Source organism: Octopus bimaculoides, chromosome 7, assembly GCF_046866305.1.
Source record: "Octopus bimaculoides isolate indiv1 chromosome 7, ASM4686630v1, whole genome shotgun sequence".
Classification (NCBI taxonomy): domain Eukaryota; kingdom Metazoa; phylum Mollusca; class Cephalopoda; order Octopoda; family Octopodidae; genus Octopus; species Octopus bimaculoides.
The window spans coordinates 105,906,562-105,966,561 of NC_142934.1; the positions used below are offsets into that span (position 1 = coordinate 105,906,562).

The following is a 60,000-nucleotide window of genomic DNA, read 5'->3' on the forward strand; positions in this document are numbered from 1 at the left end:
GTCATAAATTCGGGTTCAGTGGATATACATTGATCTTTTGTTTTTTGTTTTTTTTTACGGAATCCCACGTTTTTGGTTATGTGAAAAATTTTTTTTCAAAATTTCATTATTTTATCGCAGTTTTGTGAGATTTGGCTGTTATTTCTAGCATGTAGAGAGCCTGCTTGAAGGCGTGAGGGAATTTTTGTTTTTTTACTTGTTGAAAAATTGAAATTTTACAAGAAGTTTTTTCAGAATCGTAATCTTCGTATTTTTCTACGTATTTCGCAAAAAAAAAAAAAAAAAAATCCGGAAAAAGTGAAAAGTGAAGGGAGTGGAGAATTGAAATTTTGAAAATGCGATTTTTGAAAATTTCTTTTTCCAGAATTGGATCCTCCACAACCCAAAACGTGGGATTCCGTAAAAGAAAAATCAATATATCCATTTTACCCGAAGTTATGACGGAAAAATCAGATCTCGCGAATTTTCCGAAAGTCCCCTCCCACCCCAGAGTCGTCAGCGCGCATTTTTTTTCCTATTCGTTTTCCATACAGTTGTTAACACCCCACTAGGCTGGTCAATTTTTTTTTATGGTTCCCGGCTGAAGGTCTTTATATTGACCCTTATTTGGGGCCATTTGAAAAACTTCATAGGAAAGATCAAGTTGTACCTCAGGCTTCCATATATCTATACTACTGTTATTTAGTACTCCTTTTATCTATGCTTTCATTTACATATGTGGAGGCGCAATAGCCCAGTGGTTAGGGCAGCGGACTCATGGTCATAGGACGTCGAGGGTTCCAGTTGATCCGATCAAAGGAACAGCCTGCTAGTGAAATTAACGTGCAAGCGGCTGAGCACTCCACAGACATGTGTACCCTTAACGTAGTTCTTGAGGATATTCAGCGTGACACAGTGTGACAAGGCTGACCCTTTGAATTACAGGCACAACAGAAACAGGAAGTAAGAGTGAGAGAAAGTTGTGGTGAAAGAGTACAGCAGGGTTTGCCACCATCCCCTGCCGGAGCCTCGTGGAGCTTTTAGGTGTTTTCGCTCAATAAACACTAACAATGCCCGGTCTGGGAATCGAAACTGCGATCCTATGACCGCGAGTCCATTGTCCTAACCACTGGGCCATTGCGCCTCCACATTTATTTACTAATATAATGGGATAGTGATATTTGCGTTTGTTTATATTCAGAAGTGATATAGCACTGTCAGATACCTTAATGTGTCAAGCTGCTCTGTTAGCTGACTTTCTTCCATATTCTTTAAACAATAACATTTATAAATGACCAGTTAATTTATTGATGCAGGTCGCTCTATAAAAGAAACATATACAGTAATTAATTAGAAAGCTTAATGCAACTATGGAAGATGTTGAAGGTTATAGATTATCCAGATATTGATTTGACATATTTGGAACACACATGTAGTAACAAAGGTGATAGTGTTATCACAGATATTGAGGGATAAATAGCCAAACTACACTGTGGTCAAAAACCTGGAGATCTTTCATTTCAAAAGACACCTTTTAAGAAAAATTGGGTTCAGCAGATTCAGGGTCCTTATCTTGCTGATATTAGCAACAACCAAAGCAACAAACCATTTCAACTACTTTTGTTTTCTCCTTTTTTACTTCTTTCAGTCATTAGACTGCAGCCATGCTGGAGCACTGCTTTAAAGAATTTTTTCTTTAGTTGAATGGATTGACCCCGGTTCTTATTATTTTTTTTCTTCTTTTAAACCTGGTACTTATTCTGTTAGTCTCTTTTTGCTGAACCACCAAATTATGGGGATGTCACCAAGCAGTAATGATGGACAAACACAGACACAAAAACACACTCACACATACACACACACATATATATATATATACAACAAGCTTCTTTCAGTTTCTGTCTACCAAATCCACTCACAAGGCTTTGGTCAGCACAAGATTATAGTAGAAAATATTTGCCCAAGGCACCACGCAGTGGGACTGAACCTGGAACCATGCGGTTGGGAAGCAAACTTCTTAGCACACAGCCACACCTGGTCAGAAAATTTTCTCAAACATACTTTTACCTCTCGACACCTGGCACAAAGCCCCTTCCCTCAGTTAAGAGAGGTCTAATCATGCAAGTTACTTGGTGACATCATTAACACCAAATGTAACAATAAAATTACTGAGTACACTTTGTAAAGTAGTTGATCTTAGAAAAGGCATCAAGCCACAGAAACCATGTCAAAGCAGACCTTGGAGATCAACACAGCCTTCTTGCTTGTCAGATCCTATCAAACTGTGGTGTATGTGTGTGTGTGGTGTATGCGTGCAAGTAGAAGTAATCGGCTTACCTTGTTTGCCTTCCTTTGCATGAGTCTGTCCTGCGGTATCTGATCCTTGCGGCTGGCCCGACCCGAAGAATGCTAGAAATAGCAGCTGCTTCTCCCAACACCTAGACGATCGCTTGGCACGTCCTCTCGTCACGACAACCCCGTTCGAAAAGGGCACGAAATCCCGATTGAGGCTCCCTCATCCCTTCTTGCTCTTCCGGTCAGTTCACGGTTCCGGTCAGCAGTCAGCTCCCCAGTTGCTGATGTCATACCACACAAACCATCCAAGCCATGCCAGTGTAAAAGACAAATGTTAAATGATGGTTATGATGATTGCTTGGCTCAAATTATCAGAGATTCAATCCAGAATTTTATGAATCATGTCTATAATATCCAACCATTGTTGTCAATGATGATCAAGGACATCGCATAGGAGAAGAAGATGGGTCACGGTGCATCTGGTTGTGGCCAATCAGACTGATGCAAACTTGGAAGGTTCTGCTGCAAGTTGGGCACTCCTGGACTTGCACAGCTTATGTTTTATTTGTGCTACTGTGGTCTTGTTCTATTCTTTGGAGGTGGCACCTCTGTTGATGCAGTTGTGTTAGGCACGGCGGTCCTGTGCTTGCATTTCCCAGATGTTGGAAATGCAGACACAAATTCATCAGCATAGTGTGTCAGTTTCATGACGTTATGCTCACTCAGGTGCTGGACAGTGGAAATTTTTCCATTACACTTCCAATCACTAACAGAGTCAAGCAGGGCTGTGTTCTCAAATCATATCTATAGGGAGAGCATATTACATATATGCATTTTTTTGTTTTTTACTGTCAAAGCAAAGACCTGTTGGGGCAAGCGAAAGCGAAATCGTGATGGCACCTGTACCAGTGGAGCACTAAGAGCACCGTCCGAGCGTGATCATTGCCAGAGCAACTGTCTGGCTTCCGTGCCGGTGGCACATAAATAGCACCAGCGTGATCATTACCAACATTGCCTTCCTGTCACTTGTGCCAGTGGAACATGAAAAGACATTCGAGCGAGATCGTTGCCAGTGCCGATGGACTGGCTCCTGTGCAGGTGGCACGTAAAATACACCATTTCAAGCATGGCCGTTGCCAGTACTGCCTGGCTGGCCTTCGTGCAGGTGCCATGTAAAAGCACCCACTACACTCTTGGAGTGGTTGGCGTTAGGAAGGGCATCCAGCTGTAGAAACTCTGCCAAATCAGATTGGAGCCTGGTGTAGCCATCTGGTTTCACCAGTCCTCAGTCAAATCGTCCAACCCATGCTAGCATGGAAAGCGGACGTCAAACGATGATGATGATGATGATGATGATGATGAGCAGACATTCACCATGACTGGTTTCCTTGATTAGAAGCATGTTGTTATTGCAGAAGATGCTTTTGCTGTCTACCAAAGGTCTTAATTCCATATCACAGCAGCTTCTGTAGGGAGTAACTACAAAAAGTTTTGCATAAGGCGCAGGCACAATTTCAGGTTCAGTCCCACTGCATGGTACCTTGGGCAAGTGTTTTCTACTATAGCCTCAGGTCAATCAAAGCCTTGTGAGTGGATTTGGTAGACGGAAACTGAAAGAAGTCCATCATGTGTGTGTGTATGTTTGTCTTTGTGTCTGTGTTAGTCCCCCACCACCACTTGACAACTGGTGTTGGTTTGTTCACATCCAGTAACTTCACAGTTCAGCAAAAAGAGACTGATGTAATAAGTACAGGGTTTAAAGAACAAAAAATAAGTACTGGGGTCGATTCATTCAACTAAAAAAATTCAAGGTGGTACCCCAGCATGGCTACAACCCAATGACTGGAACAGATAAAAGATAAGGAATACATTTTATAACATTCATGATTAACAAAGTTCATGCAAAGCAAATTTGTGAAAAAAGGCATTATTGTTTGTTTTAGCATCTGTTTTGTGATGATCAATACGACAATAGATTCTTCTGCCCTCACCCAAAAATGAACATAATGGACAAGGGCATGGCAATGTAAAAGAAATATGTATGTATAGAACTAAATGTATGTGTGCCATTTAGTTTGTGTTTGTCTCCCACATTCAATATTTGCAGGTGTAGAGTGGGAACATGGATAGAGGAAATAGTTCTAGAAGGATGACATTTTGGTTGGAAGTGTTGTTTATCAGTGGATAGTACAGAGCCTGCAAGATGGAGAATAACAATATGGTTTGATGAGCCTGGGTGGAATGTATTATATACAACTAATTTGTTCAGAGTGGTAGAGGCCATTATAGTAGCAACTGAATAGGAAGAGTGAGGAGGCTTCATGTGTGTGTCATCTAAGATGTGGGAACAATACTCCATAGTGAGTTCTTTTTGAGCTAAATGATGGCTATCAGAAACTTTGTCTTCATCATGGGAATTTGTGAGGCAGGACCAGGAAGGCTCGGGATGAGGTGGAGAAGCACAACCTCCGAACATTAGGCCTCACCGAGGCAATGACTTCTGACCAAGACCTTTGGAAATACGCTGTGCGTGAGAAGACCCGGCAAGCCATGTGAGACCAAAATCCAAGGCCTCTGCCTGGGATGTGGCCATCCCACTTTCGCATAACATTCCTTCCTTGGACACTAAACTCCGCTTGTGAAGACCTGTTGAGGCAAGTGAAATCGAAATCGAACTAAATCTGTAGACTGGCACCCATGCCAACGTCTCTTCATTCAATACTAAACTCGGCTTGCGAAGACCTGTTGGGGCAAGCGAAAACGAAATCGTGATGGAACCTGTACCAGTAGATCACTAAGAGCACCGTCCGAGCGTGATCATTGCCAGAGCACCAGCTGTCTGGCTTCCATGCTGGGGGCACGTAAATAACACCATTTGAGCGTGATCGTTACCAACGTCGCTCTCCTGACATTTGTGCCAGTGGCACGTGAAAAGACATTTGAGCAAGTTCGTTGCCAGTACCGCTGGACTGGCTCCTGTGCAGGTGGCACGTAAAATACACCATTTCGAGCATGGCCATTGCCAGTACCTCCTGACTGGCCTTCGTGCTGGTGGCACATAAAAGCCCCCACTACACTCTTGGAGTAGTTGGTGTTAGGAAGGGCATCCAGCTGTAGAAACTCTGCCAAATCAGATTGGAACCTGGTGTAGCCATCTGGGTCACCAGTCCTCAGTCAAATCGTCCAACCCATGCTAGCATGGAAAGCAGACGTTAAACGATGATGATGATGATGGTAGTCAAACTCCTCTTTCCAAGTGAAACATAAACGAAGACATCCATTCAGACATCCACTATATATGTATTTTCCTTTTGAATACTTGCAAACAGAAGAAAGTTAAGGAATAATTAAATTTATTTTTAAACTGTTAACAGCAATTACTCTTCATAATTTCTTGGAAACAAATTTCTCCAAAACTTCAGAGCCACATATTCTGAACCTAGAAAATTATTTACCAACATGCTAATCTGGTACGCAATGTTTCTTTTTACCATATTGTATTTACTATATATATATATACTCTTTTACTTGTTTCAGTCATTTGACTGTGGCCATGCTGAAGCACCGCCTTTAGTTGAGCAGATCGACCCCAGGACTTATTCTTTGTAAGCCTAGTACTTATTCTATCGGTCTCTTTTGTCGAACCGCTAAGTTACAGGGATGTAAACACACCAGCATCGGTTGTCAAGCGATATTGAGGGAACAAACACAGACACACAAACATATACACACACACATACATACATATATATATATATATACATATATACGATGGGCTTCTTTCAGTTTCCGTCTACCAAATCCACTCACAAGGCTATGGTCGGCCCAAGGCTATGGTCGGCCCAAGGCTATAGTAGAAGACACTTGCCCAAAGTGCCACGCAGTTGGATTGAACCCGGAACCATGTGCTTTGTAAGCAAGCTACTTACCACACAGCCACTCCTATATATATATATATATATATATATATATATATACTTTATTTAAAAGCAGCAGAAATATAACAAAAGACTGTTACTCTGAGTTTCACGTTCCCGTTCATCGGACAGTTTTGTCCACTCTGGTATATATATATGTATATATTTATATAGTAAATATAATATTTCAGCTTTCATAATCATTTTATGAATATCTGAATGAGCTATGTAACACAGACTCCATATAGTCTCCTATAAACAACATAATATTCTCCTGATACTACCTTTCTGATGTATTCTTCTTTTTTGCACTGAGGAGAATGGTGATATGTAATTAATTTAGTTTAATTATAATTATAATTGATTTAATTTTTTCCGTGTTTTCTTATGTATTTGGCGTTACCATTTTAAACGATCATATGTATGGATTAAAATCTTATAAAACTTTTAACGTCATCTCTTCTTCATCTTTAATTGTTTGTTGAGTTTATATAGGATACGTGTTCTATAAATGCTCATAACACACCATATACTTATAAAATTTTCATATTTAAAAAAAATACTTGGAATAGTAAGCTACAAATTTAATATGAAGAATTTTTATTAGAAATCTAACTTTGGGACCCCCACAAAGTAAAAAGGATGAAACTGAACTCAATCTTTCTCATATGTATATAAATATAAATATATATGTCAATATATATATATATATATATATATATATATATATATATATATATATATATATATATATATATATATATATATATACATACATATATATATATCTTCTAGCACATTAGCAGTCCACCTAGTATATAGGTCAATATATATATATTAAATATATACTTTTATAAAACAAAATTTTACAAAATATATAGTATCTGTTAACAGTCCTAGCAAAAAGCTCACAGGTGAGTTTTTGTATATATATATATATATATATATATATATATATATGTCTCTTAAAAGACATATATATATGCAATAAAGTATCTTCAATGCATCGATTTTGAGCTCTATCTTTTAAGAGACATATATATATGTATATATATATATATATATATATATATATATATATATATATATATATATATATATATATATCTTCTTCTAGCACATTAGCAGTCCACCTAGTGGCCTCCTTTATATATATTTTTATATATACATATACAATAATCCTTTGAGATCTCAGATATTTTTTCTGAATCTCCCTGATTCTTTTAATGTGCTTGTTCCCTGGTATTAAATTGATATTAATTCATATCCAATTTTTTACCCTATTGTTTAATTTAATTATATATATATATATATATATATATATATATTGTACACTTGATGTTATTAGGAATATCGCTCTAAAAGTCAGCTACACTATTATTTTACAGTTAAAACGTGTAATGTTTTTACAACAGGAGTTACCTCCAGTCGTAGCAGTAACTGTTACATTAGTTACCTCCCTTCCTATTAATTTTGATTTAAGTAAATGTATGGTGTGAGTGTTATTTCAGAACATTGAGTTATCTGTATATTACTCTCTCCGTCTTAATTAGAAGGTTCTTGGTGGGTTTTTTTCCAGATACCTACCGCAGATAAAATGCTAACACAAGAAATGAACTTTCATGTTGTCACTGTTGTGCGTAACAATTCAGAAATTGCCACCTTTTTTAAATGTTGCGATATTTTCTATACACAATTTTCAAATGAAATTGGAAACCTCTGACAGGGATGTTTCAATTGTATCAAAGAGAAAAAAAGAAAAAGAAAAACCTTCTAAATATTTGGACACCACAAAGACACTACTGCAATTCATCTAATCGGTTTGAAATACTATCGATGATTATCCCGGAAAATCAATGTGAGCCATCACTGAAAAACTTTATGTATCGGAATGGAGTATTAGAACTGTGGTACACAAGTGATTCAATACAAGTTGTATATATTAAAGAAGAGACCAATTCTTACCTGCGAAAGTACGAGTAAACCGTTTGATTCGTACCAAAGCGTTACTAAACAAGGTTAAAAAGAAACTTTCACAAACAACACATGCTTCGGTTCTTCTGACGAGAAAGAATTTGACCAAAAGCCAAAAGTCTAACAGGGGAAATGGTATAGGGTTATTTGCAGAGCCTTAAGGAGGAGGAGGAGGAGGATTCTTTATATTGCCTGCAATTTTGGAGGAGAGGATAACTGATTATCGACCCCAGTGTTCTACTGATACTTAATTTAACGACCTCGAAAGGATGAAAAGCAAAGTCGACCTCGGCGTAATTTGAACTCGGAACGTAGCGACGGGCGAAATATCGCTAAGTATTTCGTATAGCACACCAACGATCCTGCCAGTTCGCCGCCTTAAATAAATGGTGATGATGATGATGATGATAATAATGATAATGATGATGATAATAATAATAATAATAATAATAATAATAATAATAATAATATAGAAAGGATTGAGGTAACTCCTCCTGAAGATATAGAGTCAAAATTAAAAGAAGAGTGCCATTTGCTATCTTGTGAACAATATTTCGACATCTTGCGCGTCTTCCACTGGTTCAAAAAATAAATTTGTGCATTGTATCTCTTGCGGTATGAGCAGTTGCTCCATCTTGCTGGAACCATGTGTGAGGTCTACTTTCAATGGAGACGATGTTGTTGATTAGCTCTGACAGCAACGATAAAATACAAATAAGGTGGAAAATCTGTTAAGGTTGAAGATAATGATACTAGAGAGAGAGAGGGGGTAGATGGGAAGGAAGGGAGAGAGGGGAGGAGAGAGGGGGGAGAGAGGGGAGGAGAGAGGGGAGGAGAGAGGGGGGAGAGTATTATAGCTAACTAGTTTATCTGCTAGATAAGATAATGTTGTATTTAACGTAACGAGCATTTAACTCATTGAATGTCCAAAACATTTTCATAAGTTTATTCTAAACGTCTATGTTTAGCTTCAGACTTTTAGTTAACTCTTGTTTCATACATTCTGAGAAATATAGTTTTCCTTATCCGGAAACAAAATCGAAAAATAGATTTATAAATATGACCATCACCATTCAGCAAATATATTTCAAATCAATGTTGAAAAACTTTCCAATGAGTTAGAAACCAAGCTGGGCATTTTGCAGTAATTATATTACATATTTATACAGGGTATCCCAAAAATCACTGATGGGTTTCAATTTTTAGTAACTTCCTTAACATTAAAAATAAATGCATGAAATTTTGATACAATATAAAGGACATAAAGGAAATTAATATGCACAAGTTAAATTTTGCAACACCACTACATCACATATGAAAAATGATATCGCTTAAATGATAGCCATTTTTGGCTTTGCATGCCTGTGCTCTTTCCAAAAATTGCACCAAAACACCCTCAAGAGTTTTGGACTTTACTTCTCTGATTTCTCTAATGATGTTCTCCTTCAGTTGCACCTGGGTCTCCGGTTTGTTGATGTAAACCCTCCTTTTCAGCTATATCCATAAGAAAAAGTCCAGGCTTGTCAAGTCAGGGGAACGTGAAGGCCATTCAAAGTAGAACTCACACATAGTTCCAGCAAGATGGGGCAACTGCTTATACCGCAAGAGAAACAATGCAGTTGCTATGGCAGTGCTTTGGAGAGAGAATAACCTCCTGCTTTGGCAATGTCAACTGGGTTCAATAAATAAGCATTTCTTGCCTTAATTCTTGTAGGTACCCTGTAAGTAGATAAGTATCCTCACCAACAGCCTTAAACAAAAGGGATACATTAGATCATGGTAGTACACTGTACTGAAAAGGAAAGAAAGAATACAAAGGGACAATGACTGAACCAATTCGATCAAAGGTATTCAGTGGTTAAACCACAATTTACTAGCAAGCAATGAGAGAGAACTGGATAGTTTCATGACCTATTTGATAAAATAATTAATATCCAGGTATCCAATTCTCTCATAAAAAGGAATTAGACTAATACAGTCCGAGATAGTCTACATCTGGGGATGGAGCGGTGAAAGTCATACGGTACATTCTCTTTTTCAATTAAAACCATTATATATATATATATATATATATATGGTGGTTGTCTACTCCTTACAGAGTTTGACCACCTCCTGTACCTACACCTTGGCCCCTTCATGGCGTCTGATGTGGCTTTTTAAACCAGACAATGTTTTGAAAAAACACCCACACAGATTGCACCTCTGATTTGAACTACCAATACCTGCAGATAAGTTCTGCTCAATATATATATATATATATATATATATATATATAAGAACTCACCAATTCCAGTTTATATATTCTTCAACACTGGTTGGTATTTCATCTTCTGCCAGAAAATACACGTACTCATGTCTTTGGTTCTATTTTCCTATTTGCACCACCAAATCATTACTTCGTAAATTTAGGTGCAAGACCACAAGGTTTTTCTTTCTTTTTTTGCGAGTGCATGCACATTTGACTAAATCACCCCTAATATATCATGATACATATTTTATTAATATTTGTAAGTTAACTACAAGGTATATGTTTATATTAGTGCTTCACAAATTCCTTTTGACCAATGTCCCGTTTCAATTAAAAAAAAAAAAAAAAATTGCATCCCACATGAACGATATATAAATATTCTATCTTTTGCTTGTCTCAGTTATTGGACTGCGGATATGCTGAGGCACCACCTTAAAGGGTTTAGTAAAATAAATCGACCCCAGTACTTACTTATTTTAAACTCTAGAACTTCTTCTATCGAACTTTTGCCGAACCATTAAGTTACCAACACCAGTTGTCAACTTGTGGTGGTGGATAAATACAACACACGCGCGCACACACACACACTATGAGCTTTCAATTGCCTTCTACGAAATCCACTCACAAGGCTCTAGTCAGCCCGGGCTATAGTAGAACACACTTGCCTAAGGTATCATTCATGTGACTGGCTGGGAAACTTTTCACCACACTTCCACCCCTGCACCTATTCAAAGATTCATTATGCTTTGCGATTGTCTTTCACAAGTCAGGAAAACCATTCCTTCCATTCAATTTAAAGATTTTTCAAAAACATCAGAGTTATCTCCCTATGTTTACTAAAAATCTTCACTCCCGTCATTTCCAACGATACCTGTCAAACCAAGAAAGGAGCTTTTATATGGTCATCCGACCTGCTAGAAATAGCACCTAAATATGTATCTAGTGACATGAACTATATATGGCACGAACATAGAGGGAGCCTCTATGTAGTCGCTCACCTAGCTAAAAATAACAGTCAGATTTCCTTCATTTCCCCACTATCTTCAATGAGGCAAAAACACATGTAGAGATACATGCTTCTGAAAAAATGGGATGGCCTCAGCTGGAATGCCCTTGATCGTCATCTTTTCAATCAAGATTGACCTACCTCAACCTAAAACAGTAGCGATCACATCTATCAATGAAGCAGACTCATTACCCAACCTGCTAGAAATAACAGCCAAGTCTCCCTCAAGTCATCTAAAAAAAAAAAAAAAAGATGATACATTTGATAATGTCCAAAATAAACTGCAAATTTACAAAAGATAAGATGACCTCAACTGGAACGCTATTTATCATAGGTCTGCTAAGCGATACCAACAATTATATATGTCTAGAAATACACCTCGTTGTGTTCTCATGTAAAGTACTTCGTTTCCACGTTGCTCTGTGATCATTTTGTCATCTGACATGTGGCACACGGTGCACCTGTTAGGTAATATCGATTTGATGGAGAGAGTGAGCTTACATGAACACAAACAGTTCATCACTATAAAGAAATCATCTGTGTGGTTGTTCGGCAATTTCTTGCCGAACCCACATATATTGTCTAACGACGAGTCAATGAATAAATGATTGATTGATTGATACACACACACACACACACATACATACATGTAAAAGTGTCAAAGGATATTTTTTTTTAATTCTAGGAATTCATTTTATTGATCAAAGATTTTTGTCTAAATGTCAACAGATACTCTGAAAAATAGAGGCAGCATATAAAATATAAGGAACAAATTTATTTGTCAAGAACAAACTTATTTGAGAGAATGACAATGGGATGTGAAAGCTTACCATAACAAGCTTGGTTGTGCTTGCAACCCAACTAAAGTGGAGAGAAGTATCTCAATACGGTCATTTGACTTATAGTGGCCAAATCTCCCTTAAGTTACAATCTGCTGTCTTGAAAGAAAGAAGACAGACTGGATAATGTAGTCTGGGAAATACAAAACCCGAGAGAAGGAGATGGTGGTCACGCACGCATACACACACACACGTATTTTTTAAGCCTGTTATTAGTGTTGATGTTGTCATTGCTATTGTTGCATGATCATGAATAAGAAGCAGTTATGCATAATTTTGAATTGAATATTTTTTTGAAAGTTAATATTTAAATAGAAGTGGAAGATTAAATAAATTGCATAGATGCATCTATCACCCCTTTGCTCCCAACACCCATATAAATTTTCCACTGCAGTGTTGGGGCTGGTATCACTCTTTTTAAGAAGCACTAGATGGTCCGGTAATTTTTCAGATTAACACCCGCACGATCTTCATTCACTAGGGTGTTAGAGTTAGGGTTACGATTACGGTTAGGGACGGAATTCCCTAACCCAAACACTAAAACCCTAACCATAACCCTAACCCTAAAACCCTAATCCCGAACCTAAAACCGTAACCCTAATACCCTAGTGAAGATCGTGCGGATGTTAATCTGAAAAATTACCGATGGTCCTACCACTAACAAAACCAACAAGGTGGCTTGTTGGTTTTGCTAGTGGTAGGAAATGTTTGTGCTAGGAAACAAAATAGTGATGTGTATTTCTGGACATATATAATTGTTGGTATTGTTTAGCAGACCTATGATAAATAGCATTCCAGTTGTGGTCATCTTATCTTTTGTAAATTTACAGTTTGTTTATGACATTATCAAATGTATCATATTTTTTTTTATATATGACCTGAGGAAAACTTGGCTGTTATTTCTAACAGGTTGAGTGATGAGAGTCTGCTTTGTTGGTAGATGTGATTGCTACTGTTTTAGGTTGAGATAGATCAATCTTGATTGAAAAGACGACGATCAAGGGCATTCCAGCTGAGACCATCCCCTACTTAATTATTTTGTTTAACTACTTGCTGAGGATTTGCTATGGTTTTATCTTCAAGTACCTCTGCTATATTCCTGAAATGTTCTCTGCAATTTACCCCTTTCTGCTCTGTTATCTTTCTTAAGATCAATACCATCCAGGTATGACATTGCAAATTTATCTGGAAACACACCTCCAGAGGAAGCACTGTATGGATACTGCCAATCTTTGTTTCACATGACTCCATGAAACCATCATATTTCAAGTACTTCATTTACCCATTCCATATTTGTTTTCTCAAACACCAACTAACTTTTAGAATGTTTTTCATTAAGTCAGATCATGCTATAAAGTCAAGGCATCACTTCCTATTGCTACTTAATAGCAGGTCTTGTACCATTCCACCAGCTCTACAGAGTTTGTATTCTAGGATTAAAGAGTTCACTCTATACTGTATCAATTTACATTCAGAGTTAATCCTCTTGCAGCTGATAAAATCCATATATCTGTGAAATTACAGTAGAAAACATTTTGTATGCATGCCTAATTTCCTTGACAAGTTACTTTGGTTATAGCTGAGGGGCCATATCTCACTATAATTTGGGGAAAAGGTATTTAGCTACTAAGGGGAGATCAGAGTGAAAGTCTAATATTATTAAGGATAAAGTTTGTGCTTGTGATATAGAGTGGAGAGACAATTAAAAAGAGATTGCCTACATACACTCTTATAAACATATATATAGATGTTTTTTCATGCATAAATTAAATAAAATTAACATATCTGAACCATGTTTTTGTTCTATCACATCTTGGTACACTTCAATGGGTTTAGAACAACTGTTTAATGGTGTAAATTCTATTCATTATGTTTTGAGTGGTCACAATACTGGCTGATGACACCATTGATCATTTATTAAACATCAAGGTCAGATTTTTAAGTTTAAAATTGCCAAGAAGGCTGAGGGTGTCTTGGCATCACTTACCAAGTCCTTTGTGAGCCGCTCTCCGGCTATCTATCTGAGGCTTTATATAGCTATGGTGCGGCCTCACCTGGAATTTGTGTCTCCGGTCTGGAACCCCTATCTTGCCCAGGATATTGTCTGGAAACCGTTCAGCGACGTGCAACCAAGAGAATACCCTCCATCAGGCATTTGCCATATTCTGAACGCCTTACTTCCCTGGGTATGGATACATTGAAACTCCAACGTCTGGCAGCTGACTTGGCAGACGCCTATAAAATTATCAACCATCTTACTAACAACAACTCTGAGCACCTTTTCAAATTCCACCTGTCTAACACCTGTGGACATGTTTACAAAGTCAGAAAACAGCACAGCTCCCATGACTTTCGGAAACACTTTTTTATGCTAAGAGTTGCTGAAGTATGGAACAAACTACCAGCATCAGTTGTTAGTTGTCGGAGGACTGCATCCTTCAAAACTTCCATGCTTCCTGAGATTCGCCAACACTACACCTGATTTTCTTCCCTCCATACACACGTAGGCATGTATCTGACTCATACACTGTTCACCTTCCAGACATTCGTACAATACTGCATATGCTTTATATGTACTTTTGACAAGTTGTAGTGCACCTGAGCACTGTATACAATAATTTCATTATTATTATTATTATTTTTTAAGAATTTCAGCATGTGCCCACAGGTTGAAATTAGCCTATTTTCTTTAGGATTGGAGTAAAATGGCAAATAATAAAACCATTTATATAACAGTGACATGTGTTTATTATTAATATGCTAAGTCTAACTCACACACACAGGGGCTTCTCAGTTTCTGTCAACCAAATAATTTTCATTGAAGGTCACAGAATTTTGATCCAGTTTTAAATGATGGTGCCCTATTTAATACTGCCCATGTAATGTTGCTGGTTTCTCTGTCTTGATTTCAAAATGTACTTTGAAAGTGCTGGTCATGTCTTTCAGAAATAGATGATGAAATGAAATAAGCTGTTGAATGTGTGTGGTGTGAATGCTATGTAGCTATATGCTTATATAGTTACTGGTGACATCAGCATGGTATTATACTTTGGTCGTTATCTCTTTACAATAATTTTCCTTGAAGGTCTTTTATTTCAAGCAGCTGTAGTGCAATTTTGTTTTTCTTGTTAACAATTGGTGGAATCTGCTGTTGATGAGATTGATGAAATGCTTTGCAATATTGATTTTTACAATAGTATAGTGGAATCATCATTGTTGTCATTTTAATGTCTACTTTTCCATACATGGGTCAGACAAAACTTGTTTAAACAAATTTTCTATGGCCTGATGCTCTTCTTATCATCAACTGTCATATATCTGAACAAGGTAATATTTTTTACCCTAGTTCAGACATTTTTTTTCATGGATGTTTGCAAACAAATAACACCATTTATATAACAGTGACATGTTCATTATTAATATGCTAAGTCAAGCTCACACACACACAGGGGTTTCTCAGTTTCTGTCAGCCAAATTCACTCATTGCTTGTGTTTATACCAAATATTATACAATATTATATTTCTCATTTTTGTTGGTCAGCCTATTTTTAACAATATTCAACCTTTCATTACATTATCTCTTTATCTTATCCACTCTAAATAGGCCATGCTAGAGAATTGGGTAACATTGTTGTTCAAAACAGTTTCATGGATCAAGGCATGTCTTAAATTATTCAATATAGTTATTCTTTAGTTTGACAGGAGATATTTCTGGTGAAATGCCATCTAGAAAAAAACGATTTGTGTTACCTACAATACATAAATTACTACTTCATTCAGGGTCAAACTGAAGAAAATCCAGCTGGTTATATCATTCAGATAGTTAAAAATTTGAACAAATGAAAGTCATGGTTTACAAAATGAAACAAACATTGATATATATTCATTGTATTTTCAAATAATTTCATACATTTTATTTATTCTTTACACTTTATATTTTTAATTTATTCTTATTCTTTGGCACTTCAGATTTTTAAAGATAATAAATTTCATGAGACAAGATTTAGAATGACAATACACGACAAAAAAAAAATCATTTGTTTCCTAATACACATACTTTTGATGGCAATTAAATAATGAAAAAATTGTGACAGCTCTATATCTATAAGCAGACTAATTAGCAAAATTAATTCAAAATAAATTAAACTGAAAATGCAACAACACATTTTCAATTAATAATTTGATAGACAGGTTTACACACTTATATAAAATATAATAATAATTTACACCACAATAGCACAAGAGTTTACAATCAGAAAGTGGAAAAGTTACATTTATGAAATTTTGAATATTTTTCTGAAGAGTTTCTCAACGAGTGTAGAATATCAAATGATATAAGTCTACTCTAAAAAGTCATGATTGGGGAAATAATTTTCTCTGAAATAATTCTACTAAAATGTCACAATAACATTATAACAATTACTTTCACAGAATTTCTAAGAATTACTATACATTCTAATATAGCATAGTTTCTACAGGTTTCATGTGATAACTTCTTTCATTGCAAAAAAAAAAAAAAAAAAAAACCTTTTCCAAGGTTATAACAGTGATAGAATTTCACAACTGCACCAATATATATAGCTGGAACTAGCTAAAACACAAAGAGAATATTTTAATCATAAATATCACCCGTATAAATATTTTAATAAGTCCATGTGAGAATGTTATACTGTATACATCACAGTGGAGCTTACCAAATGTTTACAACAGACAATATGGTATGAGAAAAGTTAAATACACCAGAATATATTCAGTTTTCCATTAAAATGATTTGGCTAAAGATTTCTCAAGTTCATGTCTGTCTGAAAACATTGGGCAAATGTGTTCAGTCAAGCTGAGTCTCAGTTTTGGTCTTTACATACAAACATGCTATCTAGTTTTATACTTGTCAAAGCTACAGCATTTGATGACTAATTCTGAAAACCTATAGTGATTACTCTGTTTGACTACAAGGAGACTGTGTAGTACTGTACTTTTGTTAGTTTGTCATGCCCTTCCAGATAGGTGAGGCTGTTGATGTTCATTCATCTGCAGACTGATGTTATATGGGCCTCCAATGGGTTGTAGTTCTGAGGCTGAGTGAAATGTTTAGAAAAAGGAGGTCGCTGAGAGATCATCAAAAATTGCGAGTCTAGCATTTGTATCAACTTTGATAGGTTTGTGTTAGAGGGCTTGTTTCTTTGACTTGTGCCTTTGTGCTGTCATATAAACACATTGAAAGTTGCTTTCAAGAGGCTTGTTCATGGAGGTAGTATATGATCGAGATGTGGTTTTTAGCATGTACATCTATGTTGCTGAACAGAGGAGTGAAGAGTGGAACTGTCTGCAGAAGACATTGTGTGTTTATTTGTAAGTGACAGTAAATTTGTAAGTAATGTACCGGAAGAGAGGTTTGATTGACATAACCACACCTTGAATACACCAGAGTTTATGGAGTGTGAATCTGCACATGTTGCAACTGTCCACAGGAATCCAAAAATGAAAGACAGATGGAGACCATACTTGGGCAACGTAACTTGGTTCTCATACTAAACATGGGCAAAAGATTTGCTGATTTCAAATGCCACAATTTTGCTTGCACTAGAGTTATGTGAGAGCAAGACTCCAGTTTATTTGCATCCACAGAAATTATATTGTATTTAATCATCATCTTTGAAAAGCTGGAAGGAGTGATATATTGGCAGTCAGGGAAATTACCCATTTCGAAGAATATGAGACACTTTATTAAATCGGAATAGATTCTAGATTCTAGTAGGTACAGACTGACTGGTTATAACTCAGGAGTACACAGATTAAGTGTGATTAAAAGAAAGTTAAAAGTTGTCTTGTTCGGCTGAAGTGATTCAGGAGATTTTCGCACGTGATGATTGAATTCATGTGGTTTGGATGAAATTGGTGACATTGGGAAGGAGAGATTGAGAGAGTTTAGTAGAGCATGTGCAGTGTGGAATTGAAGCAAAGAACAAATGACAAAGTGGATGAACTGCTAACATAAGCTGTCTTGTTTGTGGAATGGTTAGGGTTAGGGTTAGGGTTAGGGTTAGTAGAGAACATTTTGGCAAGGGATCATAAAAGTCAGGAAGTGAGAGAGCTTGCAGGCTGTGTGATGCACAAAGACACTTTGCTTTTCTGCATTTCAGAGGTGTTGCTGCAGTGGATACAAATTTTTATGTTCATGTTGATTACAGGCATTAGTTGCATGAAGGATGTGTTGGCCAGCATTCAAAATAACTACTTGTTGAAGGTGGTGTTGTTAAGGCAGACAGCATATTAGGTGGATAATGCCCAACTCAGTTAAAACTATGAACATTTAAAAATTAGACCTGTATGTTCGCTTTAAAGCAAGATTAAAATACTTTTGCATGCAATTAACTAATCTGGTCTATAAGCATGCTACATAATGTCACAATTGGTTAACAATATTTTTAGTTTAGGCGATGTTTTTCAGAAGAGATAAAAGTTACTTCCTTAATATACTGCAAAAAGGACAGCTAACATGTTGCAACAGATGTTAATGATCAAATTCCAGTACTTAACATAGAATGATTATTCTACTGCATGAACATGCTGGTGAATATTCAAAGTTGTTTTATGTGAAAATGTTTTACCACAGACTTCGCAATGGTATGGTTTTTCCCCTGTGTGAATGCGTTTATGAATGGTTAAAATGATATTTGCAGAGAATGCTTTATTGCAGATGTCACACTGATAGGATTTTTCTCTTGTGTGAATACGTTTGTGAAGAGTCAAATACTCATTGCGAGAAAATGCTTTACCACATGTGTCACAGTGGTATGGTTTCTCACCTGAATGAATATGTTTGTGTCTGATTAAATATCTCTTCTGTGCAAATATTTTCCCACAGACATCACATTGGTGTAGTTTTTCCCCAGCATAAAAATGATCATCAGTTGAATTTTCACCTCCTGCAAAGTCTTTACCAGAGGTATCACAATGATAAGAATTTGCAGTGTGGATATGTTTGTGCTTAATTAAATATCTCCCCCGTGCAAACTTTTTACCACATACATCACACTGGTATGGTTTTTCACCTGAGTGAATATGTTTGTGACGAGTTAAATCTCCACTTTGAGAGAATGCTTTACCACAAACATCACACTCATAAGGTTTTTCCCCTGTATGAATACGTTTGTGACATCTCAAATAATCATTGCGAGAGAATGTTTTGCTACAGATCTCACACTGATATGGTTTCTCTCCTGAATGAATAAGTTTGTGAGAAGTTAAATACCCATTTCGAGTAAATGCTTTACCACATATATCACAGCGGTATGGTTTTTCCCCTGAGTGAATATGTTTATGCCTAATTAAATATCTCTTCCGCGAAAATATTTTACCACAGATATCACACGGGTGTGGTTTATCTGAGTGAATATTTTTATGAGAGGTTAAATTTTCAATTACAGTGAACTTTTTACCACAGACATCACACTGGAAAGGTTTCTCAATAGTGTGAATACGTTTGTGACGAGATAAATCTCCACTTATAGAGAATGCTTTGCCACAGACATCACAGTGATATGGTTTCTCACCTGTGTGAATATTTCGATGATTACTTAAATGTCCACTTTGAGAAAATGATTTGTGACAGACTTCACACTGGTATGGTTTCTCATCTGAATGAATACGTTTATGAGAAGTTAAATTTCCACTTGTTGAGAATGATTTACCACAGACATCACATTGGTATGGTTTCTTACCTGTGTGTATTCGCTTATGACATGTCAGATGTCCACTTCCAGAGAATCTTTTACCACAGACATCACATTCATATGGTTTTACCCCAGTATGAATACGTAGATGACGTTTCAAATAATCATTCCGAGAGAATGTTTTAGTACAGATATCACACTGGTATGGTTTCTCCCCAGTGTGAATAAGTTTATGATAAGTTAAATATCCATTTTGAGAGAATGATTTGCCACACACATCACACTGGTATGGCTTCTCATTGACATGAACACGTTTATGAACAGATAATGCTTTAGTTTCAGAAAATAACTCACCACAGATATTACAACGGTAAGGTTTCTCTTCTGTATGAATACGTTTATGGGATGCAAAACTTTCACTTGAGTAGAATGTCTTACCACAAACGTCACAGCGGCTTGGTTTTATTCCTGAGTGTATTCGTTTGTGACGTTTCAAATTGTCATTGCGAGAATATCTTTTACTACAGACATCACAATGGAATGGTTTCTCTATTGAATATGTACATTTATGGCGAGTTAATTTGGAATTGTCTGAGAAGGTTTTACCACAGATGTCACAGTGATATGGTTTTTTCTCATTGTGGATATTCTTGTGATTAGTCAAGCTGTCAGCATCAGAGAATATGAGTAAACATATACTACACGTATAGAATTTCTTTGTTAAACGTAATCGTGTCTCTTTATGTTCAGATTTTGTTTCATTATCATCTTGACGTTTACTTACTGTCTCCGCCATAATGTCTGTTGGTTTATCAAATACCAATGTAATTCCTTTTTTAAAATTTTACAAATTACTTCATGGTTAATAAACAAAAGTCACATGTCTTCTTGAAAATGTCATTCTTCTGTTTTTCATACCCTTCTTTATGAATTCTTTTATGAATCTTTGGTGAGAAATTTCCTGAAATAATATAGCAACATAACATAAGAACCATGAACATTCTTAGTATATCTGTCATGCAGTCAAGTCAATTTTAAGAGACAAAATGTATTATTCTTGTTAGCAGTGTGCTCAAAAATGTCACCAAATTGTTTTCTAATTTTTCTTTTAACTTTGTTTCATTCACTGGACTGCAGCCATGCTAGGGCACTGCCTTGAAGGGTTTAGTTGAACAAACTGACTCCAATATCTTTGGCTGAACTGTTAAATTATGGAGTTATAAAGAAACCATCACTGGTTGGTGAGGGACAGACAAAAACGCACACATAATAATATGCATCCATATATATATATGGCAAATGAAAATGGAAGATGGAATATACAAGAATTTATTAATCACGACTCTCTGAGTGGTTGGTGTTAGGAAGGGCATCCAGCTGTAGAAACTCTGCCAAATTAGATTGAAGCCTGGTGTTGCCATCCGGTTTCACCAGTCCTCAGTCAAATCATCCAACCCATGCTAGCATGGAAAGCAGACGTTAAACGATGATGATGATGATGAACTATTTTGATACATCTAGCAGCGATCTCTCAAGGGTGGGACACTCAACAACTGGTTCAGGAGCATCCAACAGTGCAGGTGTATCTCATCAGGTGATAAATAGACACAACTTGTTAAAATAACTTTATTGCGTGCTCGTTTCTCTTTTTTCCATCTGTGATCTTCTATGAAGATATTTCCTCTGTCTAGCTGCCTTTCTTTCTACAAAACAGGAAGTTACATTGTGGAACTGTTATTTTAATGAGTTGTGTCTATTTATCACCTGATGAGATACATCTGCACTGTTGCCGAATGCTCCTGAACTAGCTGTTGAGTGTCTCACCTGTGAGGGATCGATGCTAGATGTGTCGAAACAATTGTCATGATCAATAAATTCTCGTATATTCCATCTTCCATCTTGTATTTGCCATATACAAAACGATCCCCGTGAAAGTGACCATGCTTTACCAGTAAGCTACCAGGTATAAATCATTCATTTTATTATCCTATATATATATATATATATGTATACAGTGGGCTTCTTTCAGTTTTTGTCTACTATATACACTGATAAAGTTTTGATTCATCCCAGGGTTAAAGTGGGACTGAACCTGAAACAAGAAGCAAACTTCTTACCACACAGCCATGCCTACACTTAAGAAAATCTCTGTTCAACTTTCAAGATAGTGAGATGAAACAGTTACTAAACTATCAGTGATCTTGCCATGAGGAATTCTATGAATAGCTTTATCTCCACTCATGCCACTGAGTGTAGTATTCTCAATGTCTACAGTATGACCAATGTTTAGTGTTGACTGACTGCATTACGTTCACCATCTAGTGCAGTGGTTCCCAACCTGTAGTCTGCAAAGGTAATACTGGGGTCTGTGAACAAAATTCAAAACTTCATACATACATACATACATATATATATATATATATATATATATATATATATATATATATATATAGGGATAAGAATTCAAAATTACATGTAAAAACTCAATTAAAATCAATTTATTAAGTGGATTTTCATCGATGAGTTCATGAACCTTGGTTCTTTTCGCTAAAACTATATATTTTTATATATATACAATGCAAAATACCGAAAGGAACTTCACCTCTTATATCGCACCTTTCTTCCTCCTTTAACGCCGATGTGATATAATTTCTTGGGAGAGAAATACTTTTGCGGCTGAAGATAGCTTTGTATTGTCGATTATACACTGATATAAAGCTTGAAACACGTGTACCGCAGAATCCTTTGTGTTTTTGTTGTTATTTTTTGGATTTACAATTTATATATATATATATATAGACACATAAGGATAAGCATATAAAAAGAGGTCCATGGGAAAACTCATTGAAATAAAAAGGGTCCTCGGTAGTGAAAAGGTTGGGAGCCAGTGGTATTCAGTGCCCACAATATGTTCACTGTTTGCAGTACGTTCAATGACCACAAGGTATTCAGAGTATTGTTCAATGTTCGAAGTATTCAAATAAGGAGGTTATTGTTCCTGCTGAGTAATCAGGTACACTGTACAGGTAGGTTGAACTCTACTTCACTGAAAGCCTAGTTCAGTCTGCAGGACTTTCTGAATGGCATGTTTAATGAAAAATCACCTTGAATTCTATTAGTTGAGTGGCTCACCTGATGGTGAGCCCACTTCTTGAAGAAAGTTTGTTCATGCCTGGTTGAGTTACTCAGAAAGCTGTTCCTCACACAGACACTGATTGCAAAGAGTTGATTGAGTGGTCAGGAAATATGTGGGTTATAGATATAAAAACCTGCTGTAATGGTGACTGTGTCTCGTTTTGAAGGTCAGAATATTAACCCCTTGCAGATGGGTAGTGGTATTGACCACATCGAAACATTGTGTGTGAGCAGTGAGATGTCTTGTTCTGTATGGAACTGTGTTTTCAAATATACCACACTGCAAAGAATCTGTAAACACACTGTAAAATGCCTTGTATAAAAAATATGTAGTTACTGAATGGTCTAATACCAGTGCACAGCACAGACTGTCAGTACTACATCTGTCTGCAAAGGGATAATTCTACATTCCCCCAATCTCCTCCATATAGCGATTATTGCAAGATAATCACAACCCAATGAAGATAGTAAATTCAAAGACAGAGTAGTCTAGTCCCTTAAAGCCAAAAATATTACCAAATACCAAGTTCTTTACATCAAACACTACCAAATAATTGAACAGACTTTCTACTGGCATACTAACAACAACCTTTTTATATGTAAATTACATGTGACAATATTCTAGTGTTCCAGGTATACCATGCACACATATAGCTAAAAGCCTCAATGCACATTCTAGGATACTGAGGATAATTATATGAGATACAATACTGCCGCCTGGAATACTAGCTTCACTGCTCCGACTATTTCTAAATGCCTATACATTCTAGAAGTGACCATGGCAGAGACAGGCAAGGTTAACAGTCAGAACATGAGAGGTGCTGCTGACAATTTTCTTTTATGTTAGTCGAAATTGAATAGGAAAGAGATACAGTGTTTTGGGGAGTACATAGTAGTGTTGTAAATACGGTCTCGGTTTTTTGTACTCTTCACATGTCGAGGTGATCTGGAAACAGCAGCCAACATCACCAGCAGATTAATTGAAAAGTTAAGATGGTAACTTGGTTTTAGATGAGAATAACACAACCTAAATATCCAACACATCCATCAAACGCTTCAAGTTACAAGTATTTTTCTTTTGACTGTTGATGGTCTATGCGCATCGCATGTGTACACAACCTGCGATGTTGCAAAATGCTTTATTTTGTGATCTTCGTGGTTTAAGGGGAAATTGGGAGCCCAAATAGAGCTAGGGTAATCCACGATGAACCAAATGCATAGTCTGTAGACTTGTTTCTGTTTCTTTACGGAAATAATTATACCAAATGATAAACAAAATAAGGAGGGGGAGGTTCTACATGGTCGTTCAGGTTGACAGATATAGCAGTCAAATCTCGCTCAGATCACAAATTACTATCTTAAGAAATAAAAGGACATGCTGAAAATAATGTGATCGTTGACTAAACTTTTTTTTTTATATATTTAGAAATAGGATGGGGAAGTTACGGCTGGGAAGCTTCCAACCATTCTGTTAACTAGGAGCTCAACAACAACTACAAAATAATTTCTGAAAATACCATTGTACTGCCAGGTCAACTAAGAAGCTGCAAGGTGGGTTGCTTGAACTGAAAATAATAGCAGTCAAATCTCTCTCAAATAATACCTTACCGCCTTAAAAACGGCAGTACTTTGGATAATACTGCAAAAAATAAAATAAAATATATATATATAATAGCTGGAAAGCCTTTATTTTACGTCTGCTCAGTCGGGGCTGACATGGGGCTAATAAACAATAGCAAAAGTGTCCCTCAAATAACACTCTATTATCTTGAAGAAATTACATAACATAACGTAATGACAGATCTACAGAAAGATGGGATGGTCACAGTTGTAATGCATTCGAGCATAAATTTACGTATACAGAGTTAAACAATAACAAATGAAGACCGGAAGCAGCACCATTATCTCCTTCTTCAATGTCACAGTCCTGCACATAATTTAACCAAGCGTTTGAGCCAATGAGGGAGTCCCTCTGTGGTTGCAGACTACTAAAAATAGCAGCGAAACTCACCCCTCCCACTGTCTGAAATATACAATGATACATAGGTTAATGTAGTCCTACATATACTATGACTGAATTAAAACTGCGATGATCATGACTGGAATATCTCCTATCATAAATCTCCTAGATTAGCATTTACCTAGGGTTAAACAAACCAATAATGTTTGCACAATTAACAATGAGGTTAACTAGCAATTAGGAAAATGACATTTCAGTCGCATAAAGTCACTGATATTGTAAAACTACAACAAGACAACGAAAGATCGCCTGAAATTATAAAATTAACGAGCAATAAGGAAATTATATTTTCAACTAAATTGAAATTTTCATAATTATAATTTTGTGTCAGAACAGACGAAATGTTGAGATAAAATATAATTTTTTTTTTCTTCTGAAGACAAGCAACTTATGAAGGAATCACAGACACAATAACCTTAAAGATCGTAGAGATATATTTGTACAACAACTTACTGTTTTGTAATATCTTTCTCGTTCATTGTTGGTGTAGATGTGACTGTTGTAGGAAAATGAAGACATTGGACAGAAACAGAATAAACGTTGATGGGAAGAACAAACTAAGTGATATACATAACTAATTTACTAACACCACCAGCCTTACTTTCGTAGCTGACTATTCACTAAAAATATGTAAAATATGTTAAACAAAGGAATTCTTATATGTACAGTTAAAGAAGGCGATAATGGTAAAATCCGTGCTTCATCGCAAAATTACTATAAATGGAAGTTGTTTTGATAAAATGGCTTAAATGAGCACAGGTTGACTCCTAGCAGTGGCAATGGGATACATGAACCCAGGAAAAAAGTCAAAGAAAAACTTTGATAAATGATCAAGTTAATGATTTTTGGCAAACTTTCGGTAAAAATCTATGACGTCATGAGTGGATGTATGACATTGTCTTTCATCTGCTTGATAGAGCTGAACAGTCAAATACACGCATTTCTGGCTGACGTCATGTACTTATACCGAAATACTGCCTAAAGTTTTGCAATTTTGGTTTATTTTATTTTTTCCGTTGTCTTAAGATCTGCAATAAAACTCTCTTTACTCTTTTACTTGTTTCAGTCATTTGACTGCGGCCATGCTGGAGCACCGCCTTTAGTCGAGCAAATTGACCCCGGGACTTATTCTTTCTAAGCCTAGTACTTATTCTATCGGTCTCTTGTGCCAAACCGCTAGGTGACGGGGACATAAACACACCAGCATCGGCTGTCAAGCAATGCTAGGGGGATAAACACAGACACACCCACACACATATATACGACGGGCTTCTTTCAGTTTCCGCCTACCAAATCCACTCACAAGGCTTTGGTTGGCTTAAGACTATAGTAGAAGACACTTACCCAAGATGCCACGTAGTGGGACTGAACCCGGAACCATGTGGTTGGTAAGCAAGCTACTTATCACACAGCCACTCCGTTTATTTTTCACATACAGTAATGTAAACTGTGAGTTTCACTGGAGGAGGGAGAAACCTTGTATTTGCATATATAGGCTTCTCGTGTTACATACACACGTATATACAGTTATATACATATATGCTACTGAATGACAAGGGAACAGGAATTACATAATCAATTTCATTTGCGTACAGTTGTAGGAAGCAGTGCACTAAGAGTCCAGTGCTTGTACATCTTATAGTTTCCTTAGAGCTATTAAAACGAGGTGTATGTTTATTTCAGAAAACAATTGAATACACATGCACACACACACACACATATATGTAACTGAATAAATGATAAAAGAACAATAATTATGGAATCAACTTCATTAGCTTACAGCTGTTTCTGCTATAGGATGCAGTGCACTCAGAGGTGAGTGTTTATACATTACCTTATGGCTTCCTCAGAGATTCTAAAATGAAATTAATGTTTGATACTGAAGCAAATGTATATTGAGTTCTAACATGAGGTTATTTGTATTGCTATGTCAAATATTTGAGTAAAAAAAATACACAACAGACTGCAGAAAGCAGTAACCCTGAGACATCTAATGACAAATGCTGTAGTTCTCAAACTGACTGATACTCTCACCCAAATAGTGAAATCTCTCCTCCCTACTCTTTATTAAGAAGACAAAACAGAGTTTGCACCCATCTGGTACGCTCATTCAGCGAAAATGGATGAAGATAGCTGTGTGAAAAAGTGCCACAGCCTAGCGGTTGAGGGTACCTGTGGAAGAGGTAGACCCAGGAAAACCTGGGATGAGGTGGTGAAGCACAACCTTTGAACATTAGGCCTCACCGAGGCAATGACTAGTGACCAAGACCTGTGGAAATATGCTGTGCGTGAGAAGACCCGGCAAGACAAGTGAGACCATAACCTGTGGCCTTTACAAGGGGTGTAGCCAGCCCATTTATGTGTACCTTTCCTTCTTTGGACACAAAACCCTGCTTGCGAAGACCTGTTAAGGCAAGTGAAATTGAAACAAATTCGACGACTGGCACCCATGCCAACCTTCCTTCATTCGACACTACACTCTGCTTGCGAAGACCTGTTGGGGCAAGAGAAATCGAAACTGAACCAAATTCGATGACTGGCACTCGTGCCAATGGAATGCTAACAGCATCCAAGTGCCGGTGGCATGTAAAAAGCATCATTTGAGTGTGATTGTTACCAGCGTCACCTTACTGGCACTTGTGCCAGTGGCATGCGAACAAAACATGCGAGCGAAGTCGTTGCCAGTGCCGCTGGACTGACTCCTGTGTAGGTGGCACGTAAAAAACATCATTTTCCATGCTAGCATGGGTTGGACAATTTAATTGAGGACTGGCGAACCAGATGGCTGCACTAGGCTCCAATCTGATCTGGCAGAGTTTCTACAGCTGGATGCCCTTCCTAACACCAACCACTCCTAGAGTGTAGTGGGTGCTTTTACGTGCCACTGGCATGAGGGCCAGTCAAGCAGTACTGATAACGGCCACGCTCAAATGGTGTTTTTTACGTGCCACCTACACAGGAGTCAGTCCAGATTATGGTGCCCTTCTCCACACAGACAGCTCTGCAATGCATCACCCCTTGCTTTGCAGAAGCTGTCTGGGACTTAGGCCTAGAAGCCAGTTTAAACAAAACAGAAGTCCTCCATCAACCTATACCACCCCTTCACGTCACCATTGGGGAGAATGAAATAAAAGACAGTCAACTAGTTCATCTACTTTGGGCACTCCATCTCGTGATGCCAAAAATCAACATGGAAGCTGACAACAGACTGGCCAAAGCAAACAGTGCATCCAATGGACTGAACAATAGCCACAAGGAAAGGGACCAATATTAGTGAGTACAGAACCGTTGTTCCAATCATATTCTTGTATGACTTGTGAGTCATCTATTGGCACCACCTACAACTTCTTGAGCAATTCAATCAGTGCTGCTTTTGCATCATCCTTAACATCTAGTGGCATGACTGTCTAACATTGAGATCCAAGAGCATGTGGAGGTCACCAGTAGCAAAGCAACACTGTTGAAGACAGCTAATTCTGGGTGGGTCACATCACCAGGATGGAGTGTCACGGACTTCCTAATATCATGCCATATGGTGAACTCTTCTCTGGTTACTGATAGAGGAGCACCAAAGAAGAGGTACAAAGACTCCATCGAAAAAAATCTCTGGGTACCTGCCACATTGATCATCACCATTAGTCTGGTCTTGCTGTTGATTGTGAAGCCTGATATCTCACTGTCCTCTGGGCAATACCTTCATTTGAAGGCACCTACAGGACCAGCCTTGCTGACAAGAAAAAAAAAGAGAGGGAAAATAAGGACACAACCAGCTCTGGTCAGCCTACCTTCCAGTGCAACCTCTGCAGTCAGGCCTGTTTATCCTGAATTAGACTTAGTGCCTGCAGCAGACAAACATACACACCCCACTCTGTAAACCTTCAGAGATTGCATTGCACTAGTGTAAATATATGTAACATTGGATTATTTGTTTAACATAAATTTTCTTCTCAGGCATGTTTTACATTCTTATAGAACATATGGAGTAATTTGTTAGATAACATATGGTCTAATAAGCACTTTGATGACATATTTATACACATTAGTGGAACATTCCCATCAAAACTTCTAGGTGCAAACATAACAGAATGACTACCATTGTTTGAGATGTGCAAGAAAAGTATTTACTGTCACAGAAGCCAGCTGCGTTACTGATGTGAATCTCTTCAAAAATCAAAAAAGATAAAGAATAACCACAGACAACTATTCCACTACATTTAATATATTATGTGTAAATATTTTTGAAGGTCTTTGTTTGCAGTATCCAGTTCATTACTTCGTTAAATTTAGTAGCTGTTTCTAAACTGTACTTCATTATTACTAAGACTATCACAAGTATAGTGAAATTCACAAAAGATCCTGTCCTGTATTTGTTTTTCTGCATCTGATGAACACAAGCTGGCAAAGACAGAGCCCTTACAACTTCAACAGTCTGACACACATGACTAATTGTAACACCTCATAGCTTTAACTGCCTTCTGGATCTTACATTTACATCTAACTTACTTAACATCCACTATATGGTCCCATCAAAAAGCACTGGTTAAGAACTGCTCCTGCAATTGCTGTTCCAAAAAAACAAGTTCTTTTGTTAAAGCTTCTAATACAGAGTGAAATGGTATTTTATCCAAGCTATTACTTTTGCAGTGATACTTTCATGATATGGTATATCAGCTTGAGTCGCATTTTTCCAGTTGTGGCAGTTGATTACAAGGCTAATCGATATTCAATGAGCTTCGTTATTCTCAACCTTTAGCATTCTATACTCACTGATAAACTTAAGAAATAATTAGCATTATATGTGCTGTTTGCATTCGGCATCTCAGTGACAATTCTTGAAGAATCAGTACCATTCTTTGCATTTCCTTGTAAATGCTTTACTCACCCCCAGCTTGGGCTATGTCTGAGATTATACAATATAGTTATTCTTCAATTTAATAACAGATAATACATTCATGGTAAAATTCTTAATTCAAACATCTGAACAACAGAAAAGCTTGGTATCTCTTGTGAAGTCAAAATTAAACGAAAATCACTCCACTACCCACAGAATAAAGCAAACATTGATAGTCATTTTATTTTCAAATAATTTCATACATTTTATTTATTCTTCAGTCTTTGCATTCTATTTGTTATATATATATATATATTCTTTTTCTTTGGCATTATATAATTTTGAAGATATTTTCATGAGAAACAAGCTTTCAAAGGATAAACCTTATATCAATTAATTTTCAAAATACACATTTATTGTTAGCAATTAATGGCAATGAAATTATGATAAATGTATGTATATAATCAAACTAATTATTACAGTTAATCCAAAGTAAACTAATTGGAAATGCAACAACACATTTTCGAACATTAATAATTGGACACATGGCTTCATATATTTATATAAAATATAATCAGAAGTTACACTACATTCATAAAAATTGATCAAGTAAATGGCTACAGAAACACATACAAGCTTAAGTATCACTGATACTATATTGGAGGGTTCAGGATCAAAGTTTACAAAAATAACCGCTAACTTCTGTCAGCCGAAGAGGGAAAAGTGAAATGGCTGGAATAATGTAACATGAAAATATTTCAAAGGGGTAAAAGACACATTCACGGAATTTATAATGGATAATTCTTTTAAAACCTCAAGTATTTGTGATGTCAAATGATGAAACTTTGAATTTATTCTATTTAAATTTCATAAAACACTCAATTTTCCCACTTTTACCATAGATACCACCTATATGAATGTTCATGAACAGTTAATATACTGCTCAGTGAAAATGTTATACTGTGTATATTGCTGTATAGTTATCAATTCCACGAATAAGTTTGTGGTCAAATCAAGTGTATTCCAAGTAAATTTTTACCACAAATACTACAATGATATGAGAACAATTATAAACACCATACAGCAAATGAGTTCATTCTTGTTACAAGATTACATTTAGTCATCCTTTGAAATTGGGGTAAAAATTTCTATAAGTTCACACAGGTCTGACATTTTTAGGAACACATTTTCAATCTAAATCAGATTCAGCCCAGCACACTGTCTAGTTTTAATGCGTTATCGTCAAATCTAGACTACTTGATGGATTCATTTTGTTCACAATATTTATTCCATCTGATATATGCGATCATAACTTTTTTAAGTTAGTAAAACCTTTCCAGATTTAGGCTGTTGCAGACATCAAGCTATGTTCACAGGAAAAATGTAGGCCAAACAAGAATTCCAGTAAGTTGCAGCTCAGGGTAGGATTGGGTGTAGTGTTTAGAACAAGGAGATCACCATAGGAAATCATTTTAGGGACTTTGATGGATTTTACTTATGTGTTGTCCATAACTAGATGAGGTGAAGTACAAGACTGTTACTTTGATTTGTGTTTATATGCTGTTGAAACAGACTAGAGTGTTATATTCTAATTGATGGACATTTTCAAGAGCCCTGTGCAAAATGGTAAAGCAGGTTTGGCGTAAAATATTTAGGTTGTGCACCAATGTTAATGTATATAGAAGTTTCAAGGGTTAGTGTAGAATCATAAGTATAGAGATGACATGGAGACAATCACAATTATAACAGACCAAAAGTATAAGCTCAGGATTGAAGAGAACATTATCAGCAAAGGTCTGACAAGAAGTCAATGATAGAGACATAAACTATAGTTGGGGTAATTTAGCTAAAATGTTTTCATGGCAAACATGTTTGAGGAATTTGCTGATTTCAAGTACCACAACACTGCTTTCACCAGAGTTCCAAAGAACGAGAACTGGTGAATAATGGAGGAAAGCAAGTGTCTCTAGTTGATCTAGATCAAAACAATGAGTTGTCAGAGAAAGTGGTTTACAACTGTTTCCATCCATCAGTTCTCGAGATAGCGGAGAGAGCATTATAAATATAGGTCTGTAGTCAATGGGTCCTGAAGTTACCCATTTTCAGCAATGCACACAGCCACATGCTTTCATGGACTGGGAGCTCATGTGTGTGTGTGTGTGTGTGAGAGTGAGAGAGAGAGAGATAGAGAGAGAGAGAGAGAGAGAGAGAGAGAGATAGAGAGAGAGAGAGAGTGAATGGCTTAACAAGGACAGAATAGGTGCTTTGCTTGAGAGTGATAGAAAGAATAAAGTCAGGACTTGATACTTCAATTGAATCATCAGATATTTGAATGTGAATATTGTGTGAATATGGAAACTGGAAGGAAAATTGCAGGGAGTTTTGTTTGGCATTATGTGGAGTTATATAAGTGATGCACTCTCTGAGTGGTTGGCGTTAGGAAGGGCATCCAGCTGTAGAAACTCTGCCAAATCAGATTGGAGCCTGGTGTTGTCATCCGGTTTCACCAGTCCTCAGTCAAATCGTCCAACCCATGGTAGCATGGAAAGCGGACGTTAAACGATGATGATGATGATGATGATGATGATGCAAGGAGAAAATATAAAGTTTTTACAACTGATGTGCTGCTTATATAGTTATTTTCCTGAGGATTCTACGAAGTAAGAAGAGAGTCTCTTGGTAAGAGACCAGAACACTCTGCTGCAGTCTGGGAAGGAAGAGAACGTCCAGGCTATGTTGTGCACAAAGACAACTTTCTGCTTTACTTAGAGCAATTCCCAAAATGGAGTTGTTGCTGTTGTTGATGGTTTATTCTATGTTTTACAGGCAGTGTTCTTTGTGCAACAAAGCTTTGAGTAAACAATGTGGAGATTTTGAACTTCAAGGGAACTGGTTGTATGAAAGATCTGAAGGAATATACCAAAGAGGTCAGTTTCAATCACTCAGAGTTGGGATAGAGGCGGAAAAGAGGAAGACATGGACTGAAACAGATTTTTTTTATTCAATAATAAAGTTAATACTGGCAAATATTGGCCACATCAAAATTTTTGGTTAACAACATGATTAGTTTAGCAATGTGCTTCAGCAGAGGTAGTAGTTACAGCTTTAATGTATTGCAAAAAATGGATAGCTATCATGTGTTAACATATATTAATGAGCCAGCTCCAATACTGTACAGAGTATAATTACTCTATTGCATGAACATGCTGGTGAATACATAAAGTAGATTTGTGTGTGAATTCTTTACCACATTTATCACATTTAAATAATGGCTCATCTTGTGTGTGAATATATTTATGTTCAGTCAAAGTTATATTATCATAAAATGTCTTACTGCAGATATCACACGTATATAATTTTTCTTTGGTGTGAACACGTTTGTGAAGTGTCAAATATTCACTTCGAGAGAAAGCTTTACCACATGTATCACAGTGGTATGGTTTCTCACCTGTGTGAATACGTTTGTGCTTAATTATATATCTTTTCTGGGCAAATATTTTACCACAGACATCACATTGGTATGGTTTTATACCAGTGTGAATGTGCTTGTGGATAGTTAAATCTTCACGTGTAGAGAAATCTTTATCACAGATATCACAGTGATATGAGTTCGACCCTGAGTGAATGTGTTTGTGCCTCACTAAATATCTCTTTTTCAAAAATATTTTACCACAGACATCACACTGGTGTACAGTTTCTGTGTGACTAACTTTATGAGTTGCTAAAATCTCCATTGTAGAGAACATTTTACCACAGGTATCACACTGGTAAGGTTTCTGAATGGTGTGAATACGTTTGTGACGAGTTAAATCTCCGTTTATAGAGAATGCTTTGCCACAGACATCACAGTGATATGGTTTCTCACGTGTGTGAACAGTTCGATGATTACTTAAATGTGCATTTTGAGAGAATGCTTTATGACAGATTTCACACTGGTATGGTTTCTCGTTTGAATGAATACGTTTATGAGATGATAAATTTCCAGTTGTCGAGAAAGTCTTACCACAGATATTACACTCGTATGGCCTCTCACCTGTATGTTTACGCTTATGACACGTTAGATTTGCACTTCCAGAGAATGCCTTACCACAAACATCACATTCATATGGTTTTTCCCCAGTATGAATACGTGTATGACGCTTCAAGTAATCTTTTCGAGAGAATGTTTTATCACAAATATCACAGTGGAAGGGTTTCTCTCCTGTGTGAATAAGTTTATGAGAAGTTAAATACCCACTCTGAGAGAATGTTTTGCCACACACATCACATTCATATGGTCTTTCTTTGGTGTGAACACGTTTATGGATAACTAATGGTTTATTTTTGGAAAATGCTTTTCCACAGACATCACATTCAAATGGTTTCTCATTGAGGTGAGTGCGTTTATGGTTAATTAATGTTTTACTTTTAGCAAATGCTTTACCACAGGTATGGCAACGGTAAGGTTTCTTCTCTGTATGAGTGCGTTTATGAGACGCCAATTTCCCAAGGGCCTTGAATGTTTTGCCACAGATATCACAGTGGAATGCATTTTCTGCTGTGTGAATACGATTGTGGCGGGTTAAATTGTTTTTCTGTGAGAATGTTTTCCTACAGATATCACACTGATATGGTTTCTCACCTGTGTGAGTAGACTTATGACGAGTTAATTTTGAACGGACATTGAATATTTTACCACAGATATCACAGTGATATGGCTTTTTGTCTGTGTGGATATGTTTGTGATTATTCAAACTTTCAATATCAGAGAATATTAGTAAACAGACATCACAAGTGTATAATTTCTTTGCGACACCTAACTGTGTCTCATCAGCATCTTTTTTCTCAGATTTTATTTCAGTAAGAATCTGATTCTCAGATGTGTCCTCCATGGTGTTTCTCAAATACGAATGTGATTCCTTTCTTTACATAACATATAAATTACTTGAAGGTTATATAAGTGATGTCATAATACACGATAATGTCATTCTTCATTTATGTGGGTGAGAAGTTTCCTGAAATGAAACAAAACAGCATAAGAAAAGAGAAAGAGTAAAACAAACAATGGTTACTAGAGACAAATAGATTGGAAAAAAGATAATGTTAAAACAGCAAAATTAAATAATAAAAATTACAGAGATACAATAATACAAACATAAAACTTAATTATAGAAGTGTTTGTAATAATGGTAAAGCAGGAATTGACAGATTCTAATTTTAGGAAGCCAAAGATGTCGGGTTGTCAGTCTGTACTTGAAGAAGGTTGATTGTGAATAATATGATCTAGGATGATAATGGACAACAGACAAGAGATAAAATGTTCAATTATCTTCAAAGAGAAAATACAGGAACACCCTCCAAAATATAGATAACAAATGTAAAGAAGATTCAGAAACCGAATACCTCTGAACACATCATGAGGCTGGTGTATGTCAATCACAGATAATTCTCATAGAGACATATTCGCATCATCATCATCATCGTTTAACGTCCGCTTTCCATGCTAGCATGGGTTGGACGATTTGACTGAGGACTGGTGAAACCGGATGGCAACACCAGGCTCCAATCTAATTTGGCAGAGTTTCTACAGCTGGATGCCCTTCCTAACGCCAACCACTCTGAGAGTGTAGTGGGTGCTTTTATGTGCCACCCGCACGAAGGCCAGTCAGGTGGTACTGGCAACGGCCACGCTCGAAATGGTGTCTTTTATGTGCCACCCGCACAGTTCAGGGGCACTGGCAACGATCTCGCTCGAAAATCCTACGAAGGCCAGTCAGGCGGTACTGGCAACGGTCACGCTCAAAATGGTGCATCTTATGTGCCAGTCAAATAAATATCACTATTGTAAGATACCTTGTCTAGCCATGAACATTTTGTTACAAAATCTTTATGACAAGTGCATCATAACTTGCATGCATTGGTCTTAGCTCAAAGATTTGTGTTATACAGAAATATCATGGAGATATGGTTTAAACAGAATGGTCACAGGAAATAATGTTAGGATAGTTATTTTCTTTAATGATCCATATTGGGTTCTTCTGGTGTTAAAATAGTTAACCACCATTTGATGAACCTATGAATATGAGGATTATGAACAAGATATTAAATGTCTTGTATATACTTTACCAAATGTACACACTTTTAAGAGACAAAGTAAACTTTCCTTAACAAGAGGAAGGAACGAATGGAGGATTTGGACTCTGTAAGCTGCATCATAGGCAACGCGTCTAATGGAGCAGTAACTGAATAAGAAATGACAAAGAGTAACGGAATACTTTACTCTTGCCACTGACCCGTCTAGTGCTGGTGGCTCATTAAAATGCACCCAGCCAAACAATGTAAAATGGCAAGTGATTTAGCTGTGCAAACTAGAACACAAAGTTAGCTTTCATCTCTGTTACTGAGTGTAAGGAATGACCAATGGCCATAACGAGGGATGAAATATTGCGAGACTCATTCAAGTCAGCAAGAAAAAATGAATTTAGAATTATGGCAATGATGATGTTGTGTAGTTAGAAATGACACTAATGTGTCTTCTGAGAAAAAGCTTTGTTCAACATTTAGGATAGACAGATGTGAAAAATTATAAAACAACCAGTATTCCTCTCTCATGCACTTGACCAGTGCTCTTAATGCTCAGTGTTGAATGACTCCAGTATAACCAACATTCGTGGAGGCGCAATGGCCCAGTGGTTAGGGCACCGGACTCGCGGTCATAGGATCGCGGTTTCGATTCCCAGACTGGGCGTTGTGAGTGTTTATTGAACGAAAACACCTAAAGCTCCACGAGGCTCCGGCAGGGGATGGTGGCGAACCCTGCTGTACTCTTTCACCACAACTTTCTCTCACTCTTTACTTCCTGTTTCTGTTGTGCCTGTAATTCAAAGGGTCAGCCTTGTCACACTGTGTCACGTTGAATATCCCCGAGAACTATGTTAAGGGTACACGTGTCTGTGGAGTGCTCAGCCACTTGCACGTTAATTTCACGAGCAGGCTGTTCCATTGATCGGATCAACTGGAACCCTCGACGTCGTAAGCGACGGAGTGCCAACAACAAGCCAACATTCATAGTGCCTACCCTATACACACACACACACACATACAAAGCAGCCAATTACATCTCAATGACAGACTTGCATAGAACTGGAAAGTTCTGTTCCCTACATAGCTGCTGGTTGCAAAGACATAACTTGATGGTCCAGATATATGCCAGTAAAAAAGCATGAAAGTTTGCAGTAATTGAGACAGTGCAAAACCAAAGTAAAACCAAAAGCATAAAGTGCATTAATTCTTTAGCATTCAGATTACTTTGTTAAATGTAATGCTTGTTTATTCAGTGTTTTGAATTAATCATGCATTATCTCATAGCTCTGAAATTTCAATAATCTGTTTACTCTGTAAGTAACATTATATGGTAGGTCTGAGAAGCTGCAAACAACTGATTTGAACATAAAACAGGTAGAATGCTTGGGTAGGACATGGTTGGTTTAAATCCAAAAGAGTTAATGTAATAATCATATATATATATATATATATATATATATATATACTAGCACTAATCTCACCAATAGGTTACACCTCTTTCTCTGCAAAACCTACTTGAGCTCAATTTTCTTCACAAATAGCACCACAAGAAGATTTTAATACAGGCAAAATGTCCTGGTACAGAAACGATAACACCAAGAAGGAAGCCATTATTAGGTCTTACAACCTGCCAGAATCAGCAGCCAAATATTCCTCAAATCACACACTGCCTTCTTAAAAAAACATAGACATATCTATTACACTGTATACAAGGTTGCATGGTTCACAGCTTGAATACTTTTGGACTTAGGTCTTCTCAATCAGAGAATTTAGGGCTAAACAACAATAACATCACTACTAAACTACTTTTCCATCACCACCTTAACTGCACTGATTCCTGCTGACACCATCTTTTGCTCCACACATCCAGCTATCACAACTACATGCTAAACAGTCCCTCAACTCTCCTCCAACAACTTAGCTTCTCATCATCAGAGCACAATCAAGTATTAATGAACAGAATTATAACAACCGCTTTCAGACAGCTAAAAGCCCAGGGAAACCACTTCATAAACACAAAAACTGATTTAACCCTCAAATGTTCAAATTATTTTGTCAAATCTATTGCTCTGAATTGATCATACATTATTGCATAGCTTCAAGATTTCAACGGTGTGTTTCTATATATTGAGAATGACATTGTAGGGTAGGTGTGAGAGGTTGGATCTGGTCAGTTTTAACATAAAACAGGTAGAATATTTGGGCCGGATATGGGTGGATTAAATACTAAAGGGTTAAGTTTCACAGAACTCAATGGCAGCTTAATCCTCAACAAAGACACAGCACATCCATTCAACAAAATAACCACAGACACCAACCCCATAAACACAGACGTTGAAAGCATGTTCTAATCTTCTAAAGGGGATAGGACAGTCTTTGTTCTACCAATACAAAGAAAACACAAACACTGCTCATAAAGAAAATATCACCACACCACAACTCCTTTAATCATGAATTGCAATCACAATAGCTCTTGAAGTCATCCCAAATGTTGAGTCACACCATCATTGAGGATCTCACCTAGTATATCTTTAACATAGCTAGGACCATATCTCAATACAAATCCTTCTCATCAGGAACATAAAATACTTTAGCTCTCAACAATTATTGATACCCTACAAAGCTTAAGTGAGGCCCACAATGGAGTGGGATCCAGAAAAAGGCCATCAGACTGATTTGTATCAAGTTATAGACACACCCCAGCGTCTAACCCACAGATCAGAACTTAAGAGTCATGGATTCCTGCACTTGACTATAACAACATTCCATGTTGTTTGTGAATGAAACTACAAATGCCTACACAAATCATGCGGACTCATGCCAAATGCAGATAATGTTATATTTATGATACTTTCTCAGACTTGTTCCCGAAATGCTTGATTGCATCCACATGGCAGAAGAGATACCCACAATGGACAGTTGGGACATTCACAAGCTCAAAAAGCTGAGCAGTATACATTTTGAAATATATGAGGTCTGATCAATAAGTGTCCAGACTGTTGCCATAGTAACAAAGCTAAAGCAAGCAGAGCGAAGCTGCTTGGCAAAGATTGACCTTGAACTCTGCTGTGCAGGCGCATTAAGTTATAACGTTCTAGTTCACTTCTGTTGTTTATAGCAATGCTTGAACGGAAGATGTGTAGTGTGTAATCGTTGCATTGACCATGACAAAGCAAGTTGTCAGGGTGGTACCTGCTCAGAGGCCTACGCAAAGTTGCAGAAAGTGTATGAAGAGGGGTGTATGAGCTGCACACAAGTGTATAAGTGTTTCAGGTGCTTCCAAGATGGTTGAAAAATGTTGATATTGGCGAATGTTCTGAGAGACTCGCAACCAGCATAACTGAGTAAAACATCGCAGATGTGCAGATCAGTTCAGTTTATTATGACTGGAGGTTTGGGTATGAGATACAAGTCTGCCGAGTTTGTGCCAAAACTGCTTTCAGCTGACCAAAATGACACTCGGGTTTCAAGTTGCACAAGATCTCCTTAATTGTATCAAGAAGGATGAAAACTTTGCATAGGTCTCTGAGCAGTTATCGCCAAGCTTTTAGCAAAATTTAAAGCAAATTCTCTGCTCAACTTCCTGTCACGGTCACTGTGATGATCACATGCTACACACTTTTCTTCCAAGCATTGCTGTAAACAGCGGAAGTGAGCTAGAATGTTAAAACTTAGTGCGCATGCACAGCAGAGTTCAAGGTCAATTCGTGCAAAGTGGCTTTACTCAGTGTGCTTTAGCTTTGTTACTATAGCAACAGTCTGGATACTTATTGATCAAACCACATGCATATGCACACAGACAAACATCACAATTTTCCCAAAATTTCAATTTTCATTTTGTAGCAAAACATTTTCAATTATTATAAAATGATGTTTTACTTTCAACTTATATCACTTTCTAACTCATTTTCTTCAGGAAAATTCGCTGAAAGAAATCTTTGTAGAAAGATGACCATAACGGGTATAATGTCAACTATTTTTGAATACATATTTCTTTATTGTAATTTTTATCACTCTTTTCAGCTCAAAAGTAGAGTATCCTAATAGGTGGTCATTTGGTATTCTAGAAATAGCAGCCAGATCGCTCTAGTTTTAGATATGAATGAAAAGCATTTTTAATCAGACATGATGGACAGAGGTTTGAATGGAAATGGGGGTCGCAATGATATTTTAAGACCTAAAATATGAGAAGAAAAAAAGATGGGGTGTTCACATTCCATTAGGTATAACACGGAAGATCACTACAATTGTTTCATTTCTTTGAAATAAGGGACCATACAGTATATTTTAAGGCCTGTAGCATACCAAGCAGCCATGCTAATAAATTCACCTCAGCTTGCAATAGATCTCCTTTGTTATTGTTTGGTTTGGGTTTAAAAGTTCAAAGTGGACTAAACTTTTCATATCCCACCAAACAGATAACAATGCCTTACGTGGGTGAAAACCTTCTCTAGCCTGGGGTGCTGGTGTTTCTCCTTTCCCTACCCAATGTCTTCAGCACTTGACATTTTTATAGAGAACCCATTTCTCGCCGCCAGTCACTATTCGGTCCAAACAAGGTTCATTCGTGAGACATGGCAGCAAAGAAGGGCACACATTCACTCTCTGTGCACGATTAGACTCGGAAAGTTTGTGAGGAACCCAATTTGCTGACGTTACCGATGACACACAAGTGTCAATGAATGGTTGAATGACTAAATCCAAGCTTCTCTGCCAGTTACGATGGGATTTTGTTCCACCAGGGTTTGCAGAACGTCCTGGTTGGGCGATCTTTCGATTTAACTGGCAAAAATGCCAAACTAAACAGCTGTTAAGGTACAGCGTTCGGTAAAATCGGTAAACAATTTATATTTACTTTCGTGGGTGGAAACGTTCATTTTGTTTGAAGTCAGCATAAAGTGAAAGAGAGACGAAATGGACAGAGACGTGTGTATGTGCTGATGAAGGGTGCGAGCGTGAATTTATTTACTTTTTTTTGTGCATCTTTTTTTAGTGAGTGTGTGATTAACTGAGAGAGAGAGAGAGAGAGAGAGAGAGAAGGAGAAGCGTGTTGTCAGAGGTGTCTTGCTCTGTGTCACTCACTAAAAAAAAATAATGCGAGAAAAACTAAATGAAAAATTTACGTTATCACTCTCTCCCTGTCTTTCACACACAGAACAAGATACACGTCTCTCTCTCAGTCAATCGCACACTGAAAAAAGATGCGAGAAAAAGTAAATAAATAAGTAAAAATTTAGGCTATCTCTCTCTCTGTCACACACACACACACGTCTCTCTCAGTCAATCACTCATACATTCATTGAAAAAAATAAAAAATGTACGCTGTCACTCTATCTCTCACACAAACACACTTTGTCTCGCACCCTCCACCTATTAACACATACACAACTCCATGTCATTTCGTTTCTTTTTCACTTTATGCTGACTTCAAACGAAATGTACATTTCAACCCACAAAAATAAATAAATAATTTTTTACGGAATTTACCGAAAGCCGTAAGGTAACAGCTGAGCTGCGCGCGCACGCCTTCGAGTTAAAAATGAAAGATCGCCCCACCGTTGACACTGGCTTACGCTTATTGTCCGATGTCCATATACTGCATTAATATTCCTCGCACTTTCCGTTGCGTTGTTGCCTTTATTGGACTCATAAAGCAAAATATGCTCCTTTCTCGCTGCCATTATAGCTTTGAAAGAACTATTAAAATCGAACTGCATTCTTCAAAAGTTGCTCTAAGGACAAGGTAAAGAATATGCACACCCGGTGTTTGGGGTTAGGGTTACGCCGAAAACGGGTGGTGTGCGTATTCTTTACCTCCACCAAAATTACTACCTGCTTTTAAAGCAAGGTGAGGCAGGTAGTTTATCCTGTCCTCCCTCCGACTTTTAGTTCATGCAATTGAAAAAACCGCATTATTTACGGGATGACCAAATATTTACAAGATAAATCAGATTTTTAAATCTGAAAAAAAAAAAAGTAAAAAAAAAAACCACTGTTTTATTTTAAAAATTATTATTATTTTTTATTTGCAGAATTAAGATTTTGCAAAACATACTCATCCGAAAAAATTACGATTTTTGTTGCACTAGATAACTTCCGACTCTATTCTATAGGAATGCCGTATTGTCCAGATTTCTTGTTCGTTCCCCAAACACAAGAACATTGTGGAAGAATCCCTATTTGGATCAAGCAACACGATCCTTAAATATCTGATACAATTACATATTATACTTAAAGATCACATTTTAAATCCTATTAATTGTTTAATAATGTTTATATATGTATTTCATATTGTGGTTTTCGTTTATCTACTTTTGAATATACGGTGATATAAAATCACCCTTCTATTTGATTGTGGGATATTACAAGAACATAGAAATAGTTTTAAATTTCATATTCTGTCGATTCACAAAAAAATAATTTTAAAAAACGCATAAAAACCTGAACATTTATTTTAATAATTTATCTCATTTCTGTTTAAATAAATTGAATATTATCTTCGTTTCTCCTTCATGTTTTCTTTTTACCTCAAAAACATTCTCTTAAATAATCAGACCGTTAAAAAATAAATAAAAATTTCCCGTCCGACCGTTATGTTTCATTACAAAGGAAGAATAATTCAGCTTGACTTAAAAAGCAACAAAATAAATTAAACAAATTACACATGCTATATTAGTAATTTTATACTACAGATTACCAAAAAAAAGTTGTTCCCTGTTCCTTCTTTCAATTAAAAAAAACCGAAACCGTTTTTTTTTACCTTCAGGTGAACTTAAATATCGCCGGAAGCCATGTTCCATATTTTTTTTTTGTTGCCAATTTGAAACCCTAACAATTACCATTTTATTTCAGAACTGAAATTTTAAATAAAAATGTAATTCAGAAAGAAACTTATAAAAGAAGGGCGATATCTATAAGTTTGAAAAAAAAAAATTGAAAATATTTAAAACGAATCTGGGAATAACACGAACAGTTATTTGGTAGACTAAGTTTTCTCACTATACGTATAACAATGTAAAGTTGATAAAGAGTAAATATATATTATATATGTGCAACTTACTGTTTTCCGATATCTTTCTTCTTCACTACTTGATATAAATAGATATAATTAAATTATAGGAATATGATGCCATTAACAGAAGCAAGAAATTAATAAAGTCTTCTATAAGACATTACCGACAGTAAGGACAAACTAAGCGATATATATAAATAGAATTCATAACTAATCGATCAACTCAATAGCATTACTTTCGTAGCTGATTCTGGAATAAATGTATATAAAATGTATGAAACAAAATTTTAGTCGTGTTAAATTGACGATAAAATTTGTGTAGCATCGTAAAGTAAATATAGTCGGTAATTTTTTAAAAGTAAAATGGCAGCGGTAGAACGGGATAAAATGTTATAGACTTAGTTTTAACTAATTTGGAGCGTATCGCTTTAAAATATTTTTTTGGTTGCATTTTTTTTCATTATTTTCTTTACCATTAACACACCCATCACTATCATCATCACCACAATGGGCATCACGACAAAATAAATAGAAAAAAAAACTGTGCAGCAGGCTAAATACATGTATATTTACGGCAAATAGAAATGAAGTCACTTTCCATTGAAATAACACTAAATAATCAAATAAACAGGGGATATCCGGACAGAAATAAATGTAGCGACGAAAGATGCGGGCTCTACTTCTTAGCTGTGCCAAAGAATTACTCTGGCAGTCGGTCATAGGCAAGTGCTTTGTATTAATACACAAATGAAGAGAGCTGATGCATTAAAAAGTATATATATATATATGTATATATATAAATTAAATTTAAATAATTAGGGTGAAAAATTGATTATTAATTTGATTAATATCAATTTAAAACAAGTGGCCAAGCATACTGAAAAAAATCTGAAGATTCAGAAAAATTATATTACATACATATAAGAGGGATGGCCACTAAGTGGACATCCATTATGCTAGATGTAGACCCCATATGATCTGACCACCAAGAAAAAATTGTTCTCAAGAAAATTCAGCAAACGCCAGAATGTAAGCTAGCAAGACAAATGAAAAAATACAAAATATAAAGATTAGTCACAAACTAGATTTCATTGTTACCACTTACGTAATACTTACATATATATGTATGTATGCATGTATGTATGCATGTATGTATGTATGTATGTGTATATATATATATATATATATATATATATATATATATATATATATATATATATATATATATATATATATATATATATATAATATAATATAATATAATAGTCGATTATAAACTGACAACACATTTATATAGCAGCAGTTGCCCGGGAACAAAATTCGCTTAGTGGGTGCAGACCTAGGTCCAAAATTTTTTATGGAAAATGTAGACTTTTTTCAATGTTAATATTAATACAAAAGCAGATACAATAATAACTTTTGGTGCTACTTTGGCGTGTGATCTACAAGGGGGATTACTTTAGGTTACTTTTTAGTTGACTTATCAATTTCTAAAAACCCGTAAGATGTTGGTTAAAGGTTTTACAATGTGATCAGCGACGAGACGAAGGCAGTTGCGTTTTTACAAGAAACCAGCCCTAAATTCACATCATTTCTTAAGAAAAAAAGAAAGGCGCCACTTTGGCGTGTGATCTATAATTTAAAGGGAGATTACTTTAAGTTACTTTTTAGCTTACTTTGTGTTAGTACTACTTTCCGTGTGATCTACGTGAGCAAATTTAGTTTGGTGGGTGATATACGTGCTTATTTTAATTATTATATAGTTTTCTTATTATTAAGATAGTAAGAATTTTGAAAAAATTCATCTACAAGTAACCTCCCTTGTAGATTACACGCCAAAGTAGCACCTAATTTTTATTATTATGAGGGTAGGCTGAACTGTTCATAGGCTGAGCAAGACACTCTCATGAAATGTGACCAAATGAAGTTCATTTTTTTAACATAGTTCCTCTTACTGTCCAAAAACATTTCCATCAGTGTTGCAGTGCTTGGATCGCATTGGTGAACAGCTATCTCATTGGTAAAAAAAGTCATCAACTGCAGATAAGACATCATCATCACAGCGATACTAGTACCCAGCCAAGAGTTTTTTCCTGTTAGGAAACAGAGGAAACAAATCACTAAAATAGGGGTGGGGTGATCAACCAGTTCAAAGCCACTCACGTTCAGCTGCCATTGAAACCAAGAACTTGTGTGCTGAAGCATTATCCCACTGAAACAAGATCCCCTTCTTCAGTTTTTTTTCAGGGTATTTGGCCTTGATAGCCTTTCGTAACAGCCTTAACAAGTGGGCTTGGGGCTCTCTATTGATGGTGTGATCATTTTGAAGATAGTCAATAAGCACAATGCTTTTTGCATTCCAAAAGACTGAGGCCATCACCTTCCCTGCAGACGAAACGACCTTGCTTTCTTTGGTGAAGAGAAGTGTTTCCACTGCATGGATTGCCTCTTCGCTTCTGGTTCAAAGCGATGAAACCAACACATCCTAGGTTAGGTAACGTTCAAAGAAACAAGCCGGATCTGCCTCAAACAATATCAGATATTTCCATAATGTGATCAGCCTGGTGCACTTTTGATTAAGTGTCAGAAGACGTGGCGCTTATCACGCAGAAACCTTTGTCGTGCTAAGTTCATTGTGCAGAATATTCTCCACTGTCTCTCGGGATATATTAATATCATTGATTATTTGCTTTATAATCAATCGGCTGTATCCATCACCATGTGGTGAATTCGATCAATATTTTTCTCGGTGGCGGCAGCTGCAGGGCGTCCAGACCATGGATCTTCTCAAGACTCTCTCGTCCCCTGCTAAATTCAGCTGCCACTTTTGCACTGTTGATAAAGCTGGAGTGTCATCCCCTAATGTATCAATCATGTCAGCATGAACGTTCTTGAAAGCTAAAACATTTTTCTACAGGTATTTGATTCCAACACGATGCCAAATTTTGTCGCTTTTCATGAGAAGTTGCTGACAGTTACATTTGAAATTTCTCTGAATAATCAGATGTCAGTTTACCCGGAAAGAAATAATGTAATTATTAATTAATAAGTTTTGAAATTACGGCAAGCAAGATTTCACAGTCCTCGCATCTCACCTTCAACTCAGGTTGCTCAAATCTTTTTTATTGCTCCCGCAAAATTATATGGGGTGTACTTGCACACCCTGTTCCCGAGTCTATGGATTAAGCTTTACGGAAGCACTCTGTATTTTAAGCAACAAAAAATTACTTAACCTAAAACAAGAATGCTTTTTCTCTTGCAAGCACAAAATCTAAAAGTCGTTTGAATTCTACAGATACAGTTCTACATAGGTGAAACAGTATAAGAGTTGATTGTATTCTTTTAGTTGAGTTTAAGTAACTGTTACGGGAACATAGAAACTTTTCAAATAACGGTGGTATAAAATTATTTTATCTTCACTGTATAAAAAACAACAAATCAATGTAAATACATGTAAAATTCTTTATTACTATTTATTACTGTGTGTGTGTGTGTGTGTTTCATCTACACAAACACACATATAGGCGAAATGAATTGCCGGAGCTAATCAGAGGTTTTGCAAGCTCTTCTAAATCCATCGCAATGCCGACCCCCCCCCCCCCCCCCCCCCCCTGCGTGGTCAGCAGGTATCAGGGTCACAAACGTTTCGCTCCTTACTCTGAACGCTTCGCTTGAGTGGAGCAGTGAGGACTGAACAATTCTTCGTCTTCGGAAGGGTGCCACCTGCGCTCTCTTATCAACCATAACCAGCTTGAGCTGGTTTCAGCTGCCGTGCCTATCTACTTGATGGTGTAAAAGGTTGATAGTTGCAATAGAGACATTAGTCTCTCTCTATCACCTTTCAACATAATTATATATGAAGATACATTAGAACAATTTAACAACATAATAAAAATAAGGTTTATTTATGATGATTCTCGGTTTTTATAAGTCCTGTGTCATTCAGCTTAGCAGCCGCTGATTAATTTGTAATAGGTATTCGAAGATTAAGAGCTTCCTTAATGCATACCAAAGGAGCAAATAGCCATCATATCGATAGCATCGTGGTGAAGAGTGTTTCGTTGAGGAGCGAAGTGTTGTCACGTCGAAGGTCTCTCGCTCAACTGACTTACAAAGTGAAACAAACTCTTTAAGTACTAGTTTTACTACGCATGCGCACTCAAGGGGCTTCCGGAAAGGCAAGTCCCTTGCGCATGTGCAGATAGTACTTCCTCAATGGCGGCTATAATTTCGCACCACTACAATGGCTTTCCTCAATTGTTTGGGCTCCAGGCCTTTCTTCTGTAAGGAAAGCGTACTGAGTTTTATTTCTTTTGGTGGTGGTGGTGGTGGTGGTGGTGGTGGTGGTGGGGAAATGACTCTCAGCAAGTGTCCAAAGCTAGGGTTCCTGCCTCTTCCGGTTCAAACGTAAAAGTCTTGCAAACCTCCTCAACAGTAGTAGGCAGGTTTTGTAAATTCTATAGGTGATGCCAGATGGCCCTGGAGCTGAATCTGCGAGAGTTTTCCATCACAACCCTCACTTCGTCGAAAGTGAAATTTGCCATGTTGTAGGGGATGAAGAGTTGGAGCGTTGGCAGTGGAAAAGGACAATCTCCTAACGAAATTTCTCTTCTGGGTCTGCCATGTACTGCTGTTACTCTGCTCTCCACACCTTGCTTAGCCTTCCACTTTTGGCTTTCCGCTGCCAACTGAAAAGGGTTGTTAAAAAAGATCTTCCTTTGCCTCCACCCCACCTCTCTCTCCTTTTTCCGAAGTGACTCTGCCCTACAAAGCTGGTGCAGGTTTCATTTCAACTCCACGCTAAGTTGGTTTAAAGTCACTTTTCTTTCATCGTCTGGTTGCTTCCACCTTTACTTTAGTTGCTTTAGCTCTGTCCTCAATCCTGGCATCTGACGCTACTTCATATTAGAACCGTTCTGCTTGTTGCTTTTGCTTTCTTTCATATTAAAGGTATCTTGACATGTCTGGTATACCACTTGCATCATGGTTCTTATTTTCCTGGTAGCGTCGCTCTTCACAATGTTGTCCAGGATGATGTTCAAGTCCTTGACAAACTGGCCTATCAGAGGTCTGTCGCTGGTGACAAATTTAGCCTCGTTCTTTTCTCAAAGCCTTCGGGGCATTCAAGTTCATCTACTCTTCTTGTGTGTTGAGCAAGCTGAGAAGAGAGGCCCTGGGCACTGTAGTTTGCCTCCTGAACCTGGTCTTCCTCCGAGTGACAAGCAGTGCTGATACTCCCCAAACTAGGCCTGTGAGTAATGTCAGATGCCTTGCGTTTCTTTAGCTACTCTTTGCATTTCGATTTTCTTTGATAAATTTTCATGCCACATTCGCTTCTAAATTTGGTTAGCCTGCGTATCATTTCCATATAAAACCGAGTAACCATATTAACTCTACAATGAATCTGTTGCTGGGATGAGGTGACGGTTAGTTTGCCAAAGCCGTGTATAAGTAGAGTATATCAAGAAACGTTTGAACATTGTCTATTATGCCACACTGGTCATAAAGAGATGTTCATGCATTCAATATACATGTAGAATCATCAAGATGAAAATAGTGTAATATGACATGCAAAAAACTGGTTATCCAAAGCAGGATACATCATATTTCTTTCTTGCAAATCCGATATGTTTAACATTAATATCATAATAGGTGCTATAGAAGGCCATTCAAAAACATGTCAATGAAAACAAAAGGCTACCAGTTTAAGAAAGTTCAGCTGTGCCATGTTGTTATTTAGATTCTGAAGCATGCAAAGTAAACAACGACAGTAAATGCTTGATGCAACAAAGAATTTCATCTAAATGTTTACGATTGGTGTTTCAACTACACAATTTGGAGAAAATCTGATGTTGTAGCAGATTTTCTTGTGACTAAAGATGGAAGCAGAGAATAAATTATTGGAACCAATCCCCGACGGATCGAGGCTTGTCTTGTCAACACATATTTCAAATAAGGCCAGGAACTTCACGCAGCATCTGAAACAATAATATCAATAAATAATTAATAATTAATAATAAATAATAATAATAATAATAATAATAATAATAATAATAATAATAATAATAATAATAATAATAATAATAATAATAATAATAATCCTTTCTAATAAAGGCACAAGGCCTGAAATTTGTGAGGAGGGGATAGTCGATTACATCGACCCAGTGTTTCACCGGTACTTAATTTGTCGACCCCGAAAGGATGAAAGGCAAAGTTGACCTTGGCGGAATTTGATCCCAGAACGTAGCGACAGACGAAATCCCTCTAAACATTTTGTCCAGCGTGCTAACGATTCTGCCAGCTTGCTGCCTTGATGATGATGATGATGATAACAACAACAACAACAACAACAACAACAACAACAATAATAATAATAATAATAATGATGCATGCCTGGGGATGCACTCGTAGACAACAAAGAGCTGGAAAAGATGGACAAAAATACAAGCTACAAAATGACGAAATTGCAGGAATGTTGGCAATGAGTAGAGTAACTATTATTCCATTAGTTGTAGGGGCACTCGGAGTGCTAACGGCCAGGTTCGAGAAATGTGTCAGGGAAAGTGAAATTGGCATGAGGGTAGAGCAGGCCCCTAAAACCTGTTCTATTGGGGGCAGCTAGGATTTTTGTGATTGGTACTTGAGTGTTGAGTGTCTTCCACAATAAGTTAACATCCAAGAACCAAAGCTTATAGTTTGCAGAAAAAGACACCGTGAGACCTCTGGTAACAGGTTGCTGCCCGCTCTTCCAGAATCAATTCGAGCAAGTAAGATCGAGAGCTCTGAGAAATTAAATAATAATAATAATAATGATTTCAAATTTTGGTACAATGTCAACAATTTTTAGAGGAGTGGGTAAGTCAGTTACATCGACCCCAGTGTTCAACTGATACTTATTTTATCAACTCCGAAAGGAAGAAAGGCGAAGTCGAGCTCGGCAGAATTTGAACTCAGAACTTAGCGACGGACGACTTGCCGCTAAGTATTTCACTCGGCAAACGATTCTGCCTTAGTAATAGTAATAGTAATCCTTTCTACTAAAGGCACAAGGCCTGAAATGATAATAATAAATGCCCTGATGCAGTACCAGGCAGTGACTTTCATGGCTTCTGATCTTAACTGATTGGAAGTGTTATCAAGTACACTGCTTTGTCTTGATATAAAAGATGGGCTACAGCAAATATTCTCTCAATACCACAGATTTGCATGTCACTTGTTTGACCTTAACCAGTTGAGCATGTCTCTTAGTGGCCGACGATAAGTACATCTCTGATCACGAGCAGAAGTAGTTGGGGAGCCTCATAGCCATGTGTTGAGAGGAGTTCTTTGAGGTTGGAATAAATCACTTCTGGAGGCGTGGGTGTTTTGATCATCATCCTTAAACAAACTTTATTCAGGGACCTTTTGAGCGCGATGGGCTACTCGACCTGAACAAAATTCTAATTGCGCTCCACCTGCAAGGTCACGCGCTACTTATCTTGGTATGAGATCACCATGTCACGCCATTTAAATATATATGGACTTGTCTAGACATGCAAATATATGCATGGGAATGCATACATAAAACAAAATCTGCAAATCTGCACATGCACTGACTCCAAATACTGCATATGTACACATATACATGCAAAAAATACTCTGTTAATGTTGAAATTCCAATGAAGGAGCTTTGGGTCTAAGTTAGAAACCAGCTCTTTCTCCATTAGCAAGAAATCTTGAAATAAAACTGAATAATGGCATACACAGATGCATATATATATAAATATATATATATATATATATATATATATATATATATATATATATATATATATATATATATACACCTTAAATCCTCGAGTATAGTCCGCCCTTGAGTATAATACGCAGGGGATTTTTAGGGAGCTGTACCTCTGAAAAACCTAAACCTTGTGTATAATACGCACCCCTTCTCTAACTTGAGTCAAGGTGGTCTATATAACGTCCTTGGTTTGTAAACATATATACGGTAACGTCCTTTATTATTATTGTATATACAACATAATGCAAACGTGTAGCCTTTTTTGTGCACTTTGCTTGCAGAAAATAAAGAAATAACAGTAATAACGTCAGTGAAAAATAAATATAACTTATGGTATTAGCTTAAGGTATTTTCACGCCCGACATCACAAAATGCGTCTGAATAAACATTGCCGGACAGCAAATAGATACTCGGACATTACTTAGAAAATATTTTTCATTTTTAACCTCGTATATAGTACGCACTAGGGATTTTGACCTTTAAATTTTAGGAAAAAGAAATGCGGATTATACTCGAGGATTTACTGTATATATTTTTTTCTGTAGTTCCAGCTCATAGCTGCGGCCATGCTTATGCATCGCCGTTTATATATATATATATATGTATAGTACACACTACAGGCAATTTTTGTTTGGTTTATATATAATTCTGAAATTACATTTGATGATTCTTACGTATAATGCACTCATAATTCTAAGTTTAAAAATCTGGGAAAAAGTGTTTAATATCCACGGATAAATATAATATATTTATAAACTTACTAAAAATAGCTAGAAACTATAGAACACTTGTAATTTCTATTTTTTATTTTTCCACATTTTTTTTAACATATGTGTGTTTAAATACTGACATCTGTCAATATTTAAGAGGTTTCAACAATGTATAGAGTGATGTCCCTTGTATATGAATAGTTTATACAGAGTGACCTCTCTTGGGTGCGAATCTGAATCGACACCAATATTCTATTCGGAAAAATATGAATAGTGGTTCTTTTTCGCACCACAGTTTCAACTTTTGGACTGAAAATTTTTATAAGTGATTTCAGCGTGTTGAGCTATTGAAATGTAATGCCGAAATGAAATAAGAAACGTAAAAGTTCTCGTAGAGTCAGAAATATATTGGAAAAGATAAAAATGATGACGAAGGTTAGTGGATATTTAAATTTTATTTGCCTACAAAAGATTTCATTACGTAGCGCTTTCTAACTTTTTTATTATTAATTTCTTCAAGCAAGCACGAAATAGAGAGAGAGGCTTGAAAAATACATGTGGAAACTTAGGCACAAAGCCAACAATTTTGGTGGATGGAGGTTAGTACTTACTGGTACTTTATTTTATCGACACTGGAGAGGTGAAAGACAAAATTGACCACGGCAGGATTTGAACTCAGAATGTAAAGAGCCGTTACAAATATCACAAGGCGGTTTTTGTTTTGACGCTCTAACGATTCTGCCAGGTTTCTGATAATAATGAGCTGCAATTTAAATATAAATTTGGTAAAATCCACAGCATGATTTCAATACTTAATTGAAAGCGAAACAGTGCTGATTGACTAAAACTGAAACTGAAAATAAAAGCACAGTCCCATATGTAAAGGATCCTTACCTTTTTTATTATTAATTTCTCATTAAAAAAAAGATGGTTGTGATTTTCGTAAGTGAATGTGAATGAACGGAAAAAAAACAAAAAAAAAAACTGCAGAAATTTTTTGCACAGATCTGTGTGGAAATTTTTCACCAAAGGGAGCCGAGTACGTTATCTCTGAAGAGCACCGATAAACCGTAAAACTGCCTGTCAGGAGACTCCCCAATTCTCTTTAGGAGCAGGCATGGCAGTGTGGTTAAGAAGTTCACCTCACAACAACCTATTTGCGGGTTCCTTCTCTTGCGTGACATCTTAGATAAATGGTTTCTACTATAACTCCAGATCGACCAATGCTTTGTGAGTGAATTTGGTTCACAGAAAGTGTATTGAAATCCCGTAATATGTGCGCGCGCGCGCGTTTATGTGCGTGCGTTTATGTGTGTTTGTGTGTGCGGTTGCAATAGAATACGTACCAAGCTTTTTGAAAAAGATAATGTGTACTGGGTTTGATTTGATTGACTAAATCTCTTGATGTTGGTACCCGGTCATGACTGAAGAACAACGACTAAAAGAAGTTGAAGAATAAAATCAAAAGAGGTTGTTTAAATCGAAAAGATCCCCTCACGTTATATACTTTCAGGCGTTTTTGAGCAACATGTGATATAAGATGCAGTTCATATATCAATTTTGTGATATTATTCACGGCATGGTTACAACACTTGGTTGAAGACCAAATATCTCTCCCTTCAAAACATCTAGAAATAGGTGCTTAGAGTAAGGCAGCGAGCTGGCAGAATCGTCAGCAGGACGAATCAAATGCTTTGCAGCGTTTCGTCTCTCTCTACGTCCTGAGCTCAAATTCCGCCGGAGTCGACTTTACCCCACCTCATCCATTTGGCGGGGGTGATCGATAAAATAAGTGCTAGTAGAGTATTGGGGTCGATGTAATCGACTTTCCTCTTCCCTGAAATTTCTGGCCTCGTTCCAAAATTTTAAACCAATATTTGTAGAGTAGATGACAAAAGCAAATTAATAACAACTTTCATTGTGCTGAACGTTGGCTGTTTTCACTTTCACGTTTTCAGATGAGAGTAATCGCCCTTTAACAGTGGAGATTTGTATGGACATTAAAATCCAGAAAAACATTTTTCCGGTTTCCAGATACCCGGAAATACTGTGCAATAGACTGTACCCAGTATTGAGAAAACAGACCCTGTTTTTGAAGTCGGCATACGGTGTGTTAAAAGTAGTTTTGTTCTTTCCTTTTTTTGAAGTAGAGTGATGAAAATTAAACCTACTCTGCTTTAGAATTGTATTAATTACTCTTAAATAAGTACCAGTTACGCACTGTGGTCGATGTAATCGACTTAATCCCTTCCCCCAAATTTGAGACTTTGTGCTTTCAATAGAAAGGATTAATTACTATCGGTATCTGTAAAATAACATCGTGTTTGCTTTTCATTTAATTTTTATCCTACAAACATTATAGTGCATACAGGGTGCGATGGGTAGACTGTCGCCCTTCTATATTTTTAATTACGCGCATGCATAGTTTTATTTGATTTCGTCGACTACACAGTGTGGTAGGGTTTTAGTTGGGCACCGTCTGTGAGAAAAACAACACTATGGCGCAATTCACTCTGCCAGAAATTTGGAAACGACATGCTGTACTGCTTGGCATTCGCGCCGGAAGTTCCAATATGAATATTTTAGAGTGTTTGGGCATCAATCTGAGAACAGTGCAATCTGAGGACATGTACCGAGAATGATAAAAATCAAACATCCAGTCAACATGAAGGTGTTTGGAGTGATCACTAGTGATGGCAAAGTTATACCTCCATTCATCTTCCCACACGACATCACAACACTAAGGCCTTCATCAAGTGCCTGGGGAAGGTAGTGCTGCCCTGGGTCAAGAGGGTGGCTGCTGGAAGACCCTATGTCTGGCAACAGGGCTCTGCACCATGCCACACGAGCAAGAGAACCCAGTCATGGCTGTCAAATAATTTCTGCGACCACATCAATCCTAACATCTGGCCACCTAACTCCCCAGACTGCAACCCCTTTGATTATTATGCGTAGGGCGCAGTTGAGCGAAAAAAGACAAAAAAAAAAAAAACTTCTTGTAACACCAAAGATGAACTGGAGACAAGGATTATGGCAGCATCCACCAACTTAAACAGAAGAATTGCAGGAGATTCCGAAGTCGTCTGGAGGCCGTGGTTGAAGCCAATGGCCATTTTATTGAATAAATTTACTCTTTAGTATTTCAAGATATTTTTATGTAATTTTGGTAAATATGTAGTGGTTAAATGTGTATCATGGTAAACAGATGCAAAAGGAATGTGTATGCCTTTGAAGTAAACAAATGAGGGAATCGATTCATAGTTAAAATAATGTATGTATGTGTGAAGGCGCAAGGCTCAGTGGTTAGAGCGTCGGGCTCACAATCATGAGATAGTGAGTTCTATTCCTGGACCGGGATGTGTTTTCCGTTCTTGAGGAATACACTTTATTTCACGTTGCTCCAGTTCACTAAGTTGTAGAAATGAGTTGCGACGTCACTGGGGCCAAACTGTATCGGCCCCTTTGCCTTTCCCTTGGATAACATCAGTGGCGTGGAGAGGGGAGGCTGGCATGCATGGGCGACTGATGGTCTTCCATTAACAACTTTTCCCGGACTTGTGCTTCGATGGGAAACTTTCTAGGTGTAACCCTATGGTCATTCATGACCGAAGGGGGGGGGGGCTTTACCTATGTATGTATGTATGTATGTATGTATGTATGTATGTATGTATGTCAGGTCGCTCTTCAGTGCTACTGGTAACATGTAATCCAGTACAACCTGTTGCATGGTCGGGTCGTCGGCGACTAAACTGGCAACCCCACCAGGCTTGCTTGGTGAGGAGGGTGTTGTTGGACACCCTGCAGGACGAAAAATAAGACCTGTCAAAGGGCGGATGAACTCCTGAACAGTCAACGACCATCCAACAAAATGTCTGTAAATATGTATATATATATATATGTATGGGTGTGTATATGTGTGTGAATGTCTGTAAATATGTATATATGAATAATTTTAATTTTATATATATATACTATTTTTTATCTTTTATATTTTATTTATATATATATATTTTTTTATTATTTATTTATTTATTTTATTTATTTATTTATTTATTTTTTTAATTTATTTATTTATTTATTATTATTTTTTTGATGAGCTGCTCCACATCGGTCACCGGAGTGATATTTGATCACTTTACAGAGTGTCTGAGTGTCGGTTAGGTGTCTGGCTTACCTCATGGGCAGGTAGAAGCTCTTTAACCTTGGTTGGTAATCTACCTAGGAGAAGGAAATCTCCGAAATAAAACCTGAGGCCTTGGAAATTCCTGGTTTTGTCAATTCTCTTGTCACACCGGTGAAAGTCTTCTTGGGCTAATAAGTGGGGGTAGTGCAGTGCAAGCTACACCCACTAAAAATTATTCATCTGCACAGGTACTTCCTGTACTCCAAATCTTAGTAAAATCATTCAATTGGTTGGTTGGCAGAAACCTAAAAATGCACCTGTAACTTATTTTAAAATGTCTGAAACAAATTCAGTAAATGGCAAAAAAGGCTTGGGAACATGTCTGGCCCAGCAGGTGTCCCAGTGTATCACAGGCTGGACCCGGTCGTCATCCTGCCACTGTGGTCAAACAGTCCTCAAGAAAAAGTAAAAATAAACATCGTTTGAATTTCGGCTGTTGGAATGTGCGCACACTTCTTGATGATAATTTCACGAAGAGGCCAGAAAGGCGTACTGCACTTATTGCATGTGAGCTAAAGAAATATTCCCTTGATATAGTTGCTCTCTCTGAAACTCGTCTCTCTGGTGAGGGTCAAGTAATGGAATCTGCTTATGGATATACTATCTTCTGGAAAGGCTTACCTAAGGGTCAGCGTAGAGAATCTGGTGTTGGGTTTGCTCTCAAGAATACATTAGTGTCCTCCATTGCAGAGCTTCCAAGTGGTATATCTGACCGGATCATGTCATGCCGTATCAAACTGACAAAAGGTAGGTTTCTTACCGTTGTCAGTATTTATGCACCAACAATGTCCCATTCTGAGGAAACTGTGGGACAGTTTTATGACAATCTAGCAAGATTATTGAGGAAAGTACCAATTTCTGACAAGCTGGTCATTCTGGGAGATTTCAATGCAAGAGTTGGAAGGGACTATGTTTCATGGCCTGTTTTAGGTCGACATGGGATTGGAAAATGCAATAGAAATGGAGTAGCTCTTTTGACATTTTGTACTGAGAATGATCTGGTTGTCACCAACACTCTGTTTAAGCAGAAAAATAAATATAAAGCCACCTGGATGCACCCAAGATCTAAGCACTGGCATCTCATAGATTATATTTTGATTAGGAAATGTGATATGAAAGACGTTTCTAGCGTTCGGGTCATGAGAGGGGCAGAGAGCTGGACTGACCATCATCTACTGCATGGCAAAATAGATTTTTCGATAAAACCTAACAACCGACAGTCTGGTCCTAAGATACCCAAAAAGTTAAACGTTGCAAACTTTAAATTATCAAGCAACTTGCAAAGATTCCACGACGCTATAGAAAGTATTAATCTTGACCCAAACAATTTATGGGAAGATTTCAAAACAAAAGTATTTCAGGCTGCAAGTTCGTCAGTGGGATTTAAATCTCATAAATCCAGAGATTGGTTCTCAGATAGATCAGCAGAAATTCATGATCTACTTTTAGAAAAACAAAACTTAGGCAATACACTGCTCTCTCAGTCATTGAATCCCAACTCAAATGAAACTTACAGAAAGCTGAAAAGGAGGGTGCAAACTGCTCTAAGGAAAATTAAACAGGAATGGTGGAATGATAGGGCAAAAGGGGCACAAGAAGCAGCTGATAGAAATGATGCCAGTTGTTTGTATTCTTATGTTAGGGAGGTATATGGTCCAAAATCTTCTTCAGTAGCTCCAGTGAGAACAGAAGATGGATGTTTTCTTCTGACTGACACCGCTTCTATTCATAAGCGTTGGGTAGAACATTTCTCTGCACTTTTGAATAGACCATCATCCGTTAATATGAGGACGATAGAAAAAATTGAACAACTTCCAGTTATAGAAGAGATGGCATCTGAACCAACTCTAAATGACATTTATTTAGCTATGAATAAGCTGAATAACAACAAGTCTCCAGGATCTGATGGAATCTGTGCAGAAGTCTTGAAATATGGGGGTGACAAAATGATGGAACTCTTAAATATTTTAATTTGTCACTGTTGGAGAAGTGAGAAAGTGCCTCAAGACTGGATTGATGCCATTCTTGTCTCCTTATATAAATCGGGGCCAAAGGATCTGTGTGGTAATTTTCGTGGGATTTCCCTTTTGTCTGTGGTTGGAAAGGTGCTCGCCCGCATTTTGTTAGAACGTTTAAATACCTTTATAGTTCCAAGTATGGTGTCTGAGTCTCAGTGTGGTTTTCGTTCCTCCAGGGGCACAGCTGATTGTATCTTTACTGTCAGACAATTACAGGAGAAGTGCATTGAACAGAATCTTGCTCTGTACCATTGCTTTGTTGATTTGAGCAAAGCATTCGATACTGTTAATCGAAGTGCTCTGTGGCTAATTCTGGGGAAAATTGGTTGCCCAGAAAAGTTTATAAACATGGTCAAGGCTTTGCATCAGGATATGAGAGCTAGGGTTAATTTTGGTGGTAGGCTTTCTGAATCTTTTGCTGTGGAAAATGGAGTAAAGCAGGGAGACCTTGATGCATCCACCCTCTTTGCAATATACTTTGCCGTTGTGGTGTCACATTCCTTTCAAAACTCTGAGGAGGGTATTTACATAAAATATCGAACAACGGGGAATGTTTTTAATTTGACCCGACTGAAGTTTAAAACGAAGGTTTTTACTTCACTTATTAGGGAACTTTTGTATGCTGACGATTGCGATCTGGTTAGTCATTCTGAATCGGGTCTGCAATCCCTTGTATCTGCATTTGATGCAGCTTGTGATGATTTTGGCCTGACCATCAATCTGAAAAAAACAGTTGTAATGTATCAACCTGCGTATGGTGCTGTTTGTAACCTCCCTAAAATTTTTGTTAAGGGAAAGTTACTTGAGGTTGTCAATTCATTTGTCTACCTGGGAAGCTCTGTTCAAGATGATGGAAATCTTGATACGGAAATACACCTGCGAATTCAAAGGGCAGCAAAAGCATTTGGTGGCTTGGAGTCACGCGTCTGGCGCCAGCGACATATAAATAACAATACAAAGCTGGCTCTTTACAAATCATTTGTCTTAACATCCCTATTGTATTCCTGTGAAACTTGGACCTGTTATGAAAGGCATTTTAAAATGTTAGAAAAATTCCACCAAAAATGCCTTCGTCATATTTTAAGAATTAAATGGAATTCTTTTACTCCAAACGCAGATATCCTTGCATCTGCAGGCATCCCCTCAATTAAAGCCATGATTTTGAGGAACCAATTGAGATGGTGTGGCCATATTGTTCGAATGGCAGATGAACGCATGCCGAAACAGCTGTTTTATGGTGAGCTTGCAGAGGGGAAACGTTATCGGCATAAACCTAAAAAAGGGTTTAAGGATGGCATAAGGACTGCTATGAAGTCAATTGGAATGGCTCCAAAAGATATAGAAGTCCTCGCTTCAGATCGAGTTGGATGGTGAACAAGGGTGTGGAGTGGGGTGAAAGCATTTGAAGAGGCCAGGATGATGCAAGCAGGGCTCAAGAGATATTTAAGGAAAAATGTAAAGACTGAGAAGGTGAATGACAAGGACCTTTTTGTGTGCACAGTCTATGACAGACCATGTATGTCCTTGGCTGGCCTCAAATCTCACCTGCGAACCCATGGAAAACAAACCTCATCCAGCTATTCTGATTATATGTCTGTGCACACGTTTGAATGTGGTGTGTGCCAGAGGGTTTGCAAATCCAATGGGGGTCTTAAAAGACATGTTAGGATCCACAATGAGCAGAACTTACTTGCAGGTATTGGTAGTGCATATCAGAGGTGCAATCTGTGTGGGTGTTTTTTCAAAACACTGTCTGGTTTAAAAAGCCACATCAGACGCCATGAAAGGGCTAAGGTGTAGGTGCAGGAGGTGGTCAAACTCTGTTTAAGGAGTAGACAACCACCATGTATGTATGTATGTATGTATGTATGTATGTATGTGTGAGTGTGTGTGCATGTGTGTGCATGTGCGCGTGTGTGTATGTATGTATGTATGTATATATGTATGTATGTATATATGTATGCATGTATGTGCCTAAGCTACAACATCATGTCTCATCGGTTATTTTCGGACAACTGCTTATGACGTGGGTGATATCTTCAATGTTAACCCACAAAGACTGCATCGGTTGTCACATTTTGCTGCTTTTCCTGTGTCTCTGTCCCTTTTGTGCATCAGGTTGATATTTCCTGTTTCTGGATTGCAAACGCATACCCTTCAAAATGGGAGTGAGTAAACTGGTTGTTGGTTCATTATAGGGGTTCCTATAAGGTTGTTATCCACCCCTGATTGGAACTCTCCCGTATGACATGTACGCATGCTCAGTGACTTGCTTTAACAGTTGCAATCAGCTGAATGCACATTGCCAGTGAACTTT

At 37.2% G+C, this 60,000-nt stretch overlaps 2 protein-coding genes across 3 annotated transcripts; both read right to left on the reverse strand.

Moving 5' to 3' along the window:
- Nucleotides 1–16,136: 16,136 nt before the first annotated feature.
- On the reverse strand, nucleotides 16,137–25,952 carry LOC106876071 (uncharacterized). The gene is made up of 2 exons (XM_014924476.3): nucleotides 25,540–25,952; nucleotides 16,137–20,892 (listed from the first exon to the last, which is right to left on the reverse strand). Exon 2 carries the CDS (start codon nucleotides 20,725–20,727, stop codon nucleotides 18,805–18,807), a length of 1,923 nt encoding a protein of 640 aa, XP_014779962.1. The 5' UTR covers nucleotides 20,728–20,892; nucleotides 25,540–25,952; the 3' UTR covers nucleotides 16,137–18,804.
- Nucleotides 25,953–30,135: 4,183 nt separating this feature from the next.
- LOC106876062 (uncharacterized) lies at nucleotides 30,136–43,169 on the reverse strand. 2 transcript variants are annotated; one of them, XM_014924466.3, is made up of 2 exons: nucleotides 43,041–43,169; nucleotides 30,136–34,911 (listed from the first exon to the last, which is right to left on the reverse strand). In XM_014924466.3, the coding sequence occupies exon 2, from the start codon at nucleotides 34,786–34,788 to the stop codon at nucleotides 33,103–33,105; it is 1,686 nt and encodes a 561-aa protein (XP_014779952.1). In that variant the 5' UTR covers nucleotides 34,789–34,911; nucleotides 43,041–43,169; the 3' UTR covers nucleotides 30,136–33,102. The 2 variants fall into 2 exon arrangements, with proteins under 2 accessions (XP_014779952.1, XP_052825791.1); XM_052969831.2 differs by lacking the exon at nucleotides 43,041–43,169 and adding an exon at nucleotides 42,741–42,844.
- Nucleotides 43,170–60,000: the final 16,831 nt, after the last annotated feature.

What these genes read in the sequence shown, in the direction of transcription:
- LOC106876071 (XM_014924476.3), bottom strand. Translation starts at nt 20,727, where the DNA reads ATGGCGGAGACAGTAAGTAAACGTCAAGATGATAATGAAACAAAATCT.
- LOC106876062 (XM_014924466.3), bottom strand. Translation starts at nt 34,788, where the DNA reads ATGGAGGACACATCTGAGAATCAGATTCTTACTGAAATAAAATCTGAG.